The following is a 70,267-nucleotide window of genomic DNA, read 5'->3' as shown; positions in this document are numbered from 1 at the left end:
GTTATTAAGTGTCCCAGGCTAGCCTTGACCTCGCTCTGTAGCCCAGGCTAGCCTTGACCTCGCTCTGTAGCCCAGGCTAGCCTTGAGCTTGAGAGCCTCTCTCCTTAGTTTCCCAGGTTACTGAAATCACAGGCCTGTGTCACTCAGTCTGGCTTGCTGAGTTGGGCAGATTAACTCTCAGAAGGCAGGACACCTTGATATTGCATTAAGCTCCTCTTTGTGGTTACATGCAGATATGGCCAAGGAAGGCTGGCACTGCATGTCTCCGGGGAGAGAGGGTGAGGCGTTCCGTCTCAGAACACAGCACTTCAGATGGAAGACACGGAGCAGAAAGCAGGGTCATTAACTCTCTCTATTTTTTATATTTTTATCCTTTTTTTTTCTTTTTACCATTGTGTTTTCCGCTCTGCCTGCTGGAAAACCAATAACCAACAGTTCATGACTAAGGCTTGGGGCACTGGAGTGAGCGCTGGCACTCCTCAGGGAGAAGAGGCTTCTGGGTCAGACTAAGCAATCCATCCGTGGTGTGTCTCTCCCTCTCGGTTCTACACTTTGCTCTGTGGCAGGGGCTTCCTTCCCCTCCCTTTCAGCCCCACTGCTAACCCTCACTCATTTGGTGGGGGTGGAAAAGGAAGGCTATATCTTTATCCAAAGAGAGTCAGCTTTAGGGCTGGAGAGAGGGCTCAGTAGAGGACTCAGGCTTGGTTCCCAGTGTCTACACGGTGACTCACGGTCTACTCTGTAAACTCCAGTTCTAGGGACATCGTTGCTGTCTTCTGTGGGCACTGCAGGCACAGTGTGCACATACATGCATGCGGGCATATACTGTTGTTTTAGTTAGGCTTGCTGTGGCTATGATGAAACACCATGAACAAAAATCAAGTTGGGGAGGAAAGGCTTGTTTCTTCAGCTTAGCTTCCATACCCCCAAGGACGCTCTAGCATCCAAGGAAGTCAGGACAGGAACTCACACAGGGCCGGAACCTGGAGGCAGGAGCTGATGCAGAGGCCATGGAGGGGTGCTGCTTACTGCCTTGCTCCTCATGGTTTGTTCAGCCTGCTTTCTTAGAGAACCCAGAACCAACACTGTAGCAACAATTATTAAAAATCCCAGCCTGGGGCTTCTTTTCCTGCTTTAGACCATTGATGTACTTGGATGAAAGAGACACACAGTCTTTATATTTTTAATATGCCTTAGGCAGCACAGTAGCTGGGCAGCTGCTTACCCTCCATACTGTAAGAATCTACTTTCCTATGGTAATTCAAATTATTATTATTATTATTTTGTTTTTTCTGAGAGAGGGTTTCTCTGTATAGCCCTGACAGTCCTGGAACTCACTCTATAGACCAGGCTGGCCTCGAACTCAGAAATCTGCCTGCCTCTGCCTCCCAAGTCCTGGGATTACAGCATGCGTCACCACTGCCTGGCTGTAAATTAAATTACTCACTATGTTTGTCTGGGCCACTCAGCTCCGGTTGGCTAGCCCGCATGCATGGCCATGTTCTCGAGGCTCAGCTAACCCAGGCGGCTCTCCTTTCTCCTCCCCTGCACCTCCTTCTTCTATTCCATGGCAGTTTCTTTTTTCTCCCCCCTTCCTCATGGTCCTCTCTCTCCAAGTCCGTGAAACCTAAACCCCACCCATGTCCTCTTCTGTTGGCCTCTTTATTTACCAATCACACTTAACTGGGGACAGGGCCACTCAGTGTCTTATGTGCACTCTTGTCTTTGTCCTTGGGGTGACCAGTCTTGGGGGCCCCAAATTAGCATCAGAATACAAGCAGCATTAGGCCAACGCACTACAAAACAGCCTGGGGGTAGCACCACTTAAAATGGGCTGGGTCCCAATCAATCACGAATTAAGAAAATAGAGGTTCCCTCCTTTCAGATGACTCTAGCTTGTGTCAAGTTGACATAAAATTAGACATACATGCATATATACATTTATATACACACAAACACACATACATGTTCACATATGTACATGCATATATACATATACACACAAACATAAATACATATACACATATATGCATACATGTATACACACATACATAAGCACCTGACTGTAAGGATATCATGGTTCATGATTCAGTGAAGGGGGGCTCTGCAGTCCTAGGAATGGTGCAGTGCTGGGTCCCATACTCCAAAGGTCAAGTTTTATGGATGCCGAAAAATTGATAACTTTTACCACTCAAGAAGCCCCCTTGTGAGTTCACAGCATTTCTTCTCTGTAATTTATCTATTTCAGTGATGTCATGTGTGATGAACACAGCTAAACAGAGGCTCTGGCCAGAGGTGGGGGCCTGTGGAAGGCACATTGGAGCAGAGGTGTTCCCAGAGCAGCCACAGGACTGTAGAGAGGAGACAATGTGTTGCTTACTTTCCCATGGCTGTGCCATAAAACCAAATGAAGTTCACTCTTTTCCAACTCATCTGCTGTGTTAAGATTGCTGGCTGAGGTAGAAGCTTGCCCTTTAATACATTACAGAGTTTTGTGCTGTGATTCAGTCTGTGATAAAAGTAAAGAGACTTGTGTGAAGGTCTGGACCTAAAGTCACTGAGAGTCATTGCAGGGGGTTTTCTGTTGTTTGTAATAGTTGCTTTCATTTTCCTGTAGTAATTGTCATCTCCAAGGCTCACTGCCTCCAATTGCTGACCTAGGCCTAGTCCTGGAAGCTTCTAGCCTCCGTATCATCTAATCTAGGCCTAGAATGTTTTCAGCCTCTGAGACTTGCTGTTGAATAAACTTACTCTATTTTAGATAGGTTTTTCCAATCCTTTGAAGAGACACCATGACCAAAGCAACTCTTATAAAGGACAATGTTTAACTGGGGCTACTTTACAGGTTCAGAGGTTCAGAACGTTATCATCACAGCAGGAAGCATGGGAGCATCCAGGCTGGCACGGTGCTGGAGAAGGAGCTGAGAGTTCTCCATCTTGGTCCAAAGGCACTTGGGAGAAGACTGACTTTCAGGCAGCTAGGAGGAGGGTCTCTCTCTAAGCCCACCCCACAGGGACACACTTCCTAATAGTGCCACTCCCGGGGCCAAGCGTGTTCAAACCACCACACACCCCTTCCTGATTCTTTCTGATCTCTCTCTGACTTGATTCCACTTTGCTGTTCTGGCTCATGCTCCCCTTCAAGCTGACTGACTCACTCTGGCTTCTCTCTCGGCCTCCCCTGAATTGCTCTGCTTGGCCTCACACTAACGTTGGCAATCTGCACTAATCTTCTGGTTCTTTCTCTGACCTGTTCTGTCTTCACCTGTGTCTAGTTTGTTCTCTCTTCAATCTGTCTCTGTAAAACTTTTCTGGTAAAACTGCCACCTCCTGTCTTTCTCCATGCTGCTCCATAAGTAGCTTCTCTTTCTTCTCTTTCCTCAAGAGAGTTGGGCAGACCCTGTTCTGCTAAATCTTTCTCTGATTTATCGCTTTGTTTGCCACTCAATTAGACATCACTTTCAAACATGGTTTCAAACGTGCTTCTTTCTACAGACTAACTTTATCTTCATTGTTTAGGATTAAAGGTGTGTAGTCTGTATTCCAGCCAGAGGGATAAAAGTTGTGTGCAAAGGGACGAGCCACACCACAACTAAAAACACCACAACTAGAAACAGTTTTTTTTTTCCATAAATAACACGATCTCTGGGTTTACAATGCGATCAGATATTCTGCTGCAGTTGTCTCCTTTTGATATGTGGATAACATTAGTTATGGTAGCCACAGGCTTTAGAAGGTTCACGGTTAGATATCAACCCACAGGAATAGAAGAATCAAGGAGTAGAATGCACTGGGTATTTTGGTCTTTGTGATCAGCATGAGGCCCTCCATGGGGTTATAGTGTTTCATTTTTTTTTTTTTTTAACTTTGACATTGATTCTTGCTATGCAACCCACACTGACCTCAAACTCCAAATCATCCCACCTTGGCTTTGAGTGTTGGAATTTAAGTCATGTGCCGCCATGACAGGTGACACCCAATGGTCCTTTTCTTTTGTCAAACTATATAATTTGTTTCTTTTCTTTTCTCTCTCTTTTCCTCCTCCCTGTTCCGTTCCTCCTCCTCCTCCTCCTTTTGGTACAAGGTCTCACTAAATAGCTTTGGCTGCCCTATGAAGGGCATTATGTAGACCAGACTGGCCTCAGACTCTAAGAGATTCCTCTCCCAAGTCTCCCAAGGGCTGAAAATAAAAGCAGGTACCAGCATGTCTAGTCTCTGCTCTGTGTGTAAAACTGTCAGTCCCAGAGTGCTTCCTTCCCTTAGTGTAGGCAAGAGTACTTCAGTAATGGGGCACATTAGAGTCAGGCTGCCATGCACAGTCTGTGGCTGGTCTTTACTGCTTTTTGGGTTCTTCTTTGTCCCACTCTTTATCCTGTTTCACCCTTATCACTAGACAGAAAGGATAGATGGGAGAGAGGGAGATAGAGATCCCTGATTCTAATTTCTTTCCTTTTGTTTCTTCTTTGAGCACAACTACTAACAAGCCACAACCATCCTCCCACCCGCAATGACCACCAACCAACCGCCAACCTCCCTTTGGGATTCTAGCATTTATGCACCCTCTGAAAAGTTCCCAGAATTCCAAATGTCATGCAATTGCAGAAACCATCTGCAGTTGGCAAATCTGTGCCTTGGCTAGAGCAGGAGGGAAATCATTTTAGGTGCTACAGACTGTCCTAAGCAGTTCCAAATCCTTACACCTGGGATTAAAATGAAAGCACATTTAAAAAATTTTTATTAATTATTTTTATACATTCCATATTTTATTCCCCACCCCGCCAACCACTGTCCATTCTCTGACTGTTCTGCATCCTATACCTCCTCTCTTCCCCCTGTCTCTACGTGGATATCCCGACCCCCTACCCCACCTGACCTCTAAGCTCCCTGGTGCCTTCAGCCTCTTGAGGGTTAGGTGCATCTTCTTTGAATGAACACAGACTCGGCAGTCCTCTATTGTATGTGTGCTAGGGGCCTCGTATCAGCTGGTGTGTGCTGCCTGTTTGGTGGTCCAGTGTTTGAGAGACCCCAGGGGTCCAGATTAACTGGGACCTGCTGGTCCTCCTACAGGGTCGCCCTCAGCTTCATTCAGCCTTCCCTAATTCAACAGCAGGGGTCAGCTGCTTCTGTCCATTGGTTGGGTTCGGAAAACACATTCTTATAATACTTATGTATGTTTTTTTTTTAAAACCCAAATTCCAAAATTGCCACTACATAGGTCCTCTTTATATTTTGGAGAGTAGGATCTTTTATTATTTTATTCTTTGTGCCAACTTTATTGAGATGCAATCTCCATACTCCATAACTCACCATTGCAAAGGGAGAACTGGATGGCTTTTTACCATAGCCACAGAATCACAAAGCTATCACCACTGATTGGGGAACAGTTTCATTACCTTCAAAAGAACCTTACCCCCGTTCCTAACTTCTGGCAACTTCTAATATGGCAGCCATAGCGATGAAAATGGCGAGGCCCATGCAGCTGGCCCAGCTGCGTGCCACGGTTCCAGCAGAGCAGAGCCAATGGCTGCACTTCCTGTCCTTCCTTCTTTAACTTTTGGGTTTTGGTCTTTATGGGCCGGTTTATTGGGGACTTTCTGCATTATGATTCGTTTTATATCTTTTTCTGAGTAAAATTACATCTGAGTCCTTTTAGGAAAATCCTAACATTAACTTTATCTGGCCACCCTTTGGAAGCCTTCCTTCCGCCCTGGAGACCATTAAGCACTGATAAGCACAGAGTGGGATGAGACCGTCACTCCAGGAATCTTCTTGGGGATCTTCTCCTGAGCTAACTTAAACAGTATGATCGATGCAGGGCAAATAAAGACAATTGACAAACTCTGACTGGCCAGGAGAACAGGTTACAGATTCAAGGTCTCTAAAAATGTAGTTTAAAAATAGGAGGTTTTACAGGGTACACTCCTAAAAGAATAAAACTCAGTAAATAAGACAGATTGACTAAAATAAGCCTTTCCTATTTTATAGTGTAGATGATGAAACAGATAGTAAAAAGAATTGCTGCTCATAAAAAGACTGGTTCAGCTATTTTCCCTCTGTCTGGAGTGTTTTAAAACTGCAAACGTGACCAGCCTGAAAGCAGCTGTCATGTGATAAACATGCTTGCTTTGGGAGAGACATTTTTTAGGGATGTAGACATTTTAATCCCAATCCAAGGTTTCTATCCTCGCCGTGATCATTAAGTTTCCATATGAAACACACACATAACCTTTATCTTTACGATAAGCCTTGATCAGCACTAGAGTTGGGCAGATATCTACCCTCCGTGCTATTAGAATCTACTTTTCTATTGATAACCTCGAGGTATTATTTACTAGGTTTATCTGGGCTGCTCTTAGCTCCAGTTGGCCAGCCCTCAGGCCCACGTTCTCATGGCTCACCTAATCCATGTTGGCTTCTCTCTCCTTCTCCACTTTCTCCCCTTTGTGGTTTTCCTCCAACTCCCAAGCCTGGGAACCCTAAACCCTGCTATGTCTCATCTCCACAGCTATCAGCTGTTGGCATCTTTATTCACCAACCAGAAATAACCAGGGGCAAGTTTGCATAACGTCACTTGGGCCTACCTGTGGACTCTGTCATCTCTGGGGCAACCGGGTCTTGAGGAAGCGGTATTAACATTAAAATATAAGCAGTGTCAGACCAACCCACTACACTTTAGATTCTTTAAATTGGAGTTACAGGCTTGATAATAAGAATAAAATCTGTTTTGTTTACTATTTTCTAATATTGTAACTGAACTTGCAACCCTGGACATGTAATGAAAAATCAAACATATATTCTACACCAGTTGGATGATAGTCTGTCTTTGTTCTGTGAAACATCTATGGATAAAGAAGCACCTGGTTGCTAGCTAGTCATAACTCTGAAACTCCCCTGACCATCACCTGACTGCCCCCTCCCCTCCTTATCTCCTCTGCAGGCAGCCCTGTCAGTGACCTAAGACCCTCAGGCCCTGGGAGTCCCCCACCCATTAATATACTTGTCTCTATGGATTTGCTTATCATGAATATTTTGTATAAGAATGGATTATATTATGTGGATTTTTTTTGTGACCAGCTTTTTTTCACTTAGCATCACATTTTCAAGATTTATCTACATGTAGCATATATGATACCTTTCATTGTATGGACGTAACTCATTTATTTATTGCTATTTTTATATTCTACATACAATTTTTTGAGATATACGATTCAAGAATATTTTTCTCATATTCTTTGTTTAATTCCCTTCCCCATCTCTGTTTCTCTTTTTGAGACAGGGTCTCACTGTAGCTCTGGCTTTGAATTCACAGAGATCTGCCTTCCTCTGCTTCCTGATTGCTGGGATTAAGACCTGCACCACCATGCCCAGTTATTTTTCTCTTTCTTGATTCATATTTGAAGGCATTGTAATAAAACTGTCTGTGACTCATGTTCCATGGTGTTAGCAGTCAAGTGCCAATGGAATAAAAATAAATGAATTATTTTAAATTTATTTATTTTGTGAATTTTTTCTTCACATCTAATGCCCATAGATGATGAGGAAAAATTCATCTCTTACCTACAATTGATACCCAGCTAAATTATAAGCCAGGAATGAGAGGAAAACGACGTGAAGAGAGGGCCCAGCATCGGGGTAGTGGCAGAATGTTTCTTCTTGCCTCACATGTTTGGGGCCTTGGGTTTCATTCCTAGAGTGGTAAAGAATAGTAGAAATAAAATTAATATATTTACATTTCCTTACTATAAAAACACAGTTTAAGGAACGAACTGCATCAACAGGGCAAAGAACAGTGTTGCACCACTCTGGAAAGAAGACTTGGGAGGAATAAACCAGCACTGGGGGCTGGGCAGATAGTTCAGTTTGCAAAGGTTTCTGCAGATGTCTATAGACCTGATTACGTATGCAGAAGGAGCCGGTTTTACAAGCTGGACGAAATGGCACATGCTTGTAATGACAGGTGTCTTCGTTAGGGTTTTACTGCTGTGAGCAGACACCATGACCAAGGCAAGTCTTATAAGGTCAACATTTAATTGGGGCTGGCTTACAGGTTCAGAGGTTCAGTCCATTATCATCAAGGCAGGAACATGGCAACATCCAGGCAGGCATGGTGCAGGAGGAGCTGAGAGTTCTACATCATCAGAAGACTGCTAGTAGAATACTGTCTTCCAGGCAGCTAGGATGAGGGTCTTAAAGCCCACGCCCACAGTGACACACCTACTCCAACAGGGCCACACCTTCTAATAGTGCCACTCCCTGGGCTGAGCATATACAAACCATCTCACCAGATCTGGGGAGATAGAGATGAGCCAGCCTGGGTTCATTGGTGAGCCAGCCTGGGTTCATTGGTGAGCCAGCCTGGGCTCCTTGGTGAGCCAGCCTGGGCTCCTTGGTGAGCCAGCCTGGGTTCATTGGTGAGCCAGCCTGGGCTCATTGGTGAGCCAGCCTGGGCTCATTGGTGAGCCAGCCTGGGCTCCTTGGTGAGCCAGCCTGGGTTCATTGGTGAGCCAGCCTGGGCTCAAAATGTGAGCCCCAGGCCCTATGAGAGAGCCTGTCTCAAAAAAGTAAACTGGGAAGATTCCAGACACACACACACACATGCACATTCACACACAACAAAATGCATGTGCACACACACACACACACACACACACACACACACACACACACACTGAATATGGACTCCTCATGATGTCCTAACACAAATCAAACACAACACTTGTTGGACTGGAAACAGTTGTCAATTCAAATTACAAAGTGAGATTTAAAAATTCAGCCCCCACCCCGCCCCAAAAGCCAAGAGGTCAAGCAGATGAGAACTCAACACAGTACAGAAAATGGATGTCAGATAATTTATGCACAAAAACCTCCCCAGATAGCACCTGGCTGTGGTGATGGATATCTGTACCTCCAGCACTTGGGGGGCGTGGAGGCAGGAGGATCAGGATTTGTTCAACTGGCTAATTTTAATATCAACCTGACAGGAGCTAGATTCATTTGAGAAGAGGGAACCTCATTTGAGAAACTGCTCCATTGGCCTGTGTCAAAGCCTGTGGGGAATTTTCTTGATTGATGATTGACATGGGAGACCCAGCCCACTGTAGATAGTGCCACTCTGGGTTGGTGGTCCTGGGTTCTATAAGAAAGTAGGATGAGCAAGCCCTGAAGAACTAGCCAGAAAGCCGTGTTTCTTCATGGTCTCTGCTTCACTTCCTGCCTCCAGATTCCAGCCCTGTTTGAATACCTGCCCTGACTTCCTTCCATGATGGAGTACTATGTGGGAGTGTAAGCTGAAATAAACTTTCCTCTGCAACTTGTTTTTGGTCATGGTATTTCGTCATAGTAATGGAAACATTATTAAGACACTGGGTTATATGTGACCCTGTCTCAAACAAACGAAAAGCAATGTTTCCTCACACTTCTGGATAACACGTCATGGAGCCCATATGGGAGTCAAAGGACCCTTTTTGCGAAGTCTGCTCTCTCTTTTTGTCTTTTAATGGGATCCAGGTATTGGGTTCAGGATTTGCCAGCTTTTGTGCCAGCCCCGCAGCCCCGCAGCCCCGCAGCCCCGCAGCCCCGCAGCCCCGCAGCCCCGCAGCCCCGCAGCCCCGCAGCCCCGCAGCCCCGCAGCCCCGCAGCCCCGCAGCCCCGCAGCCCCACAGCCCCGCAATGGGAGGATTTGAGTGTATCTTCTGCATCATTTAATACCATCTAACACTTAGATGCGAGGCCCTGAGAGGCCTTGAGAGCCGACGCCAGCCCTCTCACACGCCTCCTCTCAGGAGATAGGAAACCATCTGCTCCTCTGACATGCAGTACACGTTTTCCTCATTGCCTTTGCTGAGATTACTCTTGAGTCACCGACGACGACGAGGAACATCTGGAGTGTCTTCCTTTCTGCTTTCGGCTTGTCCTTCTGGCTGAATGGATTTATTTGTGGTCAGCCTTTTTTTTTTTTTTTTGTATATTTTCACCTGAGTATCTCCTATACGAAGAACTGACTTCTCAGTGACGTGCCTGAGTTTCATGTGAGCCTTTTGGACGTCCCATAGATGTATGTTCTGTGTGGTTTTGAGTGTACATGCAGTTCTGGACTAACACCCAAGTATGTTCGGTGGACTGCGCTTTTAATTTATTTTTCTTTTCATTTTATGTGTACTGGTGTTTCGCCTGCATGGATGCCTGTACACCACACGCATGCCTGGTGCTGAAGGATCCTGGGAGAGGGCGTCAGGTCCCAGGAACTGGAGTTGTAGACAACTGTAAGCTATCTCTTTATCCTCTGTTCTTCTAATTTTTATTCCTTTATAACTTTAAGGTTCATATAAAAAGAATTCAAGACCGGACAATACAGACATAACTGCTTTCTTAGAGGCAATAATACCAGCAGTATGTGTACCTGTCTGTATGGTTCTCCATTTTCTTACATAAGATTTTTTTCTACAAGAATCTCAAATTTTGTTAGATGATTTTTATACTTAAGTTTCATATCTTCCTTCCTTCCTTCTTTCTCTTCTTCCTTTGTTTTCATTTTTGACCTCATAATGTTCTTCCAGAAAGTCTCAAAGTCTTGGAAAATCTGGAAAGGGGCTCATTAGATAAGAGTTTGCATTGCTCTTGCAGAGGATCAAAAACTCTGATCCAGAGTTTGGTTCCTAGCATCCGTGCCAGCATACCAGCTGCCTGTATCTCCAGCTTTAGGGGACATGGTACTCTCTTCTGGCCTCTATGGGCACATACACAGACACATACACATAATTAAAACTAAAATCTGAAAGAAAAAAAAAGAAATCCTGAACTTAAATAATACTCCTGTGTCAGCCTCCGGAGTAGCTGGAACTACAGGTGTGTATCACTACACCCATATTTATTTATTGAATTTGGGACAAGGACTCACTTATGTAGCCCTGGTTAACCCGAAACTGCCCATATAGACCAGGCCGGCCTTAAACTCACAGAGACCTGTCTTCCTTTGCCTCCTGACTGCTGTGATTAAAGGTGTGTACTGCTACTCCCAGTTCAGCCTTGATATTGTTATTTTAAAATCCATTCTTTAAATTTCTCATGCAGGCTCATAAGTGGCCTAGAATTCACTGCATAGCACAGGCTGCCCCTGAATCCTCTTGCTTCACCTTACATGGTAGGTAGATGTGCACCATGTCACTTGGCTTCTGTTCTCTTATATAATACATTTGACTTTACCTATTGTAAAAAAGTATTTATGAAAAAGGAAAGTATTTCTTATTTTGATTTTTGAAAGTTTTTTGAGTTTTAACAAGTATGTGTATGTCTATGTGTATGTGCTTATGAGTGCAGGTACTTGAGAAAGCCAGAAGAGGGCGTCTGGTTTCCCGAAGCTGTAGTTATAGAGGCTTGGGAGTTGCCAGACCAAGATGCTGAGAATCAAACCGCAGGTCTCTTGACTTTTACAAAGGTTTGATGACTCTCGCTTTTGAACACATGGTTGTCTTCCCAGAACATAATTCTAATGTTTTCTGGCTTGCTTGTAACTCCGTTCATATGCTAACATGTATCCATGTTTTGCAGATGGTGCTCTGGCACATTTGCTAACATGTATCTAGCTTGTTTGTGACACTCCAGTTCATATGTTTTCACTGTTACATCTTTGTTTGGTGATTTGACACGGTGTCTTTATCTATCCTCCTGCCTTTGCCTTAATAGGTTTACTGATGGTCTAGCTCTTCTGATCTCAAACCATTTGCTCTATTTTGTTGTCTTTGTGTTAGGGGCTGGAAATATGGGTCAATGGTTAGGAGCACTGGCTGCTCTTTCAAAGGACCTGGGTTTAGTTCTTAGCACCCACACTGGCAACTCTGGTTTCAGGAGATCCAATGCCCTCTTCTGACCCCTGTGGACACCAGGAACACATGTGGAGCACAGATGTATATGCAGGCAAAACACTCATGCTCATAAAATAACATACCTTCAACCCTCTTTTGAGACAAGGTCTCACTGTATAGCCCTTTATAGACCAGACTGACCTTGAACTCAAGGGGTCCACTTACCTCTCCTGGACCCTTAAGTAGTGGGATTAAAGAGATGTTGTACCATGACTGGCAATGTAAATACATCTTTTAAAAAAATCCAAAGAACAAAAGCAAAAACAAAAGTAAAATTTAAAAACAAATTGGGCGGTAGTGGTAGAGAGATGACTTGGAGGTAAGAGCATTTGCTGTTCTTGGCGAAGACCACCCTCATCAGGAGGCTCCTAGCTGCCTCTAACTCCAGCTCCAGGGGTTTGGATGCCCTCTTCTGGCCTTCAGGAACACACACACACACACACACACACACGCACACGCACACGCACACGCACACGCACACGCACACACTTTCAGTGATTTGTAGTGTCTCTGAGGCTGATGATTCACAACTGATTTCCAGGTGAGGAGTTAGACTTTGTAAGTTAGTTAGACAGGGTAGGTATATAGAGGACAACTGTACTTCAATAAAAACTCAACTGAGATACCCAAGACATATTAGAGTTTTATGGTCAACCTGAGGATGTTAGGATGTTAGGGCTGGGTAGATCATGGCTGGACCCCACCTGGTCACATTCTGTTCAGCCTTGAGAGTCTATACATGGATGAACATTCGTTTGGTAGGAGAGACAAAGCTATGAGACTGAGGTTAAGGTTTCCTTTTCCAGGAAGGCTGACAATGACCAAGTTCAAGCTTCAATCACCAAACTCTTAAGGCCACCTAAATGACAATAAGCAAGGAACAACGTAAGAGATCAGTTAAGCTAACTGGCCTTTGAGGATTGGTGGACATGAATCCAGAATATCTGACAAAGAAAAATTGTTGGAGTGGAGAAACATTTCAGGTAAGTGTGAGGTTCAATGCTGTATTTGGTTTCAAGTTTAACATCGAACATAGGCTTGCTGCTCTTGGGGGCACCGATCAGTTGGGTTTCATAAAGGAGGACCCCAATCTTTGCAGTTCAGTCAGCTGTCCTGGAATGACGTCAGCATCGTCTGGATGTATGAGGAGTTGCTCATGAGTGAAGAGAGACCTATAGGATAGAACCTGTTGACATTCCTCTGGATAAGGCCACAGGATAAAGATACAGGGAAGACGGACTTGTAGGAAGATGCTATCTTTTTGGGGGGGGGTTGGATTTGGTTTTTTCAAGACAGGGTTTCTCTGTGTAGCCCTGGCTGTCCTGGAACTCACTCTGTAGACCAGGCTGACCTCGAACTCAGAAATCCGCCTGCCTCTGCCTCCCAGAGTGCTGGGATTACAGGCGTGCGCCACCACCGCCTGGCGATGCTATCATTTTTAATGATGGTAGTAATTTTTATTTCAGGAAAGACAAAATTAGGAACAGGAAAATAGTGAGTAGAAGTGTCAAAGATTATGGACTTGTTTTAAAAAAAATCTAAACATTGGTCTGAATCTGCTTGAATCTTTATTTCAGATGGCCCAACCAGGAACGTCCACGAACACACGTGCTTTTAAGTTCAGGCTCAGGCTCAGGTTCAGGTTTTCTGTTGAAGTAGAAAAATCAGATTCATGTTGCAGGTTACAAAAAGTCTCCCTGGATTAGTGTAAGTCATTTCTCTCTTGGGACAATCCTAGAGGATGGCCCCTCTATCAATGATCCGTCTGTTCAATTAATCTGTTTCATTCACTCAAAAGGTAGCCACTACCTATGTTCTAGTTACTACAAGGATTCATTAAGAATGATCAAAAACAGCCGGGCAGTGGTGGCGCACGCCTGTAATCCCAGCACTCTGGGAGGCAGAGGCAGGCAGATTTCTGAGTTTGAGGCCAGCCTGGTCTACAGAGTGAGTTCCAGGACAGCCAGGGCTATACAGAGAAACCCTGTCTTGAAAAAACCAAAACCAACCAAACAAACAAAAACCAAAACAAAACAAAAGAATGATCAAAAACAGAATTGGTGCCTTTGAGTCACCCCCTAGGGTACTGCATGTCTCATTTTATGGAAATTAGTTATAACTCTCTCTGGATAGGATCCATTGAGCATCTTGTTCTAATAACTTGGAAATTGTCAGTTGTGGGCAGGGACTTCAGCTGTACAAAGTAGCATGCCTCTGTGGAGATTTAGGAGGCTTGGAAATGCAAGGATTTGATTTGGGAGTGTGGAAGCAGGACAAGAGCCTTGCGATGGTCAGATCTAATTAAAAAAAAATCAAAAACCGAAACTAATTTATTATGCATTGGTTATTCCCTCTACCCCAGATGGGTTTCTCTATGCAGTTCTGGCTGTCCTAGAGATCACTCTGTAGACCAGGCTGGCCTCAAACTCACAGAGATCCACCTGTCTCTGCCTTCCAAGTACTGAGATTAAAGGCATGCTCCACCACCACCACCACCACCACCACCACCACCACCACCACCAGGCTTCAAGAGGTTACTTCTAATGGACTTATTTTCTTCATCTATTAGGTGAAAACAATACTATAAATCTACTGTACAGCTCCTTTAGTTTAATCTTATTTTTTCCAGATCTTTTAGTAATTTATTCTATTTCAGACATATATGTATACATTGTGTTCTGCTTATTTTTTCCTCACTTACTCTAGCTCCTTTTCACTCCCCCCCCCCCAAAGGTTGCTTGCTTAAGAGGATTTATGCTGTTTGGTTCGTGACCCATGGATTTTGGTTAGAGCTATGTATATGACCACAGCTGGGGACTTACTGGTGGATATGCAACTGAAAACAGTGACTGCCCTTTACCAGTTTCCATCAGTAGCCAGCTGTTCCTCAGGAAGAGGAATCCTGAACCCCACTCCCACTCATGCCTGACTATTTACAAGCTTAGCTTTGGGAAGGCCTAAGCAGCTGGTGTGAGTTTAGAATTGCAGCATCTACACTATACCAGAGGGCAGTGTTTTGCAACTCTACTTTTCAACATTGAGCTCTAACACCAGGTAGAGGAGACTATCTTAATCTCTTTGTACCTCCAACAGCCACAAGCCTCCTCTCTCTCTCTCTCTCTCTCTCTCTCTCTCTCTCTCTCTCTCTCTCTCTCTCTCTCATTTTTTGTTTGTTTTTTTGTTTGTTTGTTTTTTTCCGAGACAGGGTTTCTCTGTGCAGCCCTGGCTGTCCTGGAACTCACTCTGTAGACTAGGCTGGCCTCTAACTCTGAAATCTGCCTGCCTTTGCCTCCCAAGTGCTGGGATTAAAGGCGTGCACCACCACCGCCCGGCTCCCATGAGTCTCTTTGTTCACTGCTAAAGGAAGCTTCTCTGACCAAGGTTGAGAGTAGCAGTTGTCTTTGGGACTGTGGGAGGCAAAGCCTGGTTTCTCAGGTATCCATTGCAGCTGATACACGGACCCTGCACTGACCTTTGCAGCTGCCTAGCCATGATGAATGGCCAGCCGTTGCAGTCTGGACTCTCTCCGTGCTCTCTGGATCCAGGTCTCTTTTCTCTCTGGCTGCTTCAGTCTACCAGGCTGTAAAGTGGTCAAGCTCAAGTCCATAGCAAGGTTCTTTGTTTCTCTTAAAGACCGCTTCCTCCTATCAGCACTGTTGTAAAGTAAGATTGTATCTTTATAGGGTCATGTACTATTGTAATGCAAAATTGTATCATTATATGGTAATTGCTCTGCAGAACACCTGGCATTGTGGCAAATAATCAATTGTTCAGTGAGTATTTTCTCCCTCAACCTTTGATTTTTTTCTAATTGTCAGGTTGACAATTTGTTGTTTTATTTTGTTTGTTTTTCAAGACAGGGTTTCTCTGTGTAGCTCTGGCTGTCCTGGAACTCACTTTGTAGACCAGGCTGGCCTCGAACTCAGAGATCCATCTGCCTTGCCCTCCCAAATGCTGGGATTAAAGACATGCACCACCACCCCTGGGGCAAAGTCTACAATTTATTCTGAGGTTCAGCCTAGCTGTTAGAAACTTTTATAGAACAATGTTTCCTCTTTACTTCACCAAACAGGTTAAGCCCTGACTAATTTTCTCTACTCTGGAATCTCAGAGCTTTCTCTTACTGTTCATCTAAAAGACCAAAGGTGAGACTGTGTTCCTTACCTCACCGGGGGGTTTTTGTATGCTTCGTGACAAGCAACATCACAGTCTATTTTAAGATTGAAATTATTAAGGTTACCATCACAGCCAGTGAACAGAAAAATTTGACACTGTTTGGCAGTTCTGTTGTAGAAAAATTTTAAATGTACTTCATAGCAGCTGCCAGGATCTGGTTCCAAAAAACAAGGATCTGCAGGAGAAGTCACCATTAAGTTAGAGGAAAAACGATTAAGACACAATAGGAAGTTTGTCTCTATGCAGAAGCTCTTAAAAATCCTGCTTGGGATGGTGAGGTGGCTTAGGGAGTTAAAGTACTGACAACTGGAGTTATATCTCTGGAGCCGGTATGCACACACACACACACACACACACACACAATGTAAAAACTAAAAGAGAAAAATTCCTGTCTTCAGTGTGGAAACATTTTTGCTCAGGGCCTCTGAAAGGTTTCTGCTTTCTGTTATGAGCAGAGTCACATGATGAAGCCATCTTTGTCCAAAACAAAACAGCTTACCTCTCTAGGTTGTGGTCCTTCCTGGACAGTGCTTTTGGGAAGGAATCGCTTACATTTCTTTCTCCCCCATTCATAATTGACCTTAGCATTTCCCTTCCATTTTAACTTTACTCATACCGTTGTATTCTCTGCAGAGGTGCTTAGCAAGCATCCCAACGGCGCTCATTACTGGAGGAATGAGAAAGCAGAAGAGGACGAGTCCCAGGAGAAGTCCCAGCTTAGAAGGCTTCATGGTGGAGCAAGCAGCAGCTAGGAGAGGCTGTTGCCAGCTGCTCTTATGCTTTGGGTTTGGGTTGGTGGGAGGGCTGAGCCCACCTACCCCAGGGGCCAGGATTGAGCATTACTACGTGTTGAGTTGAACTGAGCGCATGAGTACCCAGCTGTGAAGCTAAAGGTCCCAGACTGATTAGACCCTGATAGTGAGGTCCATTTTCATGTAACAATACAAGCTGAGGCAGCAGAGCGTCTGCACACTCTTACCTGTGGAGGGTTGGGCCATCGGAGCAAGGAATTCCAAAAGAATTGCTTCCTCCCTATGTTCTGAAGAGCAGAGAGGAAAATGGCCTGGTGCATTAGAAAGAACAAAAGAAGCATGACATTAAAAGCATCTTCCTTCATGCCATGTTCTACATGGTGTAAGACCTATGAGCTAAGTCCTTAAATTATTACACCAAATCCTCGAGGGAGGGATATTCATCACCACTGACAGACGCTCAACAGACAGAGGCTATCTGCGAAAGGTCCCTTATCTGTCATAAGGGACATAGCGGACACCTGATTTGAAGCTGGTCTCAGGTTTAGGAGTGATTTGTTATTGTTATTACTGCTTGAGTTTTGGGAACAAGGTCTGGCTATTGACCCTGATTTGTACAGGAACTTGCGTAGCCCATGCTGGCCTTGAATGTCTTCTGATCTTCTCACCTGAGCCTCCCGAGTGCTGGGATTACAGTCCCAGGTGTTCACACTGGGCTCAAAGTTTTTTGTTTGTTGTTTGTTTGTTTGTTTTGTTACTCTACTTAGGAGTATGAAACTACCTTGAGCTTGACTTGTTTTATAAGTTTGGAAAAAACGACTCCCATTCACAGCCTGGAGCCACTTGGCATTGACTTCTCCTGGTGAACTATGAAATCGAGCCTCCCGTTCATCTTCTAATGGCTTCAGAGTCCTCTCATGGCTCAGCCGTGTGCTCATCCACCACCAAGAACTGCATTATAGGATGGAATAACTACGATAGGATATAATAATTTTGTTAATATATTTGGACTTGTGTGTTTTACTATATTATATAACCTTGAATCAAAAGCCATACTTAATTTCTTAAACTTTATATTAGGAGTTTTCCATATAAAATTCACAATCAGCTTGGTAAATTTCTGAGAAAACCTACCCTGGACATTGCTTTGAGCTGCATTGAATCTATAGACCAATCTCCTGTGTATCTCAGTCTTTGATAATCTTTTTTCTTCAAGACATTCCTTACAGAAATGAAAAACAGTACAAAAATTGGCATAATCCACAAAAGAGTACAAATATCTGTGTATGTATGTATGTATGTATGTATGTATGTATGTATATACATATGAATGGATGGATGAATGGATGTATGTACTGTTTCCCTAGAGAACCATGACTAATTCACATGGCTATGAGCATAAACACACACGCGCACACACACACACACACACACACTGAATTAGTCTTGAATATTTCAAAATTATTGATTTTACATCTTCTGGATAACCACAGATGTTTCCCTTTGTCCCTCAGTTTACTGACATATCAGAGGAGCTTTGTAGGAGCTGTAACCTTTCTGTACACTACTGAAGTGTGTGCTAGTGTACTATGTAAGACTTGTTCATGTTCAAGAATTCAGTCTACTGGTTATTCTCCCACTATATTCATTGGATTTGAACATATAACCTTCTATTGGTTATATGCCAATTGGATTGAGAACTAGTCAATCGTAGCCTCTAGAATATTTCATAGAGAGTTGATACGGTTTGTTCCTTGTGGAATTGATTACACATGTCTGAGGACCACGATGTCTCCATTTTGATAGATTTCCACTAACTTACTGTTTTAATTTTCAATTGTTTTAAACATTGGTTTACTTTCCAAGTTTCCTATCTCCTCTTCTATTTTAAAGTTTTATGCTACTGTGGTAAGAGTCCTTGATACCAGGCTTGGTGACTGGAGTGGATTCTGTACAAGCGTGAGAACTTGAGTTTTGATACCCAGCACCACGTAAAACTTAAGCATAGCAGCCCATGCTTATAACTCATGCTCTGAGGGAAAGATGGGCGCTTGGAGGATTCACTGATAGCCAGTCTGACTGAAATTTAACGTTCCAGGCCCAACAAGAGATTCTTGACTCAGAAAATAAAAAAGAGAGAGAGAGTGATTGAAAATGACAGCGACTGTTGACCTGTGGCATCCACATGCACATATATAGGTTTGTGCATTAAGCTCACAGCTAGCTACACACATACACACACACACACACAGACACACGGGAGTTTTAAAAAGTCTATCCTGCCAACATATTTAAATGTAAAATGCCTTGCGGTTGACAAATTGATACAACATTACATACCAAATAGTTACATCTTCTTTATCTTATTTGACTGAAACTTGATGCATTTTATATAATAACTTCTCACTTTTTTCTTTCACCAGACCTTGCCAAACACCATTCCACTGTGAATTCTGTAACTTTGACTATTTTGGATAGTCTAAGCAGAAGTATAAAATGTACTATCTTCCTGTGTGCAAGTTATTTCCACCCATTTCTTGGCTCTCATGAGTACTGAATAAGAAACCCTGAGAGGTTCTATCAGTTCCTGATCAATACATATGCAGATTTATTTGTTTTTCCAAATGTGGGTCTCTCTGTCTTCACACTCACCAAAAGGCAAACATGCATCCAACTCCTTTCAAACTGATTAAGATATAATATTAGAATTTTTTTATCTTGCACAAATTAGAATTAAATGCTAATATACTAAATATAAAAACAATTCTTCTGTACTACCAAACCCTGTGAAAGCCTCTGTCATTAAGCTTGAGTAACTAAGGCAGCAGCTGCTGTGTTTTGAATGGGCCAATGGGAATGTGAGAGACCTGCTTGGCTCACAGAGGGCGCCTTGGACTGTATCTGCTTGGGTGTTGGTGGTATAAGGAGCCTGCAGGTTTTTCTGCACAGTCCTTCTTGCTCTGGGTTAGGGGGATCCAGGAAGTCATCTAGGTTGGAGAAGTTTCTCAGAAGAGAGGCTCAGAGTTAGTTAGAGGTGGGTTAAAGTTCATGTAGAGGCAACAGACAGAAAGGAGGACCTGTGGACTAGGTGAGTGGATCCTCTCAGACTGATGTCCTTCATGGGGGCTCTGCAGGGGACATGGCATCCCCTTAGGGCAGGCTCTGAAATCACTAATCAGTGAGTGAGTCTCTTCACTGTGAGCTTAAATCAGTTTGTCTTTCAAAGACGTCAGGAATATCCACTACTGCATTGGGCTCTATTTCAAGGCTCAAGGATATTTACCTTGTTTTCACCAGTTTGAGTTAATTCAGATATAGACTAGAGAAATAATCAATGAATGAACCAACCAACCAAACATTTAGTTATATTCGAATGTACACTTTATATGGTTTATTTATTTAGTGTGTGTGTGTACACACACACACACACAAACACACACACACACACACACACACACACACGCATGCACGCTACAGTGTACATGCAAAGGTCAGATGATAAGTTGTGGGATTTGTTTCTCTTCCACCATGGAAGGTTTGGGGGAATCAAACTCAGGCATGCTCATCCGTCTTGGTGGCAAGACTAAACCTACTGACTCATGCTGCCGGCACCTGTGATTTCAGAAATTTGGATAATGGACCGACTAGACACAAGTAACAACATTCTTAGACTCTCCCAGCAACCCAGTGGAGGGATTTTCATACAGAATCTCATTTCATCTTCACAATATGCTGGAGGGTTAGGGGTTCTCCAACCCTGTGCCTCTGAGGATTAGGGACCACCCGACAGGACTACATCAGCAGAGCCAAGGTGGACTGATTCCCAGTGATGTACAGGGCTTCCTACTCCTCTTCCCACGACTTCCTGGAGTTGCAGACATTCGTGAGGAACTGGGATCCAAACTTTGGTCCTCATGATGGCGCAACCAGCCCTCTTAACCACCGAGTCATTTCTTCAGCACAGTTCCTACTTTTTTGTTTGTTTGTTTGTTTTTTAAATGCCCTGAAACAACAGTCGCCAAATGATGAACATCATTTTTTTTTTTTTTTTTTTTGGTGGTAGAGTAACGGCGAACTCTATTTTATTAACTGCTTTTTGTAATTCCAGTGAAATTATAGAGGCAACCTCCTCTCCACCTTTTCAAAGAGCAAACATCCGGAAAGAACTTGGAAAGAGTGACATCTGTGCGTTCTCATCTTGGCGGAGTCTCCTCAGGGAGGGAGGGTATGGTGCTCCCGCCCATGCTGCCTTGCGTTATCCCCACACCACAACATTCTGAGGCACGGGTGGCAGCTCTTTCTTTCCCACGAGCAGCTTAGCTGTCGGTACAGTGAGTTAACCAATGACTGACTCGCAGAGCATGAAGGGCCCAGTCGGAATTCCTGTGCACGGTGCTTGCCCACCGGAGGACTGGACAGACTGTTCCTCAGCAGACCCTCAGGTCTGAGTGTCCTGCACGCCCTTAGGACACGGCTCTGCTTCTATATCTTGTAGACCTACTCTATCCCCCAGGTAATGAGTTCCTGGTGGAGTGAAAAATGGAAGAAGACCAGGCAATCTGGACACGAAGAAGGCCATTCTGGTTTTGGGAAAATGAGGCTGGGAGAGGAAGGGGTGGCCTCACACAAGGGATCAGGAGGACCTTATACTTAGGCAACACACCTGGGAGCCTGCCTCGATGGTCCAGTCTGAGCAATCCTGACTCCGTAGAAGAAAATGTTTTCAACTATGTTGGGTGCCAGTTTGCTCTTGAAAGGGTAATTCCTATTTTTTGTTAATCCCACTTGAGAGTAGGATATGAAGCTGAGCTCTCCTGCCACACAGAAGGAGGAGCTTGATGCTGCTGCCACTGTGGGCATTTTTGTGCCTTATTTTCTATCAAACAGGGCATGCCCAAAGATGTGCCATTTAATTGCCTGGGCCAGTCTTTTCAGACAGAACTGGTCGAGGGACCAGTAAAACACATGGGAATTAATCATGAGGCAAGAGACGGCTTTGGCTCATTTGCAGTTTTTAATTTTAGTCTCATGTTTATTCTTGTCTTAATGATGAGTAAGCTGAGAGAGAGAGAGAGAGAGAGAGAGAGAGAGAGAGAGGTACATCAGCACTCCGTATGTAGTCTACACAGCTGGAAATTTGCTCAGGGCGTGGGACGTAGCAAAGAGCAGGGCATTTCAATCTTTCCTCAAGAAACTCAGCAGCTGAACGTCCTGCTGTGGGTCTTTGGTCTAGACTTCATTTGGATCCTGGGAGACACAGACAGGCAGAATTGTCATCTGTTCAAAAAAAGAAAGAAAGAGAGAGAGGGAGAGAAAGAAAGAAAGAAAGAAAGAAAGAAAGAAAGAAAGAAAGAAAGAAAGAAAGAAAGAAAGAAAGAGGGACTGTCGAATTAAAGGGGCCGACATGTCTGTGTGAGAGGAGCAGCAGTTTCTCATCAGCGCCCTAGATCCTTCTCTCTGCCCCAGACCCCTTCCCTTTGGAAGATTCGGGGCTAAGGCTCCTGCCTAGGCAATCGGCCACAGCTCTCCTGAATGTGATAGTATCACTGGACAAAGGAGAACAATCACAAGGAGAACAAATGTGCTTTTGTGACCAGATACATCATCCCAGGTAGATGCTGGGATAAAGGTAGATTCTGGGACCAGGAAGGCCCCAGAAGAGAGTCAGAGGCAACCATGAGTACATTCAGAGAGACGGGGGCAGAGATTCACAACTACAGTGGTGGAGGGAGGATGATTACAAGATTTGAGGACGCCCCTTTAATTCGGAGTTCTGGGGAAATCATTCTCGGTCAAGGCAGAGAAAAGGTTGGCAATATGGCAAAAGCAACAAGATGGAAGGAAAACGAAAGACGACTCATCACAGCGATGGGCAAGAGGCTCTGCCGTTGGCCTCTGCCAGTAGCTCTGGTGCCATGGCTAAGAGAGGAGACCTCAGGAGACTGGGGCTTGGTTTGAGGCGCACACTATCCCACAGTAGGCAGAACAGCATTGAAGAGTTTCAGGGCATTCCTCCTGCTCTGTACAGAATGTGTTGCAGTCTTCGGGCTCTGATCTGCAGGGTGGAGGTTCCAGGATGTACTCTGGAATGAAGTGGTAAGAGAGTGGTTGAAGGGACAGGAAGTAGCAACCTTGTCTCCCCTTGCTGCTCTCTGGGGACAGGAATAAGTTTGGCCCCTGCCGTCCATCTTCCTCTGGGTTCTGTTCACTGAACTAGGGCTGGGTATCAGATCTGAGACTATTAGGTAGAACCTTGGACTCATTATCTATGCATAATCCTTACGGATCAGATACTGAGTCCCCATAAAGCCTGGTAGGGTCTGCTTCAAGGGTATGAATGTGTGTGTGTGTGTGTGTGTGTGTGTGTGTGTGTGTGTTAAGTTAAAAAAAGGTGTTGGTCACCTAATTTATATTGATTTAAATTTATCCTAGAGTCAACCCTGTTCTCAGTTTGGAGCCACGTAATAAGCAAACAGAATAGAGATTCTAACCTAGAGTGTTCTGACCATAACCTTTGGATCCTAGAATGGGGTACTACTATTCACTGTGAAATTCTCTAGAGGTGTCCCCTGGGATAGTTTCCTCTCCACAGGTGTTAACCCCGTCCCTTCCCTCGAGCCCAGACCCAGTACCTACTCAGAAAGTATTGCTTGGGACTTCCAGGCACTGGCTGTGGTACTAGGCTGAGCACCAGCAGGAGCTGGAAAGGTGACAGAGGTGTCATGGTGCTGTCAAGCTGGATGGTGAGTCCTGGCTGAGGGCCGTTAGGTTTGCCCAAACTCTGCCGGGAGGAGAAGAGAGGGAAGGAGATGCAGAGATGGTTCTAGGATGGCCCTTCTCTGCCTGTAAGGAAAGCCTGGCCCAAACCCAACCAACTCCTGGCCCTGCCCACTACAGGGGCGGGTCCTGTGCCTGCATTTGCTGTCCCTTCCTCCTTTCATCTGGATCCTAAAGAGCATGCCCTCTCCCCCTCTCTCTGCCTCACCTCTCCCCCTCTCCCTTTCTTCTCTCTCCCCCCTGTCATTTCTCTCTTCTTTCTCTTTTATATTTCACTCTCATTCCTCTCTCCCCTCTCTCCCTCTCTCCTTCTCTCTCTCCTCTCTCTCCCTCTCTCCTCTTTCTCCCCCACTCCTTTCTCTCTCTTGTTTCTCTTCTCTCTCTCACTCTCATTCTTCTCTCCCCTCTCTCACTCTCTTCTCTCTGTCTCTCTCTGTCCTCTTTCCCTGTCTGTCTGTCTGTCTGTCTGTCTCTCCTCTTTCCTCCTTTCTCTCTGTTTCTCCTCCCCACCCCCCGACTGTGTGTGCAAGTGTGTATTGCTAGAAACGGAGCCCAGCACATTGTGCATGCCAGGCCTGATCTACATCCCCAGTCTTTATGGTTTTTTTTTCAAAAATTAAAAATAATCCCTATGGAGGTTTTCTATATCTTTGTTATGTTTATCCCTAGAGGCTTCAGTTCTTCAAGTGACTCTCTGGGCAGCATTGGAGACAAGAACGGGAGAAATGGTCTTTATGTTTTAATCTATAACAAATTAATACACCACATCCTCACGTCGCCTACAATTTTTCTCATAGTTTAATCTTGTGGCTCGACTCTTCAGACTCAATAATTCCCTTGACTCCCATGGTGCTGACCAGGCCCCCCCAGCCCACTGCCGATAGGACTGGTGGTGTTGTGTGCTCTCTGCTGTCGGAATCAGGCTGGAACCTTAAGTTTCCCTGTTAGGCTTAGAGAATTGGCTTTTATGCCTAATAGAAAATCATATTTTCATCAGTTTATGTCAAATGATCTATCACCACTGCTTTTACCCCATATAAACGTAGAGTGTTCTGTTCCCCCTTCAGCCCTTTGGTGTGGTAAATGCCCCTCCAGGGTCGCTCACGTAAAACCACTCTTCCATTTCCACAAGCACGTAGTCATTGTGTAGGACCACACTGATCACATTTGTGGCAGTCTGAGATAGGTAGGGTCTCACAATGTAGCTGCTCTGGAACTCACTATGTAGATCAGGCTAGCCTTGAACTCATAGAGCTCCACCTGTCTCTGCTTCCTGAGAGCTGGGACTAAAGGGACACGCCACAGCATCACAGCCTTACGTTATTCTTTTTTGAGCTTCTAGTAAACTGCAGTGACCTTGTAGATTATGTTGACCCTGCACCCTTTCTTTATCCGGTTCCTGGGAAGGCTTGTGTACCACAATTAGTTACTCAAATTAAAAAACCTTCCTCTCTCCTCTTTTTTGGAGACTTGGTCTTGCTATGTAGCCCAGGCTAGCCCAGAACATGTGGCACTCCTGCCTCTGTCTCTTGAGTGCTGAATGACAGGCGAGCCTCTGGTTCCAACTTTTTTTTTCTTGAGCAAATGTATTTATTTTAATTTTTTGTTTTGCTTTAACTGCACACTTGGAAATGAGTTTAGAGAAGTTGCAGAAAGTCCCACTTTCAGACAGTGTTCCCTACTGTGTACTGGTACCCAGCTGCCCAGCAAGGCCCCATTTTACAGGAACTTGGGTAGCTACAGAGATCCAAGGTGTTAAGGCCTGGGTAACTGCTGCCTGTCTGGCCAGCTATTTTAAGCGGTTACTAATGTTACAAGGAAACTTTTTCTCATGCCCGAGTTGGTTGCATATTTTGTTATGTTCTGTGCTTTGGTGTTCTTGGAAACCAATGGCAATAGAGATCAGTTAGAACTGCTTTGGATAGTTAGCCACGATAAACTTGGACCTGAACCAACTGCCCCGTAGTACTTTCTGCATCCATGCATCAGTTTCTAAGATATGCACGTTTATAAGCTGCCCCTGGGATGGACTTCAACACAAGAGACATGCCTGCATCTGTTTAAAATAAGACTTCCATTTTGAACAGGGGTGGAGTAAAGTGTTAAGTTCCTAAGACCTCCTTGGGAATTGACATCCTCCCTGGCAGAGAGTCATATATATATATATGAAACTGACATCGTGGTTAGCAAGTTAAAACATGAATGTTAGACAAGGAAAGTTGTCCCCCACCACAGTTGAATACCCCAACCAGTGGGAACAGGATAAATGGACAGCAAAGACAGGTTCCTAAGGAAATCCCCTATCTCTAAATCCTTATCGGTGGAATAACTTGGCACAGATGTTTGTGGATTTCAGGCTTAAAAGTTCCATAGGATACTGACTCAGTCTCAAGGTCAGTTTCTGAGTCTGTTCTGTGGCCCTGACTAATCAGTCCTTGGGCAAATGCTTCGTAAACTCTCCCTGCCTGACTGAGATCCGTGTGGTTTTTGGGGCTACTCCTGGACCCCAACACAAAGCCTCTTGCAATTCTGTATGAATGTGAAGACAAGTCTTTCTGTTACCCCCCCCAAAAAGGGGTTATATGGTAACGCCATCTTAATATTTTTAACCTTCCACCTCAGCGTGCTGGATGCGTTTACACATATTGATAGTTTTTTTGTTTTGTTTTTACTTTACAGTTTCAAGGTTCTCCCTCTTCGAGGGCCACCTGCCAGCCAGCAGCATTTCTGCACATACATTTAGAATTACATATCTACTTGACAAAATGATAGTCTTATAATATGCAATCATCTTTTTGTCTTATAATTGGCTTGAAGCTTATTTTATTTGATACGAGTACAGCTACTTTAAATTTCTTTTTACTATTTTTATGAAGCACACCTTTTCTATTCTTTTGAATCTCAGTCTTTGGAGCGTAACAAAAAGGTAGAAATAGGTCAGTCCTTCCACAGTGTTTGCCCACAGCAGGTGCACAGTGCAGTCTGTCTGTCTGTCTGTCTGTCTGTCTCCTCCATCTTGTTTCCCAGACACATTTTAGCAACACTGGTGGTTCAGAATGGCCACCAGTCTGCCTTTCTTTCCTTCTTTCTTTCCTTCTTTCTTTCTTTCTTTCTTTCTTTCTTTCTTTCTTTCTTTCTTTCTTTCTTTCTTTCTTTCTTTCTTTCTTTCTTTCTTTCTTTCCTCATTTATTTATTTAATTATTTATACAAAAGTGTTTTTTTTTTTTTTTTTTGGTGTATGGGTGCTTGGCTGTTCCTGTGTCTTTGCTCTTTGCTGCCCCTAATGGCCAAGCGGGGCAGAACAAGAGTCCTCCTGTTCTCTCCACTGCAATGTCTGCTCACCTTGTCCTGTGTGGCAAAGGATTGAGCTTCTGCAGAAATGACACCTCCCGCCACAGCATCAGCCTTCTCTTCTAGTTAACAGAACTTTTCCCTTCTGAGAGATATTGTTATCTATGTATTTTAATTACAAAATAATTTATAGAAAAAAAAGGATAGATAGGTACAGGTAGATAGATGATAGATAGGCAGATAGATACATAGATAGATAGATAGATAGATAGATAGATAGATAGATAGATAGATAATGGATTGTGTGGACTGGAGAGATAGCTCAGTGATCAAAACACATACTGCTCTTTCAAAGAGAGGATATTAATATTGTAGTAGAGAGCATCAAAAGAAGCTGCATCAGGGCTGGAGGGATGACTCGGGTCAAGAACACTTCCTGCTCTTCTAGAGAACTCAGTTTCCGTTGCTGGGACCCATGGTAGGAGGTTTATAACTGCCTATAGATATAGAACTAGGGATCTAGCACCCTCTTCTGGCTTCTTTGAGTATCTGCACACACGTGTCACACACATGCAGACACACAGAAATAAAAATAAAAATAAACATTACCTGCAAGGGTCATATAGAGACGGACCGTTTACAGCTGTCTGCAATTCTCCGGTTAACCAGGGCTCGACATTTCTCTTCGGCTCCCTCCAGCCTTCAGAAGGCCATCTTTGGCTTACCTCCCCCACCTTGTCTCACGTTTCTTCTGCCATTCCTCTTGCTACTGTCCTGGTTACTCTGCAGAACGTTTCCGTTGCTTCTCATGATTGTCACTGTGGTCACAGGGCTCAGCTGCTGGCTCCTGCTGTAGCTGCCCTTACAGCTCCGCTGTTCCTGCCTCTAGTCAACCCCACACCGCCGCCACTTCTGCTGGGCCGCTGCATCTGCTCTCCCTTTGCCCGCTGTAACTTCTGGGTGTTACCAGCTCTGTCTGCTCTAATGGTAGGTATCAAAGCAAACGAGAAAAAAGGCCACCAGGGGCTAAACAGATGGCCCAGCGGCTCAGCGGTCAAGAGGACAGGGCTTTAGTTCCCCCCTGCCCCCTCCAGTGGCTGTTCACTCCCGTTCTAAGGGATCTGACGCCCTCTTCTGGCCTGCAAAGGCACTGCATGCACGCGATACACAGACATCTGCGCAGGCAAAAATCCAGACGCATAAAATTAATTAAAAAGACCATTGAAGATAAGCCTAGCTGGGCCTAGTGTTGCAAGATCAGAGGGAGCAGCACAGGAAGACAGCATGTAGAGTTTAAGCCATTTTAAACAACCTGAAAAGGCTGCTTTCTCACAGCAGGCCTTGTGACAATGAATGAAAACAGGTATACAATCTTGGCACTGTTCGTTTACACCAGTCATAACAGCTGCCCTGGTAGGCCACTGGGGCCAGTTCCCCTGCGCCCCGCCCCGCCCCCTGCTGGCCTATACCCCGCTCCCCCACCCACTCCAGCCTACGTGGAAACTGTTACAGAGGAAGATCAGCATAAATTCTTCCACAGAGTTCTGTCTGGGTGACGGCTTCCGGAGCTAGAGTTGTGCTAAGACAGCAATCAGCTGCGATGGCTGTACGGCTTTCCTAAGGTGTGCATAGTGCTTCAAATGGCACTGATGGCACTGATGCAAAGCCAGTCAGGTGGATGCTTAGCTTGCAGTCCCTCTCTCGAGGAAGCCAACACCAGGAGTCTACACTGCTGTCAATTATGGAGTCAAGACACTAGCCACTTGGCTTTCCATAAAAAGTTATCGTGGGCATTCATAGTGATAGTGACAGTGTTTGACAGTGTTTCAGTGATGTTAGCCCCTGTCCAGCACCCCAGGGGAGTGGGGCTGTCTTGTCTAAGAACACACCTGGAGCAAAGTACCGCCAATAAATGGTGTGTGTGAACTGATCATCTCCAAACAGAACAGACAGACCCTTGTATCATCCTTTAGACAAGGATCGATGCACAAAGATTGGCAGGCTCCTGGGATTTTTTTTTTATTTATTTGATATATTTTTTATTTACATTTCAAATGATTTGCCCCTTTCTGGCTCCCCACTCCCCAAAAGTCCCATAAGCCCTCTTCCCTCCCCTTATTCCCCCATCCACCCCTTCTCACTTCCCTGTTCTGGTATTGCCCTATACTGCTGCACTGAGTCTTTCCAGAACCAGGGGCCACTCCTCCATTCTTCTTGGACATCATTTAATATGTGGATTATGTCTTGTGTATTTCACATTTCTAGGCTAATATCCACTTATCAGTGAGTGCATACCATGATTGATCTTTTGAGACTGGGTTGCCTCACTTAATATGATGTTCTCCAGCTCCATCCATTTGTCTAAGAATTTCATGAATTCGTTGTTTCTAATGGCTGATTAGTACTCCATTGTGTATATATACCACATTTTTTGTATCCATTCCTTCGTTGAGGGACACCTGGGCTCTTTCCAGCTTCTGGCTACTACAAATAGGGCTGCTATGAACATAGTGGAGCATGTATCCTTATTACGTGCTGGAGAATCCTCTGGGTATGTGCCCAGGAGTGGTATAGCAGGGTCCTCCGGAAGTGTCATGCCCAGATTTCTGAGGAACCACCAGACTGATTTCCAAAGTGGTTGTTCCGTCTTGCAATCCCACCAGCAGTGGAGGAGTGTTCCTCTTTCTCTACTCGCCAATATCTGCTGTCTTCTGAGTTTTTGACCTTAGCCATTCTGACTGGTGTGAGGTGAAATCTCAGGGTTGTTTTGATTTGCATTTCCTTAATGATTAATGATGTTGAACATTTCTTAAGGTGCTTCTCAGCCATCTGAAGTTCTTCATGTGAAAGCTCCTGGGAATATAAATGCAAACTCCCTGTCTTTTTGTTTGTTTACTTTTGAGATGGAGCTTTCCTTGTGTAGTTCTGGAACTCACTATGAAGACCAGGCTGGCCTCGGACTCAGAGATTCACCTGCCTCTGCCTCCTGAGTGCTGGGATTATAGGTGAGCACCGCCACTGCCTGACGTTACAAACTTCCTAAAAGAAAACAGAAGGAGAAAGCATCCTGACATTGGTATGGGCATGTATGTGCATGTGTATGTGTATGTGTATGTGATGTGATGTGTGATGTGTGTGCGTGTGAGTATGTGATGTATGTATATGTATATGTATATGTATATGTATATGTATATGTATATGTATGACAAAAGGCAACAAAAGCAAGAATAGACAGACGGGGGAGTCTCAGACCTAAAAGCTTCTCTGACAGGCTTGTCATTGGTCTCTGCTTCCTGGTGACTGTTCTCATCTTTTGGTCCTCTGTGTGGCTCATCCCTTTCTGTCACCATTTGTGAATTCTTCAGACCTGCAGAGATTCGGGGTGGGGGTGGTACTGGGTGTCTTGAACCTGATGGGTTAGGGATGGCATTTGAGAAAACTCCCTTCAGGTTCGGAAGCTTCATGTTTGCTACGGGACTGAACTGCTGCCCAAGAAGATGGAGCTCGCCGGGCGGTGGTGGCGCACGCCTGTAATCCCAGCACTCTGGGAGGCAGAGGCAGGTGGATTTCTAAGTTCGAGGCCAGCGTGGTCTACAGACTGAGTTCCAGGACAGCCAGGGCTATACAGAGAAACCCTGTCTCAAAAAAACCAAATCAAAAAAAAAAAAAAAAAAAAAGATGGAGCTCGCCTCCAAAGAACTACAGCTGAACAGGTCCGTTCCCACCCCCCCCACCCCCCCCCCCCCGGCCCGCCCCCAGGTCCTAATAACTTTTCTCTTCCACGACCTCTGCTGGGTGGCAGGCTAGTGGAGATCTTGAACCTTTATTAAAAGTTGGTTGCAAAAAATTTATCCCTACAATGTTCATAGCAGCTTTGTTTGTAATAGCCAGAAACTGGAAACACCCTAGATGTCCCTCAACTGAAGTATGGGTAAAAAAATGTGTTACATTTACACAATGAAATACTACTCAGCTATGAAAAACAAAGGCATAATGAAAACTGCAGGCAAATGGATGGGACTAGAAAAGATCCTCCTGGGTGAGGTAACCCAGACCCAGAAAGACACACATGGTGTGTACTCACTTAGAAGTGGATATCAGGCATCAAGTACAGGATAGCAGTGTCATAATCTACAGACCCAAATAAACTAAGTAATAGTGCAGAGGCTGGACCTACGATCCCCCTCTCCCCTTTGTAACAGATGTGCAGCATGTCTTCATATGAGGTCCATAAAATTGAAAAGCCGATTGTCTCAGACTCTATTTCTTGTCTTGGAGTCCCTTCCTCTGGCTGTGCTGCCTTGTCTGGCTTCAGTGGGAGAGAACCCCTAGTCCTGCTGTGACTTGATGAGCCAGGGAGGGAGGGTTGGTACCCACGCTGGGTCTTCCCTTCCTCTGAGGAGACATGGAGGAGGTAGTGGGGAAGGAGTGTGTCAGGGTCACACTGGAAGGAGAGAAGGAAGGGACAGGGTGCAATGTGAATGAACAGATAAATAAAATTACAGCCTAAAATTATGGGAAAACAAAACAAAAGCAAAGCTATTTTCTGAGTGCTCAGGGAGGCGACCAGTTTGGGATCTGAACCTTGTCCCTGAAGGGAGAGTGTACAACATTTGTAAAGGATGGGAACACAAATCGAGGGAGGAACTAGGGGGAGCTGCAGTGTTATCGGATTGTGTTTTGACATCATGGGATAAGCAAGGGAGTACCCATTGGAGACTGGGCTGTATCCAGGGCACCTGGCTTCAAGGTCCTTAACTCATTCTCCTAGACAGTAGGTCTAGAGCTCAGAGTGATATAGGCACGAAGGAGTGGGTCAGCTGCATGTAGTTCATTAGGGCATAACAGGCAATGGTTATATATTTTTACAACGTATTCACCTTGGTTTAGATAACAGTAATTTCTACATTCCTTATCGGTTAACAGACAATAATTAAGAAAACATTTGGAGAAGTGAGATAGGTGTTCGTTCCTAAGCCTGGGAACACGATCTTGTTTGGCCCTGCCAGCAACATGGAGATGTTGTCCTTGAGATGGCTGGACTCAAACAACTGTCCCCTTACAAGTCGTCCTTGAGATGTCTGGATTCCAGCAACTGTTTACAACAGATGATGTTTAGCTGTAGGAAGTCCCTAGCTTCCCTAGGGGCTGGGACCTTGAATTTAGTTTCTCCCTTTGAATTGAGTCTGAAAATGAAATGGTAGCACTTAAAACAAGTTTCTTTTGCTTGTTCCCAACAAAAGCAACAAACTATCTAGAATGGCAAACTCAAGTGCATCTGTGCAGCAAAAGAAGCAGCAGGGTAGACAGAGAAGGAACCCTCAGAGTGGGAGGAAACACGTGAAAATACAGACCCTGCGGAGGAGCCATGGTTAGAGTATAAAGAATGATGTCATAAGTCCTATTAAGATGTGCAGAGGCGGGCTGGAGAGGGGTGGTGCTCAGCGGTGCAGAGCACTGGTTCTCTCCCAGGGTATCCTTGTTCAATTCTCAGCTCCCATATGGTGGCTCACAATTATATGCAACTCCAGTCCCAGGAGATCGAACGCCCTTTTTTGGTCTCTAGAGTCACCAGGCATGCACTGACATACATATAGGCAAAAACACCGAGACACAGAAAATAAACAAGTAAGATGTAAAAGCTATTCAGAGGAAGCTGGATTTGGCGGCACACACCTGTCATCCCAGTATTTAGGAGGCTGAGACGGGTGGTCTGTGAGTTTGAGGTCACCCTGGGCTACATTAGCAAGACCTTGTCTAAAACAAACAAGCAAGCAAACAACCCCAAACAGTAAAATGTATTTAGAGCTAAAGAAAGTATTTACCATATGCATGATATTATAAATATTGACAGAATTAGAGACAAAATTAGACTATATTTGTTGCACTTCCAGAGGACCTGAGTTCAGGTCAGGTGACTCCCAGTTGACTTTAACTCCTACTCCAGGGGATCAGACGCCCTCTTCTGGCCTCCGTAAGCAGTGCATGCATGTGGGGCACATACACACATGTAAGTTCCAGATTCCCTGAACCCAAGTTACAGGTAGTTGTCAGTTGCATTGTGGGTGCTGGGAACCAAACCCAGATCCTCAGCAAGAGCAACGTGATGGTTTGAACGAGAATGTACTGTCACAGGCCACGCAGGAGGAGCAACAAATGGCTTCAGAACTCATGGAAGGCAGCCCACTGGTTGATGCAACCAGGATGAGTGTGCCTCGGAGAGGCACAGCCCCAGGACTACACGCGTGAGGACTTCATGCTGCTGTGGAGTTCTGCTCTGCTTCTTGCTGTCACATCCCTCTTCATCTAAGACTGGTATGAAAAGCCTCAGGGGCTTCTGGCCCCTCACTGGTCAGCATCGCTGACGCTCACAGTCATAAATGCCTGATCTCTTTCAGGCACTGTTGCCGGGGCAGATTAATGGTTCAATCACCACCCTAGGATAGAACTTAGAGATGTCGATTGTCAGCTAAGGCCACCATCCTTAGAAAGCATTTGGAAGAATAAACTGTTAGTGAAGTTAGGTTAAGATGTTTTTGCTGGTGGCTCTGATGTAGAAAATCTTAGCAATTTGAAGCTCAGAAAGGCACACTTTTATTAGTTAAGCTATGGACTTTTTTTTTTAAGTCAGGAACAAGAACAATGACACCACTGGCTGACCTGACTCTTGCTGGAGCTGAGCTGGTGATCAAGGTGATGGATTTCCTGGGCCCATTTTGCCCTCAGCTTCCTGGTATGATTTAATAAATGATGAGGAGATGTGTATTCTGAGGATGTAAGGTAGAAATGGCTGATTGTTTTGTGAATAAAAGTTTAGATTTGTGGTTCTTTTAGGATTTTTATAAGATTACTATTGAAGATAAAAAATAAGATAGTCTATCCTTTTCTTTGTAACTGCAAATTGCTGTCTGCTAGAAAGAAAAAACTGGTTGAGAAAAACTATTTTGCTTGCTCACACTTTGTTAATCTATAACAAGTTGCTTAGTTATGAATGAATAATGGGTTCTTGGGAATAATTTGTTTTCTTTACCTGTATGATGTAATGTTTGTTCATGTGAAGGTTTGGGGGAAAACATACTGTTTTCTCATCGTCATTCACTAGAAAAAAATAGATGTAATCTCATTGTAATTCTATACTGCTTGAAAGGTTTTGCTGGGATATATAAACTGTGGGAGAAAAAAGTAAAGTCGTGGGAGCCTGCTTGTTGAAGTTTTGCTCTATCTACCAAACATACAGAAAAGTCTGCCGAGTGATCAGTCGCCAACTCCACACTTGGCATCTCCTCATGTGCCCTGTGGTGACGAAGCTGCCTTCCACAATGTCCTGAATAAGCCCATTTATTTGAACACTTGCTTCCCAGTTGTCGTCGGTATTGCGTGGGGATGTTTTGGGGTGGCGTGACCTTGCTGGAGGAAGAATGTCCCTGCTCAGAACGGCAGATGTTCTGAGTTTATAGCCTCATCCTACTTCTGGTTGGCCCTCTCTAGTTAACTTATAGTTAGATCACAGCTAAGATGCGATTGTTCAGTTTCGTGGTCCTCCCAGCATGCCTGCTGCTTGCTTCCCTGCCCTCCTGCCCTGGGTTCTTACTCCTCTGGAACAATAAGCCAAAAATAAAGTAATTTTTCTGTAAGTTGCCTTTGGTCATGGCGTTTTATCACAGAAAAAGAAAAACAGTAACAGTAAATAAAAAAAAAATAAAGATGATAAATGCTCTTAATCCCTGAGCTGTTGGTCCAGCCCCTAAATCTTACATTTATAAGGCACATACTGACTTCTTCTTCTTCTTCTTCTTCTTCTTCTTCTTCTTCTTCTTCTTCTTCTTCTTCTTCTTCTTCTTCTTCTTCTTCTTCTTCTTCTTCTTCTTCTTCTTCTCCTTCTCCTCCTCCTCCTCCTCCTCCTCCTCCTCCTCCTCCTCCTCCTCCTCCTCCTCCTTCTGTGTTTTTTTTTTTTTTTTGATTTTTTTTTTTTCCGAGACAGGGTTTCTCTGTATATCCCTAACTGTCCTGGAACTCACTCTGTAGACCAGGCTGGCCTCAAACTTAGAAATCCACCTGCCTCTGCCTCCCAGAGTGCTGGGATTACAGGCGTGCGCCACCACTGCCTGGCTCATACTGATTTCTAATCTCTCCTGGATGAGTCATTTTTTCCCCACTGGCATAAAACCCGTAAGAGATATTAGGGTGATGCCCTCAATGGAGAAATCAACAGAAAGGAGACGGGACTTTACAAAGGCATCCCACGTTGCTTCAGAGAACCAGGTTTACAGACCTTTCTCTCTCACACCCACATCACCCAGGCTTCTGCATGTGTTGGGGGAAGGGAGACTGGTGGGTGCATCTTGTTCTGGCTCGAACTATTCTGCCTCCGGCAAGAAGAAAAGCAGGAACCAGACACGAGGTCCTGAACGTACCCACCTTAAGATCTGAGATAGATCTGATCCACTTCAAAGTTGCATGATCAAGGTCTAAATGAACGGCATTTATTCCTGTCATTACTTACTCTGTGGGCAGAGGTTCCACTGTCCTGGAACTGAGGAGAGAGCGCCACCAGCCAAGTGGTTATCAGCACCTCTGGCTGAGAGGTAGGTAGGGAGGAAGGCCCTGGATTGTGACTGAGTCTGTAGAGACTATGATTTGGGGCTTGCTTACCAGTTGTTCTAATGCAAGACTCTTTAATACCAAGCTGTGGTGACTCCCAACCATAAAATTATTTTTGTTGCAACTTCATAACTGTGATTTTGCTACTGTTATGAATCATAATGTAAATATGATTGTCTGATGGTCTTAGGCCACCTTGCGATGGGGTCATTAGACCTGCGAAGGGGTTGAGATCTGCAGACTAAGAACACATGGCTCAAAAGTTTTCTTTGCCATATGGTGGTGGCGCAAGCCTTTAATCTGAGCGCTCGGAGGCAGAGGCATGTGGATCTCTGTGAGTTCAAGAGGCATCCTGGTCTAAAGAATGAGTTCCAGAACAGCCAGGGCTACACAGAGAAACCCTGTCTCAAACCACTTACCCCCTACCCCACCACAAAAAAAAGGAAGAAAAAAGTTTTCCTGTTCAAATTATGCTAGCACGGTCTCTACTTGGAATAAATTACTGCTTTCATAATTTAAATAAAGAAACCCAGACAAAAAGCCAGGCAGGGGTGGCGCACGCCTGTAATCCCAGCACTCCGGAGGCAGAGGCAGGCGGATTTCTGAGTTCGAGGCCAGCCTGGTCTACAGAGAGAGTTCCAGGACAGTCAGGGTTATACAGAGAAACTCTGTCTCAAAAAAAGAAAAAAAAGTTGACTCTTTAAAGATGTCAAGGTCATAAGAGATGAGAGTGTCTCTGGCTGTCCTGAGAAGATGGATTACTGAAGATAGATGACATCTTACTCTATTTTATCAATGTCCAACCCAGCGAAGTTGGTAAATATGTCATGTCCATGTAAGAGGATAAACTTTGGTAAAATACACTCACTGAAGTATTTAGAAATGAAGGCAACAAATCAAATCAAGTCTCTGTCTTTCTCTGTGACACTTCCAGACATACATAAAATTGTGCCTCGCTCTCTTTATTTCCAAGTCAGGGTCTCACTATGTAGCCCTGGCTGGCCTGGAACTCGATTTGTAGATCAGACCAGTTGCAAACTCACAGAGGTCTGCCTACGTCTGCTTCCTGTGTGCTGGCCACCAAGCCGAGCACGGAGCTGGCTCTTTTAATTTATTGTTTGAGATTTATTTATTTATTAAAGATTACTTAATTTATTTTATGTATGTGAGTACACTGTAGCTGTCTTCAGACACACCAAAAAAGAGCATCAGATCCCATTACAGATGGTTGTGAGCCACCGTGTGGTTGCTGGGAATTGAACTCAGGACCTCTGGAAGGGCAGTCAGTGCCCTTAGCCGCTGAGCCATCTCTCCAGCCTGAGATTTATTTATTTTTATTTTCATGCATGTGAGTGGTCAGCCTGCATGTCTGTACCATGTGCATGCAATGCCTGTGGCGGCCAGAAGTGGGAGCAAGGCCCCCTGGAACTGGAGATTCCAGTGGTTGTGAGCTGCCATGTGAGTGCTGGGAATCCAACCTGAGTCTTCCGGAAGAGCAGCCAGGGTTCTCACCCACTGAGCCAGTTCTCTCTGGGCCTTGCTGATAACCTCCTCCAGGCCCTCTCCATCCCCTTCCATCCTCTGTTAGTCTGGTCCTCCCTCTAAAGAGATATTTCATCTATCCCTACACTGCCTTCTCTTGTCCCCCCCACCACAGACATACACACACACACACACACACACACACACACACAGGAGAGAGTATATAGTTTAATCTATAGTCTGTGTATCAGAGATGATATTTAGTCTTACTGTCCCCCATTACTCTCTTGTGTTCCCCTCCCTTCCCGTTAGATCTTTCCTGCCCGTTCATCAACTCTTTCCACTTTTATGCCATTTATAAACTATATATGTATATATCATATTATCATATTTATTATATACTATATTATAATATGTATTAAATTTAATAACAGTATTATACTTACATAACACATTTTAAATATATATGTAATTTATAACTAATAATGTATAATTTATATATTTTTAAATTATAATCTATATATGAATTTATAACCATAGTTTATAAATTTGTATCCATACATACATATTTTATATAATATATATATACATTTTAAAAAGATTTGGTCATTTATTATATGTAAGTACACTGTAGCTGTCTTCAGACGCTCCAGAAGAGGGAGTCCAATTTCGTTACAGAGGTTGTGAGTCACCATGTGGTTGTTGGGATTTGAACTCAAGACCTTCGGAAGACCGGTCAGTGCTCTTAACCGCTGAGCCATCTCTCCAGCCCTAAATATACACATTTAGCTAGAGATCCCATATACAAGGCAAAGCTTAATATTCCTGAATTGGCTTTCTTTACAATGGCCTCCAGCTCTATCCCTTTTCCTTCAAGTGACAGACTTTCATTCTTTTGGCTGAATAGAATTGTGCTGTGTCTCTGCATCACATTTGCTGCGTCCGTCCGTTTGCTGGGCGAACCTAGGTTCTCCCACGCCTTGCAGAGGTAAACACAGATACTGCCGTCTCTCTGCAGTAGGCTGGCCTGGATTGTTTTCAGGTGTGTTCCCAGGAGTGATGCGCCTGGCTCATACAGTACTTCTGATGTAGTTGCCGAGGAACTCCTCCCTGACCCCCACAGTGGCTGGACTACTTTGCTCTCCCACCAGCACTGGCTTAGGACCTCTCTGTTCCCACATCTCCAGCATTTATCATTGGTGATAGCCATTCTGAGTGGGGTGAACAACCTTAATTTGCATTTCTGAGGTGAGATGCCATGTTTGTCAGTCTCCGTGGCAGACTGGATTGAGTTTTGGGTCACCCAGGAGCTACAACTCTGAGCCTATCTTCGAGGGGATCTCCACAGAGGCATCACAGAGGAGGGAAGAATTACTCTGAGTATGAGTGGTCCCAGGCCATGGGATGGGGACCTGCACTGAATAAAAAGGAGAGAGGAGAAAGGGAGTGGCCACCGGCACTTACCTGCTTTCTGACTGCAGATACCATGTAGCCAACTACATCCTACTCCTGTAACCATAGCTACAGCAGCACACCACCCCTACAGGGTGGGCTGTACCTGCCCCCCCTACTCTGAAGCAAATAAGCCCATCTTTTCTTGGGTTGTTTCTGTCTGGCAGAATGTGGAACATTTCATCAACTATTTATAGATCATGTGTATTTTGAGAAATTTCCACTCAATTCATTCAACTGTTTCTTAATTGTGATGTTTTAGGAGTCATTCCGTCGCCAGATGCTTGGTTGGCAGAAACTTTCCTCCCATTCTGCAGGTTCCCTCTTCGACCTAATGATTCCCCCCTCATAAGCTGTGCAGAGGTTCTTAATTTCATTCGTCAGTTCTTGAAATTATTTCCTGTGACACCAGAGTCATTTAGAGGACGCTCTTGTCTGTGCCTGCACTGGCTCTGCCTGTGCCTGCCTGTGCCTGCCCTGTCTGTGCTTGTAGCTGCCTTGACTGTGCTGGTACCTGCCTGTGCTTGCATCTGCTTGTGACTGCACCTGTCCTGCCAGTACCTGCCTATGGTTGCACCTGCTGTGCCTGCACCTGTCTACCTGCACCTGCTGTGACTGCATTGTCTTGCCTGTGCCTGCACCTGTTTCTGCACCTGCACCTTCCTGTGCCTGCATCTTGAAGTAATATTCCTTTATTATTCTCTTGAGCTTTCAGAGTTTCAGATCTTTTTGTTAACTTTTTCTTGTCTGATTTTAAAGTTAGAATATGAAATCATGCTCTTCACTATGCTGCTGCTGTCCTGCGTTTTACTTTGTTCTAATTTCCTCTCTTCCTCTCAGCCACACCCTTCCTTCTCTGCGCTTCCCTTCCTCCTTCACTTCTTCCTCTCAAATACTCTCCTCTTCTGTTGTCATGGTGCACTAACCATTTCCCCACTCTCCTTAAGATTTTGTCCTCCCTCTCATGATCCCCTAACTAGTTTCAACACACACACACACACACACACACACACACACACACACACACGAGATAAACCACACAGAATAGATCTTTCTCGTTTATTTCGCCTAACGTGATGACTCACGATTGTGCCCTTTTTCCTGTGAACGCCATGGTTCATTTTTATAGCTGAGTAAGATCTCACACTGCATATACACTGCCTCTTCTTTATTTCTTTATCTGATCACATGTTGTAGGACTTCATGGCTGTAGCTTCCCTGATATTTCTACAATACACGCTCCCCCATCAAACTTCCTGTCCCTCCGACTCTTACAGACTTTCCAAACTCTCATCCAGCCTTAGATGCAGGAGCTGTGTTGTAGATGTATCCATTGGGACTGATGTCCAGAGCTCTGCATTTTGATAAGTTGTAGTTTCCGATGATGTTCTCAGTTCGTTGCAAAGAAAAGTTTCCCTGATAAGAGGTGAGAACTACATTTAAACAAAGAGAAACATCTGGAGTGTAGTTAGGGATTATCTGGGTTTAGTAAAGTTCTAAAGTTGTAGAACTTCTCCTCTAAGATCTGTAAATTCGTGAGCACTGGGTATCAGTTAGGTTTCCAGTGCCAGGGATGATTTCCCTTTTGTTAGGTTGGTTTTATGTCCAATTGGAGATCTGTTGGCAATCACCAGGGTATATGTCCTACTCTGGCATCCTTAGAGCTGTTGTGCCATGCTGGTCATTGTGGTTCATAGTTGTCAAAACTGGATAGAATTATGGATGCTTTGAAAGCTTGCACGGAGCCATCTGGTGCCTGAAAGCTAGTCTTCAGTGAGGGGTACTTCTGTTTCTTGTTGATTGCAATTAGTGTAGCACTGTGCATGGATACCCAGGCTTCCATGATACCTTGATGCAGTTAGTATCTATCCTTCTACTACACAGCCAAGGGTGGTATCTATGGTAATTCTATTTTAATTTCTGAGGAACACTCCTAGAGTGATTTCCAAAGCAGCTACAAAAGATCACATCCCCACCAGCAGTGTGTAACTTTCCTCTTTGCATTTGGTGTTGCTTCTTTTCTTTTTTCTTTCGAAAAGAGTTTTTGGTCTCTCTGCATTTGTGCATGCGTGCGTACAAGTGCCAGCATTGTACGCATGATGCTTGTACCTGTGTGTGCATGTGCGTACAAGTGCCAGCATTGTACGCGTGATGTTTGTACCTGTGTGTGCACTTGGGCACAGAGGCTGGAGGCTGAAGTTCTGTATGTCTATCTTCTTCATTGCTCTCCGTCTTTATGTCTGGAAACAGTCCCTTGACCTGAAGTCCATGGCTTTGGCTAGGCTGGCTGGCCAGTGAGCTTCTAGGATGGGCCTGTCTCCACCCCACTCTAGGTATCAGCCCAGATGTCCACCAACAGCTGGACAGACAATGAAAATGTGGTACACGATGGAATTTTATCAGCCACAAAAATATGAAATTAAAGCAATTTCAGGTAATCCTCTAGAGAACGCACACAGCCATTAATTGAATTAATTGAATTGTTGCTGGTTTTGGTGGCACATGCATTTAATCCCAGCATACGAGAGTCCTAGTCAGATGGATTCCTGAGTTGAAGGCCACCTGAATTTTGTTTGGGCAACAATATTGTTGAGATCTCATGGTGCAGTTCCCCTGTCTACTCTAGAGAGTGAGTTCCAGGCCAGCCAGAGCTATGTAGTGGATCCTGTTGGTTGTTTTGTTTTGTTTTGTTTTGTTTTGTTTTGTTTTGTTTTGTGTTTTTGTTTCTTTTGAATCCAAGTTGCAGAAATTGCTAGAGGAAAATCCAGGGATGTCTCTTTGATGTGTAGGCATAGGCATAAACTTTCTGATTGGAACTCCAACAGCACAGAAAATCGCCCAGTGTTTGTAAATGGAATGTCACAAAATGGAAAGGCTTCTGAAAGTCAAAGAAAACTACTAGCAAGGTGAATAGAATGAGAGAATGAGCTAATATATAGAATATATGAATAACTATAAGATTAAATAGCAAAAATTCCTTGGCCATCAATAAATAGGACAATGAGCCAACCAGGTAATTCTCTAGATGACAAACATAAACAGCCAATAAGTATTTTAAACTGTTCAATGTCCTTGTTAGGGAAATGTAAAATAAAACTGCTTTGAGTGTTCATCTCACCAGGGTCAGAAAGGCTCAGATAAAGAAACAAAGGAAGACTGGAGCTGGGGAGGAAGTGGGAAAGAGGAAGACATGGTCTCTGCTGCCGGGATGCAAATCTGTGCAGCTGCTATGGAAATCAATGTGGTTATTTCTCAAAAGACTAAAAATAGGACTACTGTGTGACTGAGTCATGCCACCCATGCGTTGACCCAAAGGACTGCGGCGTATCCCACCACAGAGATGCCTGAATGTGAACTCCAGCATGAACCTAGCAGGTTGTCTTTATATAGTTATGTGTTTACACACGTGCGTAGCAAGAATAATTAAAGAAAAAGAAGCCATGAGTCTGGGAGTGAGGTGAGGGATCATGGGATGGGTTGGAGTGAGGAAAGAAAAGAGGGATGTAAATGTAATTACAGCACTTGTGTATAACATCTAAAAAGAAATGTAATAAATAGAGAGTATTTTCTAAAGAAAGAAACTTGTTACTTTGTATCCTCACTAAAGATAAGATGGAAAACTAAAAAAGAATCAAAAGAGTGACACATAATTTCAGTTTTATCAAAGCAATTAATATACACTTGTCCATATACAGGATAATAGCATATCACACTCTGGTACAATGGAATCGGTAGATAGATTTGATTTCTCTCTTTTGTGATTTTTTTTTAATATTTAAATTTTCAAAGATTTTATATTTAGATTTTGTAAGTCTCAAGTGACAGTTTGAATTATCCTTTAATCAAGGGAAGGAAGAACGCATGAAAAATATTTTCTTCAGCAGGGGGAAAAGACAAGGCACTTGGTAGCTATCATCTGGCAAAGCTGGAGGTCAGATCTGTCTGCCATTGGAGACTGGCAGGTGGGGTGGTATAGGTAGAAGGTGGGATGTTTAAAACCTATAGGTTCACACCTTTGTTCCTCAACTTATTTATTTGCTCTCTAGCAGCAGCTGGGAAGGCAAAAAGAGCATCTCCAGACCCTTGAGGTTGACGTCATGAAGTCCTCACTGCTCCCGTGTCTGGTGTTCCTCTGCATGCTGCTGCTGCCTGCCCTGGGAGGGAAAAAGAACAAGTATTATCGTAGGTGGCAAGGATGCCTTGTGACTTGGGAGCAAGGGCCGTACTCATTTCTGGACAAGGTAGTGGGTGTCATACCTGCCATTTTGGTTCAGGTTCCGGCTTCCCAGGTCAGCCTCCAAATGGGAAACTTCCCAAAGAGCAACATCCGTACAATTAGCATGAGCAGTGAAGACTGAATATTTTCTGATGCCTCTGATGACCTAGAGCCAATAGACAGAGCCCCCTTCTTCCACACTTGTGGAAGTTCTGTGATTCCTTTCACGAGAACCAAATGGATATTTAGCAATGAAACTTTAAAGTGTAGATACTTTTTTTTTAGAATGTGACAAGGCACCAGAATCCTTAGCTCCCAGGAGAACTGTCCCCTGACCTCCATGCCTGTGTCATGGGGCAGTCAGCAAGGAGACAGTGTAGAGAAAATGTGGTTTAAGCCAGGCATGGTTGAGCAGGGCAGCAATCCCAGTGCTTGGGAGGTGGATGGAAGCAGGATTTCACGGGCGCCTTTGGCTTCCTGTGAATTCATGGATAGCCTAGGATTGTGAGATCCCCTCTTAAGAGAAACAAGAACAAACCCAGAAAGCTCTTTCATGCTCTCCCTGTCTCCCCATGGCAGGGTTTGTGTGAGTCCACCTTGGATTTTCATACCTCGTGTTAAGTCCAGCTATCTTGTATAGATGGACTCATGTACACTGGGGATAGACAGAGTTTGCTAAGGCCTTTGGGAGGCAAGGTAATGAATTCAGTGGAGAATCTGTGAGGTCAGGGTCAATGCGATGACTTCACCGTGTGGAAACACAGAAGAGAGACACCTTGGCAGGGGTATGGGGCTCAGAGTCTAGGAGGAGGCCCCAAGCTCAGAACGGGCTGCACAGGCTCTGAGAGCCTCTCTCCATCTCATTTCCATTTCAGCGGGAGAATTGTTACTCGAGGAGTGCTGGGGACAGCCCAAAGCTAATGATTGCATCAAGAAGTGTTCTAGAACTTTCAAATGTGTATACAGAAATCACACATGCTGCTGGACCTACTGTGGTAACATCTGTGCAGAAAATGGGGTAAGCTGCAGAAATAGAGTTGGGGGTGTTGTCTTCACTGCTCTCATTCTCTGCCTCAGACCAAAGTTGCCCTAATCAGAGGCACACAGACATAGGCCCCCACATAGACACAGGCCCCCACACAGACAGACACACACATAGGCACAGGCCCACACACAGACATAGACACACACACAGACACAAGCCCACACACAGACACGGACACACACACACACACACACAGGCCCCCACACAGATACAGGCCCCCACATAGACATAGGCCCCCACACAGACACAGGCCCCCATACAGATACAGGCCCCACACAGACATAGGCCCCCACACAGATACAGGCCCCTATACAGACATAGGCACACACATAGACACAGGGTCCCACATAGACACAGGCACACACACACAGATACACACAGATACACACACACACACACACACACACACACACACACACACACACACACAGACCCCCCACACAAATACAGGCACACACACAGACACCAACACACACACACAGACACAGACACAGACACAGACACAGGAACACACACAGACACAGGCCTACACACAGACACAGGCCCACACACAGACATAGACTCACACACAGACACAGGCCCCCACACAGACACAGGAACACACACACACAGACACAGACACACACACAGACACAGGAACACACATACAGACACAGGAACACACATACAGACACAGGAACACACACAAACACAGGAACACACAAAGACACAGGCACACACAGACACAGGCGCACACAGACACAGGCACACACACAGACACAGGCCTACACATAGACACAAGCTCCCACACTGACAGGCACTCACACACACACACACAAATACACAGACACAGAAACATACACATCCACACACACTCCTAACAGCTATGTAAAAATATGAACAGACAGACAGACAGACACAGACATATACACATATAGACACATTCCTCCACCCACATCCAGAGACACCCACAAACACACACAGACACTCAGATCTAGATACACAGACCAACACGCAAGCAGGCAGACACATAGACACATATACAGAAACACGTACGCACGTGCATGTGTACATGCACACACACACACTGGAGGACGAGAGAGAGAGAGAGAGAAAGAGAGAGAGAGAGAGAGAGAGAGAGAGAGAGAGAGAGAGAGAGAGAAGAGAGAGATCAAAGTTCCTCACACCAGGAAAGCAATTCACTGGTACATGGCCTCGAATTCACAGAAATCCACTGCCTGAGTGCTGGAATTAAAAGCCTTCCTCTTTTAAATGCCTGTCTCCTAGTTTGTAATCACTGACTCCATAGCTGGACTTTCCTGCAGGCACTGGGATCCCAGTGATCTCTCAGTGAACCCAAACCTCCTCTACCCAGACGTGGGCAGACTCTGGCATACGCCATGGGAGGCGTTAGCCGAGGGAACTGGGCTAGAGCTTGGGTATCTTAGACTCCGTATCTCTGAGAATCTAAACGTTCTCTTTTACAGAGATTTTTTGAAAGAAAGAAATGATCCTGACTTCTCGCCAGACCGGCCTCATGTGAGCTAGTGGATGCTTAAGAGACTTCAGAACAGGGCTGATGGTTACTTTTAGAAATGCTGTGTTGTGTATTGGGGGTAAAAGGCAAACATACTTGAAAAATAAACCACTTACAAACAGACTACTCTCAGTGTCTCCTTCTTATTTCCACTAATATCACTCTGTAATTTCTCCTGAATACCTTGCTTTAAAAATTATTTATTTTTTTGTTTTGTTTTGGATTTGTCTTTTTTGAGACAGGGTTTCTCTGTATAGCCCTGGCTGTCCTGGAACTCACTCTGTAGACCAGGCTGGCCTCAAACTCAGAAATCTGCCTGCCTCTGCCTCCCAGAGTGCTGGGATTACAGGTGTGTGCCACCACTGCCTGGCTATTTATTCTTTTATAATTTCACATTTAATCATGTTATTTGATCAAAGTCCTATTATCATCTCGGATATCCTTTCCTTTCCCACCCTTCTTCTTTCGAAGTCTTTCAACCCTTTGGGTTTTTTTTTTTAATTAATTAAGTTATTTATTACTTTTTAAATCAGATATATTCTTTATTTACATTTCAAATGTTGTCTCCTTTCCTAGTTCCTCCCTCCTCTGAAAATCCCATAAGCCATCTCCCCTTCCCCAATCAACTCTACCCTGCTTCCCTGTCCTGGCATTCCCCTACACTGCTGCATTGAGCCTTCCCAGAACCAGGGGCCTCTCCTCCCTTTGAGGTCCAACAAGGCCATCCTCTGTTGCCTATGAGTCTGGAGCCATGGATAACTCCATTTGTACTCTTTGGTTGATGATTTTGTCTCTGGGAGCTCTGGGAGTACAGGGTGACTCATATTGTTGTTCCTCCCGTGGCGCTGCAAACCCCTTCAGCTCCTTGGGTCCTTTCTCTAGCTTGCCCATTGGGGACCCTGTGCTCAGTTCAATGACTGGCTAGAGTGTCCCCCTCAGTATTTGTCATGCACTAGCAGAGCTTCCCAGGTGACAGCTATATTCAGCTTTGGTCGGCCAGCACTTGTGGGCATTTAAAGAAATACAGGAGAACATGGGTGAACGGGCAGAAGGCCTGAAAGAGGAAACACAAAAACCCCTTAAAGAATTTATATCCCAATTGACACCTCCCCTCCTTCCTCTCTTCCCAGCCCCTCCCTCTCACCTCCCTTCCCCTACCCACCCCTACTCCTTTGGTTCTCAGATGGCAGGCCTCCCATGGATATCAAACAGCCTTGGGTATCAAGTTGCAGAAGGACTATGCACATCTTCTGTTGAGGTTAGCCTAGGCAGCCCAGTTAGGGGAAAGGGATCCGAAGGCAGGCAGTGTAGTCCTGCTTCCCGAGTCTCACATGAAGACCCAGCTGCACCACTGTCTTAGTTTGGGTTTTATTGCTCTGAAGAGACACCATGACTAAGGCAACTCTCTTATAAAGAACATTTAATCAGGGCTGGCTTCCAGGTTCAGAGGTTCAGTCCAGTATCACAAGGGCAGCATCCCGGCAGACATGGTGCTGGAGGAGCTGGAGTTCTACATCTTGATCTAAAGCCGGGAAGAGACTATCTTTTGCAGGCAGCCATTGGAGACTCTGATTCCACATTAGGTGGAGCTTGAGCTCAGAGACCTCAGAGTCCACCCACTATAATGGCAAACTTCATCCATCAAAGTCACACCCACTCCAACAAGGCCACACCTCCTAATAGTGTCATTTCCCATGGACCTAGCATTCGAACACATGAGTCTATGGAGGATAGAGGAGGCCAAACCTATTCAAACCACCACCACCACCAAATGTCACATATGTGCAGAGGGTCTCAGTCTGCCCCATGCTTCTTCTTGTTGTTGTTTTAAGACAGGGTCTTTCTACACAGCCATGGCTGTCCTGGACCTCACTATGTAGACCAGGCTGGCCTTGAACTCACAGCGATCTACCTGTCTCTGCCTCCCAAGTGCTGGGATAAGTGTGCCAGCTCACCATGTTCCTCTCCTTTCTTAATGGTACTTTTTACAATTCCCCATTGTAGGGATTTTGTCACATAATGTGGCTTAGAATTTTTTCTTATAATAAATTCTTTCTCAGATACCATTTCAATGCGAGGAACTGTCAAATGGCCCCTTTTATTTTTTTTAACAAAAAGATTTATTTATTTATTTACTTACAATATATGAGTACACTATAGCTGTCTTCAGATACACACCAGAAGAGTGCATCAGATCCCATTACAGATGGTTGTGGGCCCCCATGTGGCTGCTGGGAATTGAACTCAGGACCTCTGGAAGAGCAGTCAGTGCTCTTAACTGCTGAGCCATCTCTCTAGCCTTCATTTTGTTTTTTAAAGAGCAGTTCTTTCTTCATCATCATCATCATTTTTTTTTTTTTAGGTAAATGGAAGCTTCCACATTACTATTCATCATCAAAGGAAGTCAGGACAGGAACTCATGCAGGGCAGGAACCTGGAGGCAGGAGCTGATACAGAGGCCATGGAGGGGTGCTGCTTACTGGCTTGCTCCTCTTGGCTTGCTCAACCTGTTTTCTTGTAGAATCCAGGACCACCAGCCCAGGGACGGTCCCACCTACAATGGGCTGGGCCCTCCACCATCAACCACTAGTTAAGAAAATGCTTTACAGCCAGATCTTATGGGAGCATTTTTCCAGTTAAGATCTTCCCCTTTCCAGTGACTCTAGTTGTGTCAAGTTGACATAAAACTCATCACAAAGAAAGCATAGCTCATAGGGGCTGGAGAGATAGCTCACCATTAACAGCATGTACTGCTCTTGCAGAGGACCCAAGTTTGGTTACTAAGCACTTCCACCAGGTGGCTCACAACGTCCTATAGTGTACATGAGTAAAGTGAAATGTGGTGGGGGCATAGGAGGAATGGGGAAGAGAGAACTGTTGTCGGGATGTATTGAAAACAAACAAAAGTATCAAAGTGCAGTGGGTAGCTGTACACGCATGCCCACATGACACCCATGGTAAAACTCAGTGGGTCACAAAACAAGTGTCGTGGAAGTGGGAGGTGACTTGATGATAGTTAAGAATATGACAGGGCTGCAGGGAGGGAAGTAGGAGAGGATGCACAGGATGTGGGGGAGGGAATTAGAGGATTCAAGGGGTGGGGGGGGAAGAATGAGACCTGCATATGTCATTACATGTATGACATTGTCAAAGAACAAATTAATATGAAAAAAAATCAACAAATATAAAAAAAATCATCAATAAATGGTCAACCAACTTTGGGATGTGAAGATCAAGTTTGAGTTAGCAGGCTTTGACCAGAGGAGTTCTCTCACCTCCCCATGACGGTTGATCTTAACTGTCAACTCGATTGACAAATGACCAAGAGATTAATTAAGAAAGCAAATCTCTGGGGGTGTTTTTGATGTTATTTCCAGAGACCGTTAGGTCTCGAGGCCTTTGGTTTAATGGGTGCATCCAACCCTTGATTTGGATGATATGTTGGCTTCTCAGAATGGTGCTGGAGGCCCGAGGGCGGCTTATACTGGACGAGGCGGGTCCCAGGGAGTGAAGCATGCACGAACTCAGAGCTATTCTCGCTCTGTCCTTTCTTAGAGTACAGTCGCTGGCTTCCTTGGCACTGTGATGTAAACTGCCTTAACTGTATCCTCCCCACCATGAGCAGCGTCACTGAAACTGCTAGCCAAAATGTCTTCCCTGTCTTAAGTGGTTTCCATCAGGCATCTGGATTGAACATAATAATTCAAGACGTCCGGGAGAGCAATCTTTCACTGCTTACCTGCCTCCAGCATCTATGGTGGTTGACCACGACCTTTCCCCCAGAGCCCCCTTGTTAAAATTCAAACTGAAAGAGAAGCCCCGGAGCCCTGTGATGCTTATGAGGTTAGACCAGAGGCTCTGGTTTGACATAGAAGTTCTCCTCTTTTGCTGTGTCCTTCATTAAATGGCCCAGAAAAAGCTCTGGATGTTGCCTCTAGGTATGACCTGGTTACCCAAATTCTCTTCATATTTGATGCTTTGTCTCAAATGTTCTCTGCTGGAGTGATGAACACATCCCCCAAAGGTCCTTGTGGCTTGGTGCTACTGGAAAGTTCTGGGAACATTTTTCACTAGGTCCCAGGGAGAGGCTCTGAGACTCTATGGCCTTACCCCTGAAAGGGACTGTGGATCACACTCCCTCCACACTTTTCTCTCCCACCTTCCACCCCTCCCTCTCCCTCCTTCCTCCCCTTCCTGGTTCCTGGTGTGTTCTCCTACTATAATGTTCCAGTCTTGTCAAGTGTCACAAACCCACAAAAACACCTCCCAGTCTTGAATTCCAACCAGTGTTTGTGAACATAACCTTTCTAGGTTAGCTGACTTACGTATGCTAACTAATACAGCCACAAAGGACTGGATCTTAAACTCAGCACCAGGATCATTTCGGGGGAGTTTTGATTACCCAGAGTGGGAGGGAATTGGGACACCTTGTGATTCATGTCTGCTCCCTGTAGCATCTGGGCAAGTCACATAGCTACCTGTGCCAAAACATTTTCTGCAGTGTCAACACCAATCACCTGTTCCCCCTCTTTCTGATATGCCTGTGGATCAAAAGAAGAGTCAACAAGAGGGTGGTTTGGGGTTGGTGGGGGACATCCAGTTAATGAAGTCACCGGAGTCTCAGACTCCAACCCAGGCCCCAGCACTGGTATATCTGTGTACCTCAGTGATGAACAAGAGGAGAATTGATGCAGGCGAGTGAAGAAAAACTGAGCAAAGAGAGACCAGAGGAAACACCCTCCCCTAATCACAGGAGGCCCTCTCACTCTCTCCTAGGCCTGATCCTGTTGCCTGGTTTTCCTGGATCGACTATCTTCATTGTAAATGAATCTTAGAAGGAGCGCCCCAAGAGCAGGTAAGAGTGACCAGGGCCAGGGAGAGGAAACCATCTTTGGTGGGGGGGTGGGGGTGCTCCCACCCTCTACTTCGGATTTTTCTTTTAACTCTCTATCAGTAGGATACTTAAAGGTCTTTGTGAATTTAAAGCAAGGGATGTTCTCTTCAGCACCGGGCATGCTGCCCAGGTGCAATTTGCTGGGGGCAGGGCTGGTTCAGTGTGCTGGAGCCTCTTGGAATGGGAGTGGCTGCACAAGACAACAGGACAAACTAGAAACAGATTACCAACCAAGGGGTCGGGAGTGGGGGTGGGAATTGGACCCGAGAGGAGTGCGAGCGTTTCAGTGATTATTAACAGGTTATGTGAAGACGGCAGGTGATGCAACCTTCGCGCTGGTTTATTTCTCAACGGTAGCGATGAAAGATGACAAGCTAGTGGGAGGCAGAATCATGTCTCCTTCGAAGCTGGGCGGGGACCCGGTCTCTGGGTAGACATTGTCGGGGGGAGGGGTGATAGGCATCTCCCACACGCCCTTATCCAGGAGATTCACGCACACATTGCCGCATGCGGCGGAGCAGCAGATGTTATTCGCTTGGCAGTCTTGGTGGGCTTCGCAATGGCGGTTGCACAGATACCATTTGGGCCTCCTGCTACACGCCTTGATCTCGGCGGGACCTTGTGTTATTGAAAAGGGGCGAGATCAGGTAGGTGAGTAGTGCGGCTGCCTCCAGAGAATCCCTCTCGGACTTAAAGTTCCTGCAGTATGCCGAACGCGCACACCGTGCCCGGAGTTTCCAGGCAACTTTTCTTTGGGTTTGGTCCTACTGCTGATCAGTCGCGTTTTATATCTCATGCCCCGTGAAAATCTCACCATCTCCCTATAGCTATTAGTGTCTGGGTCCCCTCTTCTTCCTCCTCTTCCTCTTCCTCATACATGCATCAATGACCAGTCTCCCCGAGTAGACAGGGCTGCGCTGGCGCCATCTCAGTGGAATGTATATTATCTTAGAAACCGGAAATAGTTCTAGGACCCTTTGAACTCCTCAGAATCCTCAGTGTCTGTGAGGCTAACAGATCAGCCTCCAGCCTCTCTGATTCCTCGGCTGTCTTGATGCCCAGTATCCTGTTGTCCTTTTCGCCATTTGCCTTTTACCCTCCCCATCGCCACCCCAGTGGCAACTCCATCCCTACCTCTTTCATGTTCAATGTTTTGATTTCTGCACCGAAGCCCATTTATTTCTACACCCCCCCTTCCCCACCGAGCACCTCTGTGAGTTTAGCCCCTCCCAACTACACATCAATCAAGAACAATCCATCTCGTTTGCCCCTTGGATTTTCAGCCGTGGGGCCCCTTCCATCACCGTTTGTTTCTGAATCTTTGGAACAAAGGGCGGGAATTGCACCTTCACTGTGCTCCTTATCACTATGTCTGGAACCAAAGCTGAGGGGCTGTGATTACCCAGAGTCTGGGCAGAGCAGAGAATGCAGTCGTATCCCTTCTGGGTTTGTTCTCGGTCTCTTCTTGCCTGCTACCCACAAATCCACCTCATCCAATCGCCTACCTTCTTGTCTCCGTCTTCGCTGGATCCCTCCCTGGGCTAGGGACAGTAGCAACAGCACACCAAGGACGAGCAGCAGAGTCCTGGACAACATAGTTGTGACCCAGGCAGTGAGCTTAGATCTAGTCTAGATGGCAGACTGCCCCACGGCAGGACGGGGCCTCTCTGCTGCCTCTGCTGGCCAAATCAGGGCAGAGCAGTAACCGACCTCTTTCTTGCCCCATTCTTGCCCCCTGACCTTTTCTGTGTGGCTTTTCTCATAAATGATATCTCCTTTCTCATAATCAGCCCCCTCTTTGCACTAACATGATTTCTTCATGAAATATATAATTTAGGGCTCAGGAGACGGATTATTGGTAAAGTGTTTGCAGGTAAAAGCTGGCCTGGAGGCAAAGGTCTGTGAGGCAGAACCGGAGTGTTGGTAGAAACAGAAGGCTCTCAAGGTCTTGCCATGCTGTCTGGAGTTGAAGCTGTGAGTCTTAGGGTTGGTGAGAAACTCTGATGTCAACCTTTAGCATCCACATACAAATGCATAAGAGTTCACACATATGTACAGACATGCATGCACTATACACATGAAGAGAAATAAACAATTTATATAAATTTTTTAGTTATGAACTATTTTATGGAACAAAGAAAATGGAATTATAGTTAAGTTTTTACTCTCACCAGTTAAAATAGACTCATTTCTTTAAAAAAAAGATTTACTCTGTGTGTGTGTGTGTGTGTGTGTGAACCATATGTGACACCAGGGCATCAGATCTCCTGGAACTACCATTGTTCATAGTTGGGAACTGCTTGATACAGGTGCTGGAACTGAATCTGGGTCCTCTGCGAGAGCAGAGCACTCGTATCACCACAGAACTCCCTCTCCAGCCTGGATTCCCAGTTCCCTGTTATCCCAGTTTCCCCAGGCACGGCACACAGAGTCACATTTTGGCTCAGTCATTTTGTGATTTCATCCTTCATCTTTCATCGTTTTTATTGAATTCTGTAACCATCTCCCGAGATGCCTTTCCATCACTACCTTCGCTTATGTCACACACACCGTCCAGTATCTGTCCTCATTCGTGCTGTTCTGCAAAATGCTCAAGGCTGGGCAAGGTGGGGCTGTGGGCAGCAGAGGAGGAAGGCTGAGCTGAGAAGCACGAGGGAGATGGTGACTGTCTGCACACCCACATCCATCTGCAGCATTGTAAAGACTCTAAAATCCTGTTCCTGTCTTTTAAAAATGTCTTTTCTTTATCCTCTGACACTGCATACCCGTGCATAGTGTATATGGATCCTATGCATTCTCAACATTCTCCATCCCCTGCCTCTGAATTCTCAGTCTCCGGTATGTCCACCTTCGCGCCCCCACCCCCATCTCTCCGTACCAGAGAACCCACCTATCTCCGGCTTGGCTCCACCTCTTAAAGGTTGTTTTGCTCTTACTATTGCTACTCTGAGGACTGTGACTCCAGCACTGGAACCATTGGGGAGCAGACAACAAACCACAACAGGTACCATTTTCCTCCTCCTCAGTTTCCCCTCAGTGTGTTCCCACACTGTCGTTACTCAGGCTTCCAAACCCTGGCCTCTGTCTTTGTACTGGTTTGTCCTCCTCTGCCAAGAGTGTGGAGTCTTAGCACAGACTGTGCAGAGTACTGGTGTTGACACACATGCATCTGTAATCCTGCAGGTCAAGTTTGAGAGGGCAGCCATTACTGCAGTAAACTCCTGAGCCTGACAGCCACGGGCTATGTTGTGTCCAGGAGGCAATGTCTCACAGCGTCCTCTCCACCCTCCAGAGCTTACACTGCCTTCTCATCTACGGTGTGGAGCTGGGGGTGTTGATGCAGATGCCCATTTGGGGCTAAGCACACAACAGTCATCTCTTCTCAACCCCTTGACCAGCTATGAGTCTCTGCTGTTGTGTGTGTTTGTGGTGTGTGTGTGTATGTGTGAGAGAGAGGGGAGGGAAGAAGGGGGGCAGAAGAGGATATTGGGTACCCTTCCCTGTCACTCTCTTCCTCATCCTCTTGAGACAGAGTCTGTCACTAAACTTGGAGATTGCCATTTTTCATCCTGGCTCTGTGACCAAAACCTAATGATGCTTTTTCTCATCTGCCTATACCAGTGGCAGATGTTATATGTGTCACTGCTAGGATTTTTTTTTTTAAACGTGAGTGCTGGAATCTGAACAGTCCATGCTTGCCTGGCAAACCCTGTTATCCACTGCACCACCTCTCCAGCTCTCAGCGTGTTTCTCTCAGGTATTTGGTGAACAAATTTCTCCACCCACCAAGCAACGATTCTATGGCAAGGTTCTGACTGTAGGGTTGATCAGCTTAGCTTTTATAAACATCTTCCTTGTCCAGTTTCTTCACCTCTGTAAAACCTGGAGGGCGTTTGTGTTGGGTTCTCCTTGGACCATCAAAGGAGAGCCAGGGCTGAGCAGGATGCGAGGTCAAAGATCATGACACAAAGCTGGACAGACGTCTGTGGTTCTGACATCTGGGAGGTTGAGGCAAGAGGATTGCCATGAGTTCCAGGCAAACCTGGGCTACGTGGTGAGACCGTTTCTCAGAACATCACTGCTAATAGAGACAGGTGCCTTTGACTCCCTTCCTGTAGTTGAACTTGAAAAAGACTCTGTGCCCTGCGGCCGAGGAATTCTGGCTTGGAGATAGAGCTGTAGGCTAGCACACAATGTCCCCAGCCCACACAGAGGCACAACCCAGCACAGTGCTCTCAGTAGGGAGAGTGCCAAGGACATGGTCTGTGAGCCGACACGTAGCTCCTGGACTGAACCCAGAACTCTGCTACCACAAAAGTCAACCCTAACTTAGAAGGCACCAAACCTCTGTTTTTATGTTCTTTTGTGCCCCGTTCCAAATCTGGACAAAAGAGCTGTCAGTCTGTCTCACAAAGGAACCGCAGACAAGGGAGCATGAAGCATGAGTTTTATGGCTGACTCAGATGATTTGTCGCCTGGAATTGTGTCAACATTATCCCTGCGATGTGGCTCGGAGGTGTCCTTGCATCCCTTCTCTGGGATGATTAAGAATACCAGAAGGAGCCGGGCGGTGGTGGCCCATGCCTTTAATCCAAGCACTTGGGAGGCAGAGGCAGGCGGATTTCTGAGTTCGAGGCCAGCCTGGTCTACAGAGTGAGTTCCAGGACAGCCAGGGCTACACAGAGAAACCCTGTCTTGGGAAAAAAAATTACCAGAAGAGTGCAAGGAAGGGCACTGGGCATCACCAGGATCCTGAGAACCTTTTTGGAGCCAAGGTGTTAAAGTAAGAATGAGGTGTCAGGGTCTGGAGAAGTACCTCAGTGGTTTAGTCACAGATGACTGTTGTAGAAGATTGGAGTTTGCTCCAAGCACCTGCATTGTGTGGCTCACACACGGGACACCAGAATGTCCCTCTTCCTGTGCTCATGCGTCCATGAAGCACATACATGTAAAATAAAAATAAAAATAAATACATCTTTACTTTTAAAGGATGAGGCCTTAGATTTGTATTACTTTCAACATTGGCTAGAGAAACTTCTGTAGAAGTTACAGCAGAGACTCATAGCTGGTCAAGGAGTTGAGAAGAGATGACTGTTGTGTGCTTAGCCCCAAATAGGCCCATCTGCATCAACACCCCCAGCTCCACACCATAGATGAGAAGGCAGTGTAAGCTCTGGAGGGTGGAGAGGACGCTGTGAGACATTGTCTCCTGGACACAACATAGCCCGTGGCTGTCAGGCTCAGGAGTTTACTGCAGTAATGGCTGCCCACTCAAGGTCTAGCCAACAATGCCAGTTACCATCCCAGCATGCAACACTGATAGCATTCAGGGTTGAAACCCGGAGGTGGGAATGAAGGTGGGAAGGGATGTCAAGGGAGTGGGGGTAGACTGGGCGGTGGGTATGACTGAGATACATGGTACACAGTTATGGAACCATTAAAGAGTAAGGGAAAGATAGAGAAGAGGCTGGAGAGATGGCACAACAGGTAAGAGAGCTGGAGGTGGCTTCCCGGCACCCACACAGGCAGCTCAGGGGATCCCGGGCCCTCTGTGTGCCTCCATGAATGTGAACAACCACACAAATAAGTAAAGTAAAAATAAATATTAAAAAGATAAAGAAGAGAAAAGAATGAGGGCTTAGTTGAGCAGTGGTGGCACACACCTGTAATCCCAGCACTCTGGGAGGCAGAGAAAGGCGGATTTCTGAGTTTGAGGCCACTGGTCTACAGAGTGAGCTCCAGGACAGCCAGGGATATACAGAGAAACCCTGTCTCGAAAACAAAACAAAAAACAAATACAAATAAGCCACTTCAAAGAAACCGTGCTTTCAGTAGGTTGTATCACTGTGTGTGTTCTCTTTGTCCTATATGCCGGAGGAGTCCACACCCAACCTATGCTCACATCTCACACCCAAGTCTGTAAGTGGATGATAGAACATATTGCATACCTGCCTTGTCATGTGGTGGTGGTTTCACAGTATCAGAAGACCCACCCTTACCCTCTATCCCCGATCCTCAAGGAATGGACACTCTGCCACTGTTAGCTGTAACTTACCTGCTAGCTGCAAGTAACTTACCTGTGAGATTTCTGGAAGGCTACTATACTTATGGTAGCTTCCCCTTAGCCTGAAGCAAAGCTGTGTTTTTAGTGTGGTACTCGGAGATTCAGAACGTCACCATTTCAATGATCTGGCCACGCTGAGGCAAGTGAGTGGGCCATGAGTTCTGAATGCAGAAGCTTGCGGAGCAGACACAAGCCTCTTAGAGTAGAAACTGACGAGGCTGGAGAGATGGCTCAGCAGCTAAGAGTGCTACTGCTTTTCCAGAAGAATCTGTTTTGATTCCTAGCACCCACACGGTAGCTCATAACTGTAGCTCTAATACTAGGGGATCCAACACTGTCTTTTGGCTTCTGCAGGTATCAGACATGCATGCAAGTAAAATACCCACGCATACCCTGAAAAAGAGTGGAAGTTGACCAACATGATTGTTTATAACTTCTCTCGGTGTGTACATGAGTATGGATGGATGTGTGTGTGTGTCTGTGTGTGTGCATGTGCACGTACATACACAGGCCTGAGCAACTTACTTTTATTCTTCCAAAGATTTTTGTTTTATTTCCTGATTAAGTGTATATGAGTGTGGGGGAGCTCATCTATATGAACTCAGGCGCCCTCAACACAGAAGAGGGCGCCAGATCTCCTGGAGCCAGAGTTATAGGAGGTGGTGAACCACTTAACATGGATGCTGGGAATTAAACTCAGGTCCTCTGGAAGAGAAGTTGGTGCTCTTAACCCCTGAGCCATCTTTCCTCTTCAACCCTGAGACTTCACCTTTTGATGACCTCTGGCATGGCACTTGCTTTCCTGTGAGACTTTTTGGTAGATGCATGTTGGATAAGCATTGATCAGTAAAGGTTTCTGTGATTATGGCTATATCCTATGAACGTCCGTGCAGTGGCTCTAGCTTACACATGACTACCTAATCCTGAAATCACTGAAAACTGACACTTACTTTGATCCAGTGAACTTGAACAGTGTCATGTGTCGGATGAGCACTCTTAGACGGGTGACAATAGTTGTTTCTGTTCACTTGTGAGCACAGGAGCGTAGTCAGGTCTGCCTTCCGCACATTACCCAGAGTGGCGGGCTGGGGGGGGGGGGCACGACACCAAGATGCTAACAGAACCAGAAAGAAATGGTAGAGCAGAGCATTGGCGTGTGTAAGCTTAACAGTGCACATTGGCACCTTTAGAAAACACACGTGGGAGTCATTGAAACAAACAGAAGTTAGGGGCAGAGTCTAAGGGTCTGTAGCTAACATGGTGGCATCCTCAGGAGATGCAAGCAAAGGTGACTGAAACACTGTGCAGTGGTATATTTAAAACAAAAACAAAAACAAAAAAAACTTCTGCTTTTGTCCCTCCCCCCCACGTTACTGAGCATATGTAACATGTTACATGTTACATATGTTTCTGAGTAAACTATCAGGATGCTTGATTTTCTAATTTCATAAGAAGACGAGGGCAATGTAAAAGTATACACACGTATGGCTGGGGTTATCAGATAGAGGCACTATTGGTAGGTCTCTGTTTCCTCTTTGTATTTTAAAAATTATATAGTCTAAGGATTTGGATTTTTCTCTTAGAGTAAGAAATGTATTCTAAAAAGAAGTAATTTCACAAAGGAAGGGACGTGTCTTGTGAGACAGGAAGCAGCTTGAGGGAGAAAAACAGCTAGTGAGAATTGGTAACTGTGTAGGGGGCCAGGGAGGGGCAGGGAGGGCGGGACAAGGAGTACTCGCGGTCACTGGCGAGTCCTTCTCCGCACCCAGTGTGCCTCCCTTTCTTTTCTGCTTCCAGCAGCAGTGGGTGAAGGTTTGTCTTCCCGCGAATGCTAGTCTGCCATGAAGCTCTGGATCCTCCTCCTCATTGTCTCTGCCCATGGAATTATGGTGTTTCTGCGTGTTCTCGGAAGCCTCAAGGGTAAACATGGTGGGGGTAGTATGGAAATGGGAGTGCTCCGCCCTGGCGTATCTGTCAGAGCTGAATTTTCAAAATTAGCTTCCAGAAGGTCAGAGACCAACAACTCGAGTCTGATCTCTAGAATGTACAGATTGGAGAGAAGTAGCTCTCAGAAGCAGTCCTCTGGCCTCCACATGTGTGCCGTGGTACGTGCATGCCTATGTTCACATGCATACACCACACACGCGCGCGCGCGCGCGCACACACACACACACAGACACACACACACATCACAAAAAAGATTTAAAAGTCAGAGCTTTCGTCCACACTTGTGGAGACCACACCCTGCTGGCTTTGTTCCAGGAACAGGAACCATGTCGTGCTCTCTGTCCCTTAAACACGGGCAAGCAAGTCTTGACACCCATATTTCCAAAATCTCTGTGCTTTTGCTAGGAGAGACACCAATGAGAACCATAGATACCAGACACATCCATTTTATTTTGTTTGTTTGTTTGTTTGTCTGAGATCAGTTAGAGCCTGAAGGAAATGGAGAAAACAAATGCGGACCCTTTAGAAAATCCCGTGTAGATGCTAAGGTAGTGGGAGCATTGGAGAGACTGAGCAGAAACGTTTTGGGACAGTGAAAATATGGATTGGGGGGAGGGCGTATATTTTAGTGGTATTGATAGAGAGCAAACGGAAAAGCAGAAAGTGAGGTTCCTATGGTCTCTGGCTCTGTTCCCATTGTGCAAGTTGTGTCTAGAATCAGAACTCGATGGGGTTGTAGGCTCTGAAATCTCAGGGTTTTGTCAGTGTAAACTTGGTCGGGTGGTGTGTGTTGGAAGATACCCCAGGTCCCATCTTCAGGACCCAGAGCCCCACAGTGAGTGCCCTGGCAACACTTGGGAAGAAGGAATGCATGTCATACAGGGATGCTGTCTCCTGGAGGGCCTGGCTGGAAGCGGAGGGACTTTCATGGAGGGCAGAGACCTTCCTGGCATGGGGCATCCAAGCTCCAGCGGGGTTTGCTCCGTCTGAAAGGGCGCCTGCCACACGTCCCGAGTAAATAGACCCTACCAACCTCCAGCACCTCCGTTCCAGATGAGCTTGAAGAGATCGACCAGTGCTGGGTACAGCCTCCGACGAGGTTTTGTGGGAAAAGGTGCACGAAGGTGCGGAAATGCGTGAATCCAAACTTCACGTGCTGCTGGACATACTGCGGAAACATCTGCCTGAACAACGAGTGAGTGGCTTGGGGTGAGAGGGGCGGGCGGGCGGGCGTGAGCAGGCTTGCCTTCTGCTCCTCAGACACTGTTCTATTCAGTTGACTGTTTAGAAGTTGCAGGAAACTGCAGTCACCTGAATTCCAGCCACAGAAACACAATCAGGTAAAGCGAGGAACCCTCCTATCTCTAAACGCAGGTGCCATTAACTGATAAACCAAGGCACTGACTGTTTTACTTTTATCTTTTCCACCACGATCATTCACTTTCTTAGCTTCTTGAGCATCACCCACCAGTTCATATATATGTCCCTCCTTTATCCAAAGAATACAGTTACTGGCTCCTTTTTTTCTCAGCCAGACCAAACCCTAGAAGACCTTGTATCCAGCTGTCCATCAGCAAACCTTTTGAGGGAAATCACTTCAATCTGTTTTAAAGTTTGTTTAGTGTATATGCACACTCGGGTGTGCCTCAGTATAGATGTGCAAAGGTCAGAGGGCAACTTGTGGGAGCTGTTCTTGTCTATCTACCTCCGGGGCCTTGGGAGACAACTTCGGTCTCTTGTCTGTGGAGCCATCTGGCTGGCTCAGAAAGTTGATTTCGAAAAACACAACTCCTGATATTACAGAGAATTTCTATCATTCTTCTGAAGCTTGGGCCCGTGTTGTTTGGGATATGGATTTACTTCTAGGGATACTGGTGTCTTACAAGCTCATTTTTCTCTTTCAGAGAACCCTTTAAAACACTGATGAAGGTCTAGTTTCAATGTGATCTGTTCCTGGTGTGGGCTGGGGGATCAATGGTGTGGAGGAGCGCTGCCTGCCACCCTGGAGGACTCTCCAGCTAAGGGACTCTCTGTCCTCTCCTTGGTGTCTTCACACAGAGAATGCCTAAGCTTATGCCAAATAAATGTATAATGTACCAGCATGAGGGTTCTGTGGTTCTCACACACTATTCACACATTTCTATTGGTAGAAAGCCTGGAAGCCCCAGCAGTTGTTCCTATCCCAGACAGACACAGATACAAAGCTGTCTCCTTCTGTGCATCTGTCAGTTACTGCAGCGGAAATACAAAGAAATTTACAAAGATCCCATGGAGTTGCCAGACATGGTGGTATATGCCTCTAGCCCCAGCACTTGGGAATCAGAGGCCGGAAGATTGTGAGGTCTAGGTCAACAGCAGCAGCAACAACAAACTCATGTGACTAACAAATTAAATCAATGTACGTTCATGATTCATGAAATTTTTAGGCAAATGGTTGGAATTGGAAAATATCATCCTAAGTGAGGTAACCCAATCACAAAAGAATACACATGGAATGCAATCTCTGATAAGTGGATATTAATTAGCCCAGAAGCTCTGAATACCCAAGGCACAATTAGCATAACAAATGACACCCATGAAGAAGTAAGGAGAGGGCCCTGATCCTGGAAAGGCTTGATCTAGCATTGTAGGACAGAGAAAAAGGAGGGAGGTGATTGGAGAATGGGTGGAGAGAAGAAGGCTTATGGGACATATGGGGAGGGGGGGACTGGGAAAGGGGAAATCTTTTGGAATGTAAACAAAGAATATAGAAAAGAAAAAAAAAGAAAAATAAATAAATAAATAAATTGGTTTAAATAATAAAACTAACAAAAAGAAAAAAGGAAAAAATTTACTTTCATGATCCAGTTTCACTAAGGGTAGTCAGTGGGTAGTCATGTATGCCATGATTCAAAGATTTTTTTATCTGTAGCTCTGCTGTCTCCCGGGACCTCGTTTGGTGATTTCCTGCCAGCAGATAGGAAAAGTAAGGTAATAAGGAGATTCATAAGAAGCTTTTATTTTAAACTGTATGTATGCATGTATGCATTCATGCATGTATGTATGTGTGCATATATGTATGCATGTATATAAACATGTATGTATGCACATATATATGCATGTATGCATTCGTGTATGTTCTTATAAGTGTGGGTGCCTATGGAGATCAGAGATGTTGAATCTTGTGGACCTGGAGTTTCAGGGAGTTGTGAGCACCTAGCGTGGTCCCTGAGAGTTAAACCCCAGTGCCCTGGAGGAACAGCATGTCCTCTTAGCCACCAAACTTTCTCTCCAGGCCCTCATAAGAAGGGTTTCAGGGGCTGGGCCTAGAAGCAAAGTTCGTCATTAGTTTTAGCTCACCATTTGTCTATATTCTTTTGGTCACAGTATAACCATGTGCTTCTGCCTATTTGCAAATGAGACTGAGAAATACAATTCATTTGTATCCCCAAGAGCAGAATATAGGGTTTGATGAATATTCAGAAGACCAATGAGTTATATGTTCATGAAAAGCCAAACTCCTCAACAGACACTGAAAACGCCATCCTTAACATCATGTGTCAACGTTTCTAGTAAGAAGCTGATATATTTGGTTATTTGAGGAAATATTCCTGTCTTTGAGATGGTTCCACAACCTTTCAGGAGGGGCTTCTCTTTCTACCATGACTAGTCTCTCTCCTCACTCACTGTCTTGCCTGGATAGTTGTGGTCTTCTCCCAAGATTTCAGGCCATATAGTCTGAGCTTTGCTGCCTGTGTGGTTTCTCTGGATTATCTCTGGAGGTGACTTGACCTGGAGAATATTCTAGAACATCTTCCATGTATTCAACATTATGCCTCTCCTTGGAACAGAGGAGAAGGTAGTGTGTGTGTGTGTATGTATGCATGTGTGCATGTATTTATGTATATGCATGTGTGTATGTATGTGACTGTGCATGAATATGTGTGTCTGTATGTGTTCTGTGCATGTCCACATGTGTATGTGTGTATATATATATGCACGTGTGTATGTATGTGACTGTGTGTGTATGTGTCTGTGTGTGTATGTGTCTGTGTGTATATGTGTCTCTGTGTGTATGTGTCTGTGTGTTCTGTGCATGCACATGTGCATGTGTATGGAGGCTGGAGACTGATGTCAGATATCTTCCTCAACGAGTTTCCACCTTATCTTGAGGCAGGGTCTCCTAATTGAGCCCAGAGCTTGCCGATCTTGCTAGTTTAGCTACCAAGCTTGCCGCATGAATTCCCGTCTCCACTTCCTGAGCATTTACATCTCACCTAGCAGTTCCATCGGTGAAGGGGATCCGAATTCCAGTCCTCAGATTTGTGCCACCAGCACTTTACCCATCGAGCCGCCTCCTCAGCTCCAGATACTCTTTCTTAAAGGAATGAGCCAGAACGTTGCCCCTGTCTACTTTATTCCAAGGAGCAGCTTGAAATGTGGTCCAGCAAAGACGAAAGCCAGGCAAAGGCTGGCAATCCACAGCACGCTGGTTAAGGCCTCACAACTCAGGAGAACGAAGCAAGACAGTGAATGGTTCAGGGGCACAAGACATGGGGGAGAGTGACCCTGGAGCCCTCTGGAGGGACAGTGGCCAAGAGCAAAATGGGAGACACGCTGGGGAAGGAAAGGGTTGTCCTCCATTGGGGGTGAGCATTTTGCTTCAGTACCAGCTCCTGTTCCTGTCTTTATCCCCCAAGCCCAAGTCCTGCTGCAAAGGAGAGACGATGTTGGTTGGTCAATATCAGCAAAAGAGTAATTCGGTGCACAGTCAGAGGATGAGCAGAGAGAGAAAGTTAGTGCCACTCACAGTAGGGCTTTTCTTAAGTGTGAACAGGGTTGAGGCCTTGTCATTGTCAGGGAAATGCACAGACTGGGAGGATGTCGTGTTTAGTGGGACCTAGCTCTCTCTCACAGGTGGAAATTTAAAAAGCAAGGAGGACATCCTGGAAGAAGAGGTAATGAGGGGCTGGGAAGAAGGGGAACGTGGAAGGGAGGGAAGAGGAGCACGTGGATGTGCGACGTGTGCCTGTGTGGAAGTGCTAGAGTAAGCACCACTACCTTCTGCTGCTGCTTGTACGCATTAGCAGTGACGGTTGCTCTGACTCTGTACTAAGTAGAAGGATGCCCGAGAGGCCAGAGGGAGGAGGGCACACGGACAGTGTGGTTCTTCCTCCAGGAACAGAGATGTGGACATGAGGGTTGCAGCTTGTAGAGCTTGAGAGTCAGCTAAGAAGCTTTCAGTCCTGCTGCCCAGAGACAGACATGGGCGGGTGAGGCTCCAGAGAAGGAAGCATTGAATGCCAGGGAGACGGGAGCAGAGTGTCCCTCAGGACTAACACTCCAGGCCAGTACTCTGTTGCTGAGCTATGTCAACAGCAGTCCTTAGGAATGTGCACCTTTATGATTTGGGGCCAAACAATAGTTTCTTAGATATAACATTGCAAGTACAGGGAAACAAAAAAAAAAAAAATCAGAAATTCTCCAAATTGAAAACCTTTGTTATCAAAGAACTCAGTGAAGAAAGCAAAATGATGGCCTGCGTTTTTAAAGCTCATGTCTGGTAAGGGCCTAGTATATAAAGCATAGGGAAATTCTCCCGACTCTACAATGCACTAAATGAGCCAAGTTAAAATTAAGCAAACCTAGCTGGAGAGATGGCTCAGCCGTTCAGAGTGCGGCCACTGAAATCATGAGGATGAACAGAAGATGGCTGGAGCTTGCTGGCCCCCAGGCTGGCTGAGAAAGGGATAGCTCGTGTTCAGGGAGAAGCCCTGCCTCAAAGGAATCGGCAGAGAGTGGTAGAGGAAGACAACAGGTCCTCTTCTGGCCTCTATGCATTCACAGGGACACACATTGCTGTCCCATGTACATGCATTCACGCACACATGCACACATACACACACACACACACACACATTCACACATGTACACACAGGCACGTGCGTGCACACACATAAATAAATGAATAAAATATTTTCAAATTTAAAAGATAAATTAGATGAAAGGGCTGGGGGCGTGGCTCGGTGGCAGCATACTCGAGAACCTAGGTTTGGTTCCAAGCACTGAACAAATGAAATTCTCCAAACATAAAGATGGGTGAAGGAGTTGAACAGAAAGTCTCCTGGTGAATAATCATGGACAGTAGACACATGAGAAGCTGTTCAACATCATTAACCATTAGGATAATGAACATTAAAAATGCAAACCAGGGGGCTGGAGAGATGGCTCAGCGGTTAAGAGCACTGACTGCTCTTCCAGAGATCCTGAGTTCAATTCCTAGCAACCACATGGTGGCTCACAACCTTTGGTAATGGGATCCAATGCCCTTTTCTGGTGTGTCTGAGGACATCAACAGTGTATTCACATAAAATAAATAAATAATTAAATATTTTTTTAAAAAATGCAAACCAATAGCACTACATGAAGATCAGTTTGGTATAATTTAATAGACAGACAAGCTGGTAAGTACTGATGATAAGTAGGGAAATCGGAACCTGGTACACAGGAGAAAATTGGAAGGAACTGAGGGAGAGGCCTTGAGAAAAATCTCAGAAAGCTAAACGTAGAATTACTGTATGACTAAGCATTGCACTCCAAAGCGTATAGCCAAGAGAGTTAAAACTGACATTTATATAGCAACTTGCACACAAATGTTTATAGTAGCATTTAAAAATATGGATTATTTAATTTTATGTACATGGGTGCTTTGCCTGACTGCATGTCTGTGCACCAGCGGAGGCCAGGAGCGGGCTTTGGATCCCCCGAGGCTGGGGTTACAGTAGTGAGCTGCCATCAAACCCTGGGTTCTTTGGCAGAGCAGCCATTGCTCTTAAGTGCTGGGCCATCTCCTTATTTCCCCTGTAGAGTCGTTCTTTTAAGTGGTTCTAAAGACACAAGCCAAATGTCTGTCACTAAGTAACAGATGGATCTGAAAACTCCTATCGTGAACTGATATTTAATGGTCAGATCTTTGAATAAATCGGCTGTAGACAAGTCTACATGGCATCGTCTTGACTGATGGTGGATGCCGGGGAGCTCAGCTCACGGTGGGTGGGGCTATCCGTGGGCAGGTGGTCTTGGGTTGTCTAAGAAAGCAGGCTGAGCAAGCCAGTCAGCAGCACACCTCCAAGGCCTCTGCTTCAGCTCCTGCCTCCAGTCCTTGCCTTGGGGGGTCTGTGTAACCTGTAAGTCATATAAACCCTTACCTCTCCAAGTTGTTTTTGGTTAGTGCTTTATCACAGCAACAAAAAACAAACTAGACAAAAGAGAATATTTTCCTCCTTGCTGGCTTATGAAAGCTGCCCTCTGACCTCCAGGTGAGTTCCAGGGTGTGGTGGTGGGGGTGGGGCACAGATTTTAAAAAGAACTCAAAACAAAGAGGTCAAAAGGCCAAGGTATGCCTCTTGGCACCCAAGGATTCGGAAAAGCACAAGAAGTGACTGGGTTGTTCTTAGTTTAGAGCGTGCAGAGTGCACACACAGTTTAAGTGAGGTAGCCAGGCAGTAGCACAGCCCAGAGCATTCGTGAGTTATTTCAGCCCTACAAAGCCTTAGAAGGACAGCAACTGCCAACAGGTGTGTGTCACGCCCCAGGAAGGAAACAGTCAAGCCTGAAGGAACCAGTGTGCTGAGGGAACACTCCACCCTGATGCCCAAGAGCCATGCAGGAACAGGGCGGCATGTTTGGGTAAGGGTCAGGTTTTCATTTTCATTTCCTGGCACCCTAGTTATCTTGATAGTACCTTGGGATATGGCACTTCCTTGTTTAAAAAACTATTACATTTATTTATTTACTTATTGGTTCATTGGAGAGGATGTATGCCTCTTGTGTATGGAGGTCAGAGATCAACTTGTAGTGGTTGGTTCTCCCATTCTACTGTGTGGTTCTTTAAGCTCAGGTCCCTGGGCTTAATGGTAAGTGCCTTTACCTGTTGAGCCATCTCGCTAGTCAATGAATTTCCTCAAGAAGAAATTATTTCCCATCTTTAGTGACATCCCAGCAGCCAGTATGCCTACAGTGCAAGGACAAAAGTGTACATCTTCTGTGCAAAGGTGAGCTTTAGGTCTACAGAATGAGTCTCAGCATTAATAAATAAACTAGTCATGAAAACATGACTTTGAAAACACAGAAAAGCCTTTCCAGCAGTGATGACCTCCCTATAAGAACACGCCTCTCACAAAGGGTCTCCTTTATCCCTTGCCAGAGGAGAAGAGGAAACACAAGAGAAAGCACCTGGTGCACAGCCCCAATTCCTACTTTATGGATGTGAAATGCTCAGGATGCTATAAAATCCCCACGTCTTTAGCCGTGCACAAACGGTCGTCTTGTGTGTTGGCTGCTCCACTGTCCTGTCAGCCTACAGCTGGAAGAGCAAGGCTGACAGAAGGACACTCTCTAAGGAGAAAGCAGCACTGAAACCCCTGATTCAAGATGAGTGGGGACCTTCCCAACAAACACTTTTTGGATATATAGAAAAAAAGAAACGAAAACACAGAAAAAACTGAAAGATAACTAAACAAGGAAAATGTGTCCATGCAGAAGAAATACTGGAGGGACTCAAGGCCAAAATAGATTAAGATAGTTAGGAAACCAAGGGCTACACATGGTTCCAGCCAAAAATGTGGCGGAGGAATGCCTTGTTGGGCATCAGTGGGAGGAGTGGTCTTTGGTCAGGTAAAGGCTCAATAGAGGCCCCAACAAAGGGAAATGGACAGGGGTTGGGGAGAGGTGGGAGTGTGTTGGGTAGAGGGGCATATACATGGAGACGGGGTGGGAGGAGAGGTTGGGAATCTTTGGGGAGGGGGGCTTTTGGGAGGGGGGAAATTGGGAAAGGTTTTACCATTGGCAATGTAAATGAAGAAGATACTCAATAAAAAAGAAAGAAAGAAAGAAAGAAAGAAAGAAAGAAAGAAAGAAAGAGAGAAAAATGATAGGAAACAAAGCCCAGATGGTGACAGTCCTTTATCAGGGCTTGCACACCTGTGGAAGGGTTAAAATGGGCCAATCAGAGAGTGACAACAGAAAGATACTGTAATAGTGAGTCAGGGTCCTCCCTCCAGAGCACTATTTCAACATCTATGCACATACTAACTGTGGGCTTGAGAAACATAGAAAATAGCTGAAAGGCATTTACACCCTAGGCAAGTGCAGAACCAGCAAGCCAGAGCTTCTAGGAACACTTCAAGCACCCTCTCTTCCTAATGCACCCATGACTGAGTGTGGCATGGCTTGGCAAAGTGCCAGCCCCTGCTTCTCCCAGGAGAGGGAAAGAGAAAACTAAAAACCTACTTCCCACATTCCGATCTGCTCTAGGGACTGAGTTTTGCTTCACATGCACTACTGGAACTTTCCAGAACCACACATACCCTGTGGGGATGATGAAATAAAATAAAATAAAATAAAATAAAATAAAATAAAATAAAATAACATAAATCAGGGTATTCTGCTGCAGCCTCAGAAGAAAGACACTGGAGGGAGCATGAGGAGACACACCCACAGTTCTGGTTTCAGCTCCTAGTGGGGCAATCCAGGACAAGCTGCAGGTGTGGAAGCTGGAACAGACAGAAGCTGGGGGCTCACCCCTGAATCATAGGCTCCAATCAGAGAGAAACCAGGAATCCCACAAGTCTTTTTTTTAAACTGTCAATCAAGAACCACCTCCCCCCATCCAGTGACACACTTCCTCCAAGAAGGGCACACCTACTAAGCCCCTACAAACAGCACCAGGAACTGGAGGCCAAACATTCAAATACCTGTGACTATGGGGGGGGGCAACCGATTCAAACCACCACATAGAGTTCCTCAGCAGATGAGGTACAAATGAAGACTCTCTGGCTTTGAGAATCTCTCAGAACAGTCATTCAAAGCTGAAAAGCCAGAAGAGAAACTTAAGAAACAACTTAAAAATCACCAGAAGTCATGTCTAAGAATGTGGGAAATGCCTAAAGGTTTTCAGAGACTAGGAGTTAGGTGGACTTGCTGGTAGGGAGAGAGGATGCCTAGGTAACAAAATTAGCCAGTTTCCAAGATGGCCTGATTCTCCCTTGCCCTCCTGCCTGAGACAAAAGACCCAGCAGCTTAAAACAAAGGCCTTGCTGGCTTCTGCTCCCAACAGCTGGCCCCCTGCTGATGAACTGGCTAAAGAAGTTCAAGTCTGGATTAGGACTTAGTACACATGGTTGTTTGCACATGATTGGCTTCATGTTACACATGGTTGGTTACTGTCCATTCAACCGTCTTATCTTTCTTCAAACTGACCAACCTTAAACTAGGGGAGCAAAGTTCTTCAGGAGCCTTACCCCTGCACCCTAAGCCCTTGAGAGGAGACTGGGGTTTTTTTTTTTTTTTTTTTGCTTCACAGAGGGTCATTTTCTCTGTGTGTTTCCTCATCCCAATAAACGCTATTCTTCAACTGCTGGTTCTGTCGTCTGTGGTGATGGAGATTTCTTCACTGCCATCTGCTGCACTGGAGATTTTTTCCTGCCTTTAATTCTTTAACTGGCAGAGAAAACAAATTGGATCAAGACCCTCAGATGGTATCAGTTTGAGATATGTGTAATGATACTGTCAACAGGACAAGAGAGAGGAACAAGGCAAAGAACAGAAAAATCTCTGGACTACTAATAGAAAAGTTTTCCCAGGTTAATAACGGGCACCACACCACAAATCTAGGAAGATCACCAAGAAAGCCAATGCCGTCAGCCACAATCATCAAAAGTATCTTTTAGCATGTCATTGTTTTCAACTCTAGAAACAAACAAACACTGTCCTGAAAGATTGTACAGGAAGTAAACACATTCTTTTAGAGAGGCAGAAAGATAAGATGGCACCTGAGGGCTGGGGAGGTGGCTCAGTGGTTAAAAGCAACTATTATTCTTGCAGAGGACCAGAGTTCAGTCTCCATTCTCACAACCGTAACACAGAATGAAAGGTCACAAGTTTAACCTTGTTACTTTGTTACAAAATAACAAGAACCTTGTAACCTTGTTACAAGAACCACATCAAGTGTTTCAGTCTTCATGCCAGAGTAAAAAAATAAATAAATAAAACTTTAGAAGCGCCTGAGAAGAAGGTTAGAGAGATGGCTCAGCAGAGACGAGCACTAGCTGCTCTTCCAGAGAAACCAAGTACGGTTCCGCACACCCATGTGGGATAGCTCACAATTGCCAGTGATTCCAGATTCAGGGCATCCAGTGTCCCTACCCATCTGTGAGCATCTGCACTTATGTATGTGTGTGTTTGCATGTATGCATGTGTGTGTTTGCATGTATGTATGTGTGTATTTGTGTGTGTATGCACTCACATGCTATTTACTCATCAGGGTATCCTTGGGTACATACGTATATGTGATGTATGTATTCAGGTGTGTGTGTGTGTGTGTGTGTGTGTGTGTGTGTGTGTAGGCCAGACGTTGATATCTGATTATCTGATGTCTTTCCTTAATTGTTGTGCACCTTTGTTCTTTGAGACAGAGTCGCTTAGTGAACCTAAAATTCCTTGACTCAGCTAGACTGGCTGTGAGCTTCAGGGATCTGGCTGTCTCCACTTTCCTCCTGATGCTGTGCCTGTTTATTCAGCCTGAGTTTTGGGGACCTGGTCTCGGGGCCTCATGTTTCTACAGCCAGCACTTAACATACAGAGCCATCTCTCTAGCCCCAAATGGGTATTATGGCCTCTAAGATGACATTTGACAAATTCTTGGAGGCAGTTTGGGTTTTTACATCTAAGGACTGCTGCTAATATCCAGGGAGTGGAAGTCTCGGCCTGCAGTGCAAGTATGGTTTGATGTTCATAGCAAAGTTATCTGGGTGAAGAACTCACTGTACTGAGGCTGAGAAACCCTGGCCTATCTGCCCAAACCAAGCCAAATGAGTTTAAAATGAAATGCCAGTCATAGAAAAAATTGTCTGTAGTTCTTGAGCTTTGCAGGCAAGCTCAGGGCCAGCCTGGACACTTAGAAGGGGCTAACCTCAAGAGAACATAAAACGGGATGAAAATACATCTCAGTAGAATACTTGTCTATCATCTGAGAGAGCTCCTAGGTCAATCATCAATGCTATAAACAAATAAAAAGTATTAAAGGAGTGAAAATCTTATAGGAAATATAAAGCATATATAAACTTCAGATAGAATTACTTTCTATATTATTTAATAATTTTTGAAACTGTATGGTGGATGTCACACCCAGTGTTTTACCTGTCTGGGCCCCATC

The 70,267-nt window shown here is 45.3% G+C and overlaps 5 protein-coding genes across 6 annotated transcripts; 2 read left to right on the top strand and 3 right to left on the bottom strand.

Annotated features, from left to right (window-relative positions):
• Positions 1-15,345: 15,345 nt before the first annotated feature.
• LOC127684990 (kunitz-type protease inhibitor 4-like) lies at positions 15,346-16,768 on the bottom strand. The gene is made up of 4 exons (XM_052181734.1): positions 16,654-16,768; positions 16,031-16,212; positions 15,960-15,967; positions 15,346-15,514 (listed from the first exon to the last, which is right to left on the bottom strand). Exons 1-4 carry the CDS (start codon positions 16,766-16,768, stop codon positions 15,346-15,348), a joined length of 474 nt encoding a protein of 157 aa, XP_052037694.1.
• Positions 16,769-22,244: 5,476 nt separating this feature from the next.
• Wfdc13 (WAP four-disulfide core domain 13) lies at positions 22,245-23,513 on the bottom strand. Its single transcript, XM_052181573.1, has 2 exons — positions 23,426-23,513; positions 22,245-22,872 (listed from the first exon to the last, which is right to left on the bottom strand). Exons 1-2 carry the CDS (start codon positions 23,511-23,513, stop codon positions 22,724-22,726), a joined length of 237 nt encoding a protein of 78 aa, XP_052037533.1. The 3' UTR covers positions 22,245-22,723.
• Positions 23,514-41,696: 18,183 nt separating this feature from the next.
• Wfdc11 (WAP four-disulfide core domain 11) lies at positions 41,697-45,290 on the top strand. Of its 2 annotated transcripts, none has more exons than XM_052181572.1 (4): positions 41,697-41,767; positions 42,442-42,574; positions 43,484-43,626; positions 45,120-45,290. In XM_052181572.1, the coding sequence occupies exons 2-4, from the start codon at positions 42,490-42,492 to the stop codon at positions 45,141-45,143; spliced, it is 252 nt and encodes an 83-aa protein (XP_052037532.1). In that variant the 5' UTR covers positions 41,697-41,767; positions 42,442-42,489; the 3' UTR covers positions 45,144-45,290. The 2 variants fall into 2 exon arrangements, with proteins under 2 accessions (XP_052037532.1, XP_052037531.1); XM_052181571.1 differs by having other exon boundaries at positions 41,707-41,767; positions 42,439-42,574.
• A 5,106-nt stretch (positions 45,291-50,396) lies between these two features.
• Positions 50,397-51,702, bottom strand: Wfdc10a (WAP four-disulfide core domain 10A). The gene is made up of 2 exons (XM_052181570.1): positions 51,569-51,702; positions 50,397-50,681 (listed from the first exon to the last, which is right to left on the bottom strand). The coding sequence occupies exons 1-2, from the start codon at positions 51,657-51,659 to the stop codon at positions 50,404-50,406; spliced, it is 369 nt and encodes a 122-aa protein (XP_052037530.1). The 5' UTR covers positions 51,660-51,702; the 3' UTR covers positions 50,397-50,403.
• Positions 51,703-57,887: 6,185 nt separating this feature from the next.
• On the top strand, positions 57,888-60,170 carry Wfdc9 (WAP four-disulfide core domain 9). The gene is made up of 3 exons (XM_052181569.1): positions 57,888-58,047; positions 59,128-59,269; positions 59,979-60,170. Exons 1-3 carry the CDS (start codon positions 57,969-57,971, stop codon positions 60,007-60,009), a joined length of 252 nt encoding a protein of 83 aa, XP_052037529.1. The 5' UTR covers positions 57,888-57,968; the 3' UTR covers positions 60,010-60,170.
• The last annotated feature ends 10,097 nt before the right edge of the window (positions 60,171-70,267 follow it).

Source organism: Apodemus sylvaticus, chromosome 5, assembly GCF_947179515.1.
Source record: "Apodemus sylvaticus chromosome 5, mApoSyl1.1, whole genome shotgun sequence".
Lineage (NCBI taxonomy): Eukaryota > Metazoa > Chordata > Mammalia > Rodentia > Muridae > Apodemus > Apodemus sylvaticus.
The sequence above is the reverse complement of the archived record's forward strand: the minus strand, read 5'-3'. Positions and strand labels throughout refer to the sequence as shown.

Coding starts and splice junctions, on each gene's coding strand:
- LOC127684990 (XM_052181734.1), bottom strand. CDS start 16,768: ATGAAGCCTTCTAAGCTGGGACTTCTCCTGGGACTCGTCCTCTTCTGC. Junction 16,213..16,653: donor CCTCTGCAGAGAATACAACG/GTATGAGTAAAG, acceptor CTTCTCCTGCAG/ATCCTTGTTTTTTGGAACCA.
- Wfdc13 (XM_052181573.1), bottom strand. CDS start 23,513: ATGACACCTCTGTCACCTTTCCAGCTCCTGCTGGTGCTCAGCCTAGTA. Junction 22,873..23,425: donor TCCCAAGCAATACTTTCTGA/GTAGGTACTGGG, acceptor ACTTCATTCCAG/AGTACATCCTGGAACCTCCA.
- Wfdc11 (XM_052181572.1), top strand. CDS start 42,490: ATGAAGTCCTCACTGCTCCCGTGTCTGGTGTTCCTCTGCATGCTGCTG. Junction 42,575..43,483: donor GAAAAAGAACAAGTATTATC/GTAGGTGGCAAG, acceptor TTTCCATTTCAG/CGGGAGAATTGTTACTCGAG. Junction 43,627..45,119: donor ACATCTGTGCAGAAAATGGG/GTAAGCTGCAGA, acceptor TCTCTTTTACAG/AGATTTTTTGAAAGAAAGAA.
- Wfdc10a (XM_052181570.1), bottom strand. CDS start 51,659: ATGTTGTCCAGGACTCTGCTGCTCGTCCTTGGTGTGCTGTTGCTACTG. Junction 50,682..51,568: donor GCGAAGACGGAGACAAGAAG/GTAGGCGATTGG, acceptor CAATAACACAAG/GTCCCGCCGAGATCAAGGCG.
- Wfdc9 (XM_052181569.1), top strand. CDS start 57,969: ATGAAGCTCTGGATCCTCCTCCTCATTGTCTCTGCCCATGGAATTATG. Junction 58,048..59,127: donor TGTTCTCGGAAGCCTCAAGG/GTAAACATGGTG, acceptor CCTCCGTTCCAG/ATGAGCTTGAAGAGATCGAC. Junction 59,270..59,978: donor AACATCTGCCTGAACAACGA/GTGAGTGGCTTG, acceptor TTTCTCTTTCAG/AGAACCCTTTAAAACACTGA.